The sequence below is a fragment of the Eubalaena glacialis genome, chromosome 1 (genome assembly GCF_028564815.1).
Source record: "Eubalaena glacialis isolate mEubGla1 chromosome 1, mEubGla1.1.hap2.+ XY, whole genome shotgun sequence".
NCBI classification, from domain to species: Eukaryota; Metazoa; Chordata; class Mammalia; order Artiodactyla; family Balaenidae; genus Eubalaena; species Eubalaena glacialis.
In genome coordinates, this window is record NC_083716.1 from 52,815,384 (window position 1) to 52,874,589 (window position 59,206).

The following is a 59,206-nucleotide window of genomic DNA, read 5'->3' on the forward strand; positions in this document are numbered from 1 at the left end:
ACGCAGAAGAAAAATGAATCCACCACACGAGGTGCTGGGGAGATTACCACTGATAGGAGTGGTTGCAGAATTACTTTGTTAACCATTACCTGCATTCACTTTTAGAGACTGGTTGAAAATTCTAGGTTTCAGAAGCCAATTGTGATTGATGAAGTATTAGATGGATTCTGGCCAAATCTCCTGAACCATAGTGCTCAGGATAGCATTACTTGCTTGTTTCTCAGATCCTTTTTTATGAGACTAAGGGGAGGCAGTATCAGGACTGAATTGGACATCTGGCTTATAGTTTGCTCTCTGGACTCAAGAACCAGAAAAAGGGTGAATCTTCTGACTTTAGTTAAGAGACATAGCTCCCTCTTCTGGGTTCTTACTGAGCTTGTGATCTGGGCCATAACAGACCTCAGAGCATCCAGGGGCTTTGCTGCTGCTGTGCTGACCTACATCATTATGGATTACCAATAATAGGATTTGCCACTCGGAAGCTTGGACTATACTTATTCAAAAACTCATAAGGTAGTTTCTTACAGAAGAATATGGCTTCAGTTTCTCACTATTTCTTGCTAGTTCTGGTCTTTCTGGATTCACATGCAGCTCAGCCATCCTGTCTGCCAGGATGTACCTGCTCAGAGGAGAGTTTTGGCAGGTGCGCTGGGCTAACAAGATCCTAGAAGCTTGTAGGGGATGGGCTTTCTTCGGGGATGATGTGAAGTGGGAGCAGGCCAAGATTTGGCAGGAAATCAGCAAAATCTCTGTGAGACTCCCTCTACCTGGTGCTGAACTTTGATAAACTGTGCACTTTTACCAAAATGGGTCTAACTCTTGTATTTCAAGAGAATCGTATTTTTTCCTTCTAATTCATATGTCTAATGCCAAGATAAGCCTGATCCCACTTCCCAATTTCCTGATGTACATCTCAAAGCTGTTCTGGTTTTTTGTACAGGACTCTGCAGTGCGTGTCTATCACTTTGGGAAAGATCCCAAGGAAACTTCCTGAAGAGTTCAAGCAAGTGAGAATTGAAAATTCACCCTTATTTGAACTGCCCCGCGGGTCTTTCATCAACATGAGCACCTTGGAGTACCTTTGGCTCAATTTTAACAATGTCACTGTGATCCACCTAGGAGCCCTGGAGCACATGTCAGAACTGAAAGAGCTGAGACTGGAGGGGAACAAACTCCGTTCAGTACCATGGACAGCGTTCCGTGCCACCCCGCTCCTGCGGGTCTTGGACCTCAAACACAACAGGATTGATGCACTCCCTGAACTGGCTCTTCAGTTCTTGGTCAACCTGACCTACCTTGACCTATCCTCCAATAGGCTTACAGTTGTAGCCAAGAGTGTCTTCTTGAACTGGCCAGCCTACCAGAAACACCAGCAGCCTGGCTGTGGGGCTGAGGTTCTCTCCAGCATGGTGCTGGCGCTGCATGACAACCCCTGGTTATGTGACTGCCGCCTAAGGGGACTTGTCCAGTTTGTAAAGTCCATCAGTCTTCCAGTAGTCCTGGTGAATCCCTACCTCATGTGTCGAGGTCCTCTCTCCAAGGCAGGGCAGCTTTTTCACGAAACAGAGCTCAGTGCTTGCATGAAGCCACAGATCTCAACCCCCAGTGCCAATGTCAGCATCCGGGTGGGACAGAATGTGACCCTGCGATGCTTGGTACAGGCTAGTCCCTCACCAACTATTGCCTGGACTTATCCCCTGAGCACGTGGAGGGAATTTGATGGTAAGTGCATGCACCCTCTCCACGTATCTGGGGGGTTGGGGAGGTCTGTAGCAACCCTGCCCTCAATAGAGAAGTTCTAAACTGGGTCAATCATGAAGGAGAGGTGCAGGTAAGACTGGGACAGACCTGAATTATACTCACCACGACAGAAAAAATTCCGAGACAGTGTTCCACTATTGGCATTATTTTATTATTGTTATTATTATTTGGTCATGCGACTCAGTGAAAGCCCGGAATCCTAACCACGAGGCCGCCAGGGAACTCCCTATTGGCATTATTTTACATGGTTGCGTACAGATCTCTATAGGATATAAGATGTAAATATATGTACTCCATATAACATATATTTATATATTTGTTGCATACAGATCTATCTATCGATATAATATATATTTGTTACACACATATATGTATAATATATATTTATATATTTTTGCATACAGGTCTCTATAGGAAGTAAGATGTAAATATATATATTACATACATATTTGTTGCATATATATATATATTTGTATATTTGTTGCTTACAGATCTTGATAGGAGGTAAGATGTTAATATATATGAATTGACTTAACATATTGTATTGATATAAATATTATAGAATTGTATATGAGCACATATATTCTTTGAAAGCCTTCTAGATGCAAAACACCGTACTGTGTATTTTTAAATCATAGAATTTCTGACTAGAACTGATTCTAGAGATTATCTATTACTTATTTCTTAAACTTGTCTGAGCAGACTCACCTGGAGTGCTTGTTTCAAATAAAATTTTCAGGCCTCTCCCTGGACATTTGATTCAGTTAGTCCAGGGGAGGGCCTGAGAGAATGTATTTTAACAAGTGTTTCCTCCCTCTGCCATTGCCTACCCCCCAGCTAACTCTTACCAGGCAAGGTTGGGAAGTCCTAGATATTGACTGAATTTTACACTTCCTACCGCTGTGTTGATCAGACCTTATTGGCTTGAAGTTGCCACACTGGGACGCAGGGAGAGGGAGTGACCTTCGTGGGCCCCACCGCTGGGATTCTAACCTGCCTCTCATTTCCTGAAGCTCATGCTCTGCTATCACACCTCAGCTGAAATCACCTTTAATGCCACCCTTCAGCGTTGGGGTACATCACAAAGCCAGGGATGGCCTCTTGAGAAGTATCTTGACACTATCTAGAAGACAACTAGAAATATCTAAGTGAAACTTGAGAAGTACAATCAGTCACCCAGATATTTGTTATATATGGTGACAAACCTCTGGATGATTAAAAAATACTTAATTAGCTGAAATTTTGACTTTTTCCTATCATTTGATTACGTCTTATTGGCTTGAGGTTAAATACCAATGAAGGAGAAACATAGGATCTGTTGTTGTAGCCTCTTTGAGAATGATGAGATGCATCCAGATGTTATCTTTTGTGATGTTCTATTATCATTCTCTTTGGTACCATGTTAGATCCATTCTCTCAGTAATAATAACAGCTAACACTTACTGAGCACTTACTATCAAACTTACGGAGTAAATACTGTTATCATCCCATTTTACTGATGAGGAAATTGAGGCCAAGAGAATCTAAGCAACTCATCCAAGACCATATATTTAGTAAGGGATAGAATCCAGGCATTTGGCTCCAGGCTCTGAGCCACTCTACATCCGGGACGTAAAAAGGCACTTCCTGAAGCTCACAGTATTGTACAATCACACTGTTGTTAGAGATCTCCTGGAAACCACGTGTTAGCTCAGCGAGGCTAAGGTCGTTTGGTGGGAGGACCTAGTGAAGTTAAAAGAGTGTGGTCTTCATAGACAGAAGAACTAGGTTCCAGATCAATCGACACCCCTGAACGATTCTCACTATAGGCAAGTTGCTTAATCACTCTAGTCCCCAACTTCCCATGTGTAAAAATTGGGTGCTTACCTGACAGGATTGCTGAGAGGCAACACCTGGCACCTAGTACATGCTTAATAAGTGGTTGCCACCACCTTTTAACAAAAAACTGGCATTGCTGGACACTCTCCAGCTGACTGTCTATCAGAGAAATGTCTACCTGAGCTGTTTTGCTGTCTCTCTACCCAGTGTTGACCTCGTCTACTGCAGAAGATGCTGCTCTGTCGGAGCTGGTCATACCTGCTGCCCACCTGGTAGACAGGGGCAATTACACCTGTGTAGCCTCCAACTCCATTGGCAGGAGCACCTGTGTCATCTCCCTCCGCGTCCAGCCCGCCCAGGCCCCGCCCGCACTCCATTCTCTTTTCTCCATGTCGGAGGGCAATGCCTACGTTGACCGGCGGGTGGTTCAGCAAACAGTGCGTGGGATCGTGCTGGAATGGTTTGTGGCGGCCGACACCCCTGAGAAGTGGTTCACCCTCTACATTGGGTCGGATGAAGCCCTCAGGAAGGAGGTCGTTCATGTCGGCCCAGGAATCAGCACATACTTGGTGGATGATCTCCTCCCTGGCACAAAATATGAGGTCTGCCTTAGCCTGGGGCGCCGGCCCCCACGCCAGGGCCGGTGTGTGGTCTTTGTGACGGGCCGAGACCACGGCGGGCTGGGGGGACGGGAGCGCCTCCTGCACACCACGGTGATCCTGTGCGCCGTGCTGCTCGCGGTGCCTGTGGGCGCCTATGTCTGGGCAGTCCAGGCTCCCTGCAGCTGCAGGGAGCGGGGCCTGCGCTGCTGTCCTCATCGCAGGAAAGCCCCCAGGTGCCCCCTGGCGGTCCCAGAGCACAGGGATGTCTCCTACGGAGACCACACAGCTGTCTGTGAAGACGGCCTGGGGCACAGAGATGCTGAGGGGGAGGGGGACGAGGAGAGAGATGGAGAGGGAGATAGTGGCCCGGGAGGAATGGTGTGGGCCTCCAGCCCCTAAATTAATTCTCTGTGGCAGCTCAACTTGGCTCGACCCATTTAGTCAGTGAGTATTTATTGAGCAGCTACTCAGTTCCAGGCTCTGAACGTGACACAATGATCCAGGAGACACAATTCTTATCTTCACAGAACTGGTGCCAATGGACCTTTGTCCAGTTATCCATGGTGACTCGAAATTAATAAATGTTATTTTCTAAATATGTAACCCTATAACATTTACATGTTTACATGGAACATTTACATATAACACATTTCACATGTGTTATCCTCCTGCAGAAAGGTAGGATTCTAGCCTTTGTTACAGGTGAAGAAACAGAAGCCCAGAAAGTTACAATGACTTGACCAATGTCACCCAACTAGTAGGCAGGAGGCACCACCCAAAAGAGGTGCTAGTTCCACTGTTTCCTTTAAATGTTTGCTTTGAAGTCTCTTGTGTCTCCGGTTCTTCAGAAAGTATTATTCTTCCTTTTAACATCAGACTCCCAACTGAGATCACATAAGTTTGATGTTCTAAAAAAGCTGCCTTTTGGGGTGATGAGAGCCTGGCGGGTGATGTGAGTCTCCATTTGTGGGTGTCTGTGTCCCTGTGAGCAGTCCTTGGTGCTCCTGAGAGCCTGGTGCCGTCAGCAGTGAGGAACAGGGGACTGGCTGCAGCCCGGGGCTCATGGTCCAGTGATTGATGGAAAGCAGGGTCACAGGAGCCCTATTTGGAAAGAAAAGAATTTATATAAAATCATACAACTATAATTATTATTATTGCTCTTATACTTATTACAAAGAGGAGGCTACGCAGTCCTGATTCCCACCTAGTTTCATGCGATTGTGAGATTAAGGCTTATTTTTTCAGCCCTGTGTCCCTAGTATTGCAGTGCTGAGTGTGACAAATGTTTTTCTATGAATAAGGATATAATCCGCACTCCCCTCCCCAGTTAATGTTCCAAGCTCTCCTATTAAACCCCTGAGAGATGGTTGTTTCCTCTTACTGGGCTCACGTGGAGTAGGGGGGGTCCCCCTGAACCTCAGGGACGGCTCACTCTCCTTCCATGCAGCCCTGCTAGTGAAGGTCTTTCCCAGGATTTAAACCGACATCTGTGTCCTCATAGCTTCTCCCACTGGCCACAGGGAAACGCTCTGAAGACTCAAGTGTGAGCTGACCTCCTTGTGACATCCCCAGAAATATTTTCTCCCTCCTTCCCACCTTCCTTACCAATTCCTACTCATCCTTCCAGACCCATCTCAAATATCACGTCCTCCAAGTAGCCCTCCTTGACTTTACACGTCTAGGAAAAAGAAATAATGAGTGGAACAGGATATGCAATGTTTTTGTTGCTTGCAAGCCCTTTGGGGCAGAGACTGACCTTTCTTGCTGTAGCTGCTGGGCTCATCCAATACCTGGACTGTGTTGATAATCAGTGTTGCTTATGATGAATTTTAAAAATTGAAGACAGCTCTCATATTCAGACCAATTGTTACCTCACTTCTTCAAGTTCTCCTCATTTATCTTTTTCTGAGCACCAGAAGCTTTTTTATGGAAAATTCCAGTCACACCAAAAGTAGAGAAAATCTTGTTCTTCTCTTCAGTCAGCTTCCATAATTTTTTTTTTTTTTTAACATTTTCCACTCTGACTTCATCTAGTCCTTGCTCTCAACAGGTTTTTTAAACTGGAGTATTTATGGTAAATACAAAACTTACCTGTTAATATTTTAGTTCTATCTCCAAACAGATAATGAAGTTTCAAAAAGACACGACCACGATTCCACTGTCACACCAAAGAACATGCATTTTTGAACTATATGTACATGTATATAGTTATATATACATATGTGTACAAATAACACACACATATATGTAATGTAGCAGAGAATTTTTTCATGAGAGATTTCCCATGATAAATTTTGAAAAAAAGTGGTAGGAGCAGGGTAAGAACGTACTTCCATTGGCCTCTGCGTACTCCTTTCATAGGATCAAAGGCTGTCCGTGGGTCTTGAGGGGGTGCAGCCATCGTGAAATGGCCTGGGGCTACCTTGAAGGCAGGAGTGGATGCTTTGGCCTCCACTTCGGGCAAAGCAAGCTTCGCGGTGCGTGTGGGCAGAGGGACAGGAGGAGGGAAGGGGCTGTGGAAGAGGAGTGTGGGTAGCAGGGAGAGTCAGGAGCACGTCCTGAGCAGGGGCAGTGTTCAGCTGCGTCTGTGACATGGAAATGTAGGGAGGGGGAACATAATCTAGAGAGGATTTCTGAGAATCTGATATTTTAAGACCCTTAGACTGCCCCTTAAAAAATCCTAAAGATGCACGTTAGATCGATTAGGCAATATGATGGTAGGGGTAATAGCACAGACTCTGGAGCCCAGTTTCCTGGGCTTAAAATTTGGCTTTGCTTCTTACTGGCTTTGTGACTCTGTTTCCCTGAGCCTTAATTTCATCGTCTGTAAAATGAGGATAATAATAGTACCTACTGCATAAGGTTGTCCTGACGCTTGTACGAGTTTTTACATGTGAAGATCTCAGAACAATGCCTGGCACATAGTAGGCCCTCAATAAGTATCACCATTTGAGGCATCCATGTCCATTTGTGTTTTCTCTGAATGTGACTCAGCAGACAGACTGGTCATTTGGAACAGCAGATCTTATTAGGATTACATATGTGTGTCTATGTAGAAATACATACATATATGTATATATACATATAAAGACAGGGTATCTATGCTAACGTCCTTCACATTCTGTTTAATTAATGCTTAATTAATGTTCTGTTCTGTATAAATAATGTTTCAAATATGCTATAGTTTTAGATTCAGTTGTCATGCTCTTGGGAATCTGTTTAGAGCTTAGACCATGTCTTTTTAAGATAAGTGCCTTTGATACAGGAGACATTTGTAAGCAGGCCTACTTGCTTTTAGAATGAAGCCATTGCTAGTCCTAGGCATCTGTTATTAGCAACTTGAGAGAGGTGTTTTGTCCTTTTCTCTTTTCTTTTTGCTTGTTAGAGCCTGTGTCCCTAACACCTACAGGAGGGCCTGACACAGATGATATACTCAGAAATTGTGTTATTGAAAGAATGATTGAGTAAATTATTGATTAATAAATAAATGACTGGCCCTCACTCAGCCAAAGAGGTCCATTTGTACAATTTTATAATGTCACCAATATCACCAGCCCATTGCTACAAAATAAGGTCACTTACTTTATCGATCAAATTATGGTTGCTTAAACCTTACCCACTTCATTCTAGAAATGAAGACTTTCTATTTTTTTTAAAAAATTATTTATTTTATTTTTGGCTGAGTTGGGTTTTAGTTGTGGCACGCGGGCTCAGTAGTTGTGGCGTGCGGGCTTAGTTGCCCCGAGGCATGTGTCATCTTAGTTCCCCGACAAGGGATCGAACCCACATCCCCTGCATTGGAAGGCGGATTCTTAACCACTGGACCACCAGGGAAGTCCCAGAAACTAAGACCTTCTGAGCACTGCCCCCTCAACCAGTTATTTCTGTGAATCTCCTAAGGGGTCCTCCCTGTGTCCACATGCCAGTCAGCAGCCTTAGTCCTCACATGGCATCCTCCCCATTCTCTCTGCCCATCCTCCCATGCTCGGGGCCCTTGAAGACTGTCAGGGACGTATTCCTGCTTGCCAACAGATGCCAACAACCATGCTGGGTGAGCTGACCCAGGATTTTCTCAAAGCTTCCAGTCCTCATGGTGGGGAGGGATAAACTGGGAGATTGGGATTGACATGTACACACTACTATATAGAAAACAGATAACTAATAAGAACCTACTGTATAGCACAGGGAACTCTACTCAATACTGTGTAACGACCTATGGGAAAAGAATCTAAAAAAGAGTGGATATATGTATACGTATAACTGATTCACTTTCCTGTACAGCAGAAACTAACATGACTTTGTAAATCAACTATACTTCAATAAAAATTAATTAAAAAAAAAGCGTCCGGTCGTCAGAGAACCAGGAGACGCTGGCTCCTGCCCAGATCTTGCCAAACTTCGCCAGCTGGACTCTGGGGAACAGCTGTTCAGTACAGAGTCCCAAGGGTCCTCTTAGGGTCAGTCTCATTGGTTCCTAACTCCCTGGGAGCGTAGATGCTCAAACGCAACCTGTAGGGCTGCAAAGGTCACAGATGTTGTGGTGTCTGCCCCGCCCTCCCTCACTTGCCTCCTGGTCCACTCTCCTCTCTTCTCCTATCAGAGGGTGGAAGCATCCTGGAGGTAAGGATGAGCAGAAGAAATCCTTTCCTCAGGGTGTGATGCTCTAGCATGGGGACCATCAGCCGTCCTCAAATGCCCTCGTGTACAACTAAGAATAGTGCCTGTCTCCTGAGCTTGTATCAGCAGAAACAAAGCTGGTGGCAGGTGTTGTGCATAGATTAGCTCTTGTCATCCTCATAGCAGTGATTTTTTTGCATCCTGTACTGATGAGGAAAGTGAGCCCCAGGGATGCTTGGTGTCTTGTCCCAAGCCACACTTAGGTGGCAGAACCAGGATTCAGACCCAGGGCTGCCAGACTGTAAAGAGCAATGTTTGTTTGTTTGTTGTTTTGTTTTTGTTTTCTCGGCCACACCACGCAGCTTGTGGGATCTTAGTTCCCCAACCAGGGATCGAACCCGTGCCCCCTGCAGTGGGAGCATGGAGTCCTAACTAGTGGACTGCTAGGGAGTTCCCGAGCACAATGTTATTTCATATAATTAGAAAGTCTGAGCTCAACCACAGGAAAAAAGACACACTGTTCTACAGACTTCTTGGAGTCACATCGGTTGGTTGTCCATCTATCCTTAGGGCCCAGGAGTGGTAGAGCCCACCCAATCTGTTACCCCTGCCTCCCAGCTCTTTACCTTGAGGTCTAACATTGTGCCTGTCCTAGTGTGACTGGGCAGGCAGTCCCTTGGCCCACACTGTTCCCTAATGCAGTGGCACTTGGCCTGGCCTCACTCCCACTGTCCAGAGGGTCTCCTCCAGTGCCACCACATTTGCTGGTCCCTTGGTGTTAGCCATATCTTCCTCCTCTTTCTCAATATGGCTTGTGCTGGCAACTAGGCACTTTTCCCATGCTTCTCAGTACAAGAGTTGCTCACATGCCCAGTTTCCAAGATTGCCTCTGCTTTGGTTCAAGTTCCTGGGCTTGTCCTGGTGCCCCCATTACCCAACCCTGGGCCTTGATACTGGCCTGAGCTTCCAGTCCAGGGGCCTTCATGTCCCAGAGACAGCACTGCTTCCTGGGCTTTCATGTCTATACCAGGCCTCCCAATTCCTGCCCTCGCTGGGCTGGGCGATAATTAATTTTCGCCCCAGATCCCATCCCTCCCCAAGCAGCCCTGCTGAGGCCTGTCCTGCTCATCCAGGCTCTGATAAGCCACACTCCGGTAGACAAGCCCCACAAACGTGTTGCTGTTACAGATGTATGCGTGGCAATTTGGACAAAATTTTGCAGCCTCCCACAGTCGGATCTGGGGGTCGGGGGATTGATTCACCAAAGGAGCCAGGCGGCAGGCTGAGCTTGGCTGTCAGGACAATCGGTCTCTACAAGTCAGCTAGCACTGATGTTAAGCAGGCAGCCAGAGGTCAGCTTGGCTTTTGGTTAACAGATTTTATTTACCATTTACAAAAGACATTGACTGCATGCAAGTTGTAAGGATGCTGCATTGCCTATGGAGGGCAAACATGATCCAGCACAGCCCTGTCCTGAAACCTGTACCTGTTTGTTCAGTCTGGGCTACAGGCTTGTTAGAGACCAACCCTTAATACAGCTTGGGTTGTGGACTGCAGAAACCCTGGCAAGCAGCCTGCACACCAGCACATCTGAGTAACACCTTCAAACACCAACTCAAAAATCAAGAAAACCACATGTGCATGTAATCTGTTTAAATAAAATCACGGACATATTCTAGAGAGGTTATTAGTGAGCGGAGTAAAACGCAAAGAATTGTTCCGTTTCTTTCTGTGGGCACACATTTAGATTTCCTCTTGGCAGATTTCCTTAAAGTCAGATGGAACTTCTTTGCATTAATAGAGGCCTGCATGTCGTCTCTGCTGGGGGCCGTGAGCCCTCAAACCAGGTCCCTGCCACCAAACTGCTATGCGGCCTCTGGCAATCACTCCTCTAGGGAACTCATTTTCGTCATCTTGGCAAAACGGAGCCTTGGCTGGATGTGCTGCCCAGCTCTGGTCCTCTCTGACAATGGCTGGCCTGGGCTGCACGGGGGATGTAGTTGGGGGTGGGGGGTGGGGAGGGAGGAGACATGGAAGGGAAGCTATGCCATCACCCAGCTCGGGCTGCGGTGGATCAGTGGCAGCGCCCTCACCCAGCACAGTGCCTCCTGGGGGTGCTTGGAAGAATAGCTGAGGGGCTCCCAATACTTTGTGGAAGAGCTGCACCCCAGAGAACTGGGCTGCGGAAAAATACTTTACATTTGCGCTGCTTTGCACTTGGTTAAAGCCCCTGTTGCTACTATTTGTTTTGATCCTCGCCCCAGACCCATGAAGGAGGCAGACTCACTTTCTTCATTTTCCAGATGAGAAAGAGGATGAGCAGGAAGCTTAAGCAGCTTTCCCAAGGTTATAGCACGTGAGCAGAAGAGCCGGATAAAAATGGAAGTCTCCCCAGATCTCAGCCCTGCACTGTCTCTTCAAGGACTTCTGGTGGGACGGCTCCTAAGGGGACTTGATGCTTTCCCGGATATCTCTAGGGCTACCAGCGTGGCTCCAGCTATTTCTGGGACCAGGGCAGGCCCATGTGGGCAGAGCAGGGGCCCACAGTCTCTGCCCAGACACCATCCTCCACCTTGCAATGGCTTTTAGGCACAGGCCCACAGTCAGCGCGAGTTTTCAGTGCACCTTTGCCCTCCCCTGCTGCATTTGGTCTCCTACAGCCTGCAAGGTTCGCTGACCCTCAACCTTAGTCAGCATTGAACCTCCTTTTTCTGTTCCTGCACTCAGCTGAAGACTTCAGGATCCAGGTTCTAGTCGACCTTGTCACATGTGGCCAGGGCCCTGCTCCTGGACTGAGAAAGCTGGGGCCCCAGCAGGACCCAAGAGACACTGTGAGGTCTGGGGTTGGTGAGTAGAAGACATAGATCTGGCTCCTCATCAACTCCCAGCCTCTGCAGAACAGGGAGCATTGAAGCTGTGCCGAGGATCTGGGTGATGGGAAAGTATTTGCCAGTTGCATCCATAACCAGAGAAATAAATTCCTTGCCCAAGGCACTGTCCAGAGCCCTGGATATGGGGGTTACACGATTGTACAAAACAGGGGTGACCCTAAGGAGCAGAGCTGGGGAGTATGGCCCAAGCAGCTGGGCAATTGGGTTGGGAGAGAGGGACCACAGGACACGTTCTAGAAGTAAGCCTTGTTATGCACATTCTTCTTCTCAAACTTTTGCCTGAGCTCAGAGACCAGAGCTGACTGGACGGGTCTTCCCGCAGCCTTGGGTTTTGCCAAGGCCTTGGGTTTTGGTGATGGATGGGGTTGCTGAGGGGCGAGTGAGCCAGAGACTGTAGGCACCATCCAGTGGGCTGGTCCCATGCTGGGTGCCATGCTGGGTGGTGGAGGGGGAGCGGGGGCTTTGGCGGGCGGTGCGCTCCCCAGGCTGTTGTTGTTGCAGTTCTCATTGGGAGGATCCTCTCTGAGCACAAACTTGTCAACGGCCTTGGTCCTTCTGAACTTGAGCCACTCGATGCGGACGGTGCGGGGTGCAGGGTTGGGCCGCTTGCGGAGCACACGCCGCACCGGCAGGACCTTGCTGGACTTCTTGTTGCGCCAGAAGGTGGCGGTGGAGATGAGGACGGTTATGGCCACAATGATGGCCATGATGCCGGCCAGCACACCCACGGCCTTCATGGGGTTGTCTTTGGTCTGCATCAGGAAGGCAGCCATGGGGTTTCGGGACAGCATCTGGAAGAAAGATGCATTCGGCTGCTCCTGCCTCGTCCCCGGAGGACAGAGCAGGGGCCGTAAGCTCCCTTAAGCCTGATGGTTTTTAAGCTTTCTGGGGTCAGGCATCCCTTGGAGAATCTGATGAGCACTATGGGCTTCATTGCAGAAAATATGCACACAGAGAAAACACAATGCATGCACCTCTGCAGAAAAATGCACAGAGAGCTCGATGCATGCACCTCTGCAGAAAAATGCACACAGAGAAAACACAATGCATGCACCTCTGCAGAAAAATGCACACAGAGAGAGCTCGATGCATGCACCTCTGCAGAAAAATGCACACAGAGAAAACACAATGCATGCACCCCTGCAGAAAAATGCACACAGAGAAAACACAATGCATGCACCTCTGCAGAAAAATGCACACAGAGAGAGCATGATGCATGCACCTCTGCAGAAAAATGCACACAGAGAAAACACAATGCATGCACCCCTGCAGAAAAATGCACACAGAGAAAACACAATGCATGCACCTCTGCAGAAAAATGCACACAGAGAGAGCATGATGCAAGCACCTCTTCTGGATGAAGAACTCCTGCATTAGCTGCTACTGCTTTCCTTTGATTGGGGGGAGTGTGTGTAACGTTTGCCCAAGTGCCTTAGGAACCTCTTAAGTGATGACTTCCTGCCAGACCCTGAGCTGAGAACTACACATAATGATTTTACTTCTGCCTTTCAACACCCATGTGAAGGAGGCATCATTAGTCCCATTTTACAGAAAGGGAGTGGAGGCTTAGCAAAGTCCAAAGTCACACCATTACAAAGTGTTGAAACTAGGATTTCGACCTGATTTCAAAGCCTGTGTGTTTGATGGCACAGGTGGTCTTTGAGAACATTGGGCGGGTGTCTTTGGAGGAAGGTGGTCTCTCTCCCTCAGGCCATGTTGCAGCAAGGCCTGAGCTGGCCCTCTGACCCTCCCCCCCACCCCCCAGATCAGGGCTCCATACCCACCTCAGTGTCTACGATATCAATCTTGAGTAAGGCCGTGGTGCTGAAGGATGGGGAGCCGCGGTCCTTGGCCTGCACCTCTAGGGACCACGTGTGGTCCCCGCTGGGTGTGATGTTGTGCAGGGCATCCAGGGAGCGGATGGAGTTCTTGAGCCGGATCTCCCCCGTGTGTGTATCGATGTCGAACACGTTGGCTGGCTCTGCGTGGGTGATGGAATAGTCCACTAGGTTGTTGGGCTCCTCTGCATCCTGGTCTGTGGCCTGTGCAGAGAGGGACAGACAGAGCTGGGCTTCGAGGGCGATACTTGCGTACCCTGGCTAAACCAACACGTCATATAGAGCTGGCTGGGCTGAAGGGAAATGGTCCTAATCTTATTTGAGTGAATGGAGCTGGGAGAGGAATTGAATGAGCCAGGGTGGGTCTGTGCTTGGCTCTCTATGTGTGTTGTAGCAATTCATTCTCAGAACAAGTCTAGGCAGTCCGTATTGTCAAAAAACAAAAGCCTGGAGGCTGAGTGACTTGTCTAAGGATGGAGAGGTAGAAGGAGGGAAGCTGGGATCCAGAGTCAAGTCTGTTGGGTTCCAGGGTTCATGCTTTTTCTGTATTGGGAAGGCAGTGCAGCGGGGAAAGCAGTGCTGTGAAAGCAGGCAGACCAGCTGTGTGAACTCAGGCAAACCAAACATGCAACCTGCCTAAGCCTTAATTTTTTTTATGTGTAAAGTGGCAAAAATATCTTCTTTCTCAGAGGTTACCTCTGGGTTGAGGTGGGGATGAGGGTATATAAAGTACCTTAAAAACCCTTGCTTAGGGCTTCCCTGGTGGCGCAGTGGTTGAGAATCTGCCTGCCAATACAGGGGACACAGGGGACACGGGTTCGAGCCCTGGTCTGGGAAGATCCCACATGCCGCGGAGCAACTGGGCCCGTGAGCCACAACTACTGAGCCTGCACGTCTGGAGCCTGTGCTCCGTAACAAGAGAGGCTGCAATAGTGAGAGGCCCGCGCACCGCGATGAAGAGTGGCCCCCGCTTGCCGCAACTAGAGAAAGCCCTCGCACAGAAACGAAGACCCAACACAGCCAAAAATAAATAAATAAATAAATAAACAAATAGATTGTGCATTTAAAAAAAAAAAACAAAAAACCCTTGCTTATTTCAGGAATCCAATATATTTTAAAAGAAATTCTTATGCTACAGTGCCGCTTGCAGTTGCAGGAACAAGACTTTTAGGGGAGCTCAGCTACCTTCGAAGCCCACCTCAATTTTCACTGGGGTCCCCAGCACCATTGTCTTCTCCTGGACGCTCTTTCCAAACTGGGGGTAGTGGTCATTGACGTCCAGCAGCGTGACGAACACCTCGGCTAGGCTGTACCTGCCCTCCACGTCCTCCGCCTTCACATAGAAGTTGTACCTGGCAGTGTCCTCGGCGTCCAGGTTGGCCCAGGGTTGGGTGTAGATGATCCCAGAGGATGGGTGGATCAGGAAGCTGTCGGGCACAGAGAGCGCAGGCAAGGGTGTGCACAAGCACACTCACGTACACGCGTGTACACTCACAGAGGTGCACACGTGCCTGCAGTAAGGAGCCGCCTACAGGAAGGGGCGGTAATGCATCAGGCAGCTTCCCCAAGGCATCCCGCCTGCTCCTCTCTGCATCCTCGCAGTCTGACTCAGGGAAGCAGGACCACCCACTTACTTAGCAGTCTATCAGTGTAGAACTTAACCCGAGTCACAGCCCTTCCCTCTCCTCCCATGACCTGCCCCTTCCCAGCCCAGCACTGCTTGCCTGGCCCCCAAGGCCACGAGCCCCAGCTCCAGGCCATAATGCTGTCCCTTCTTCTTGCAGACTCACCTTACCTGGTGGTCCCCACACCTCTACCTCAGGCTCTCTACAGCTCCCCTCCATTCCTTGCCCCCAGGCTCGCCTCCCTGACCCAGGTCCTGTTCTTCCCAGGTTCCTCCTGCCTTTAGCACGGATCCTCCTCCACCCTCAGCCTCCCAAATCCCTTGCCTGAGGTCCTGTCTGGGATTCTGGATCTACTCACAGGTCTGCCCCGGATCCATAGATGGAGTATTTGACTTCACCCCAGGGACCTGTGTCTGGATCAACAGCCTGGAAGAGAGAAAGCTCCCAGTGGCCCCTGCCCCTTTGTCAGGGCATGTTGGCAGCTCTTGCTTTCAATGGCAAAACAAGGATTTGGGGGGTTTGCCCAGCTGGGGAGAAACTGATCTGGAGGCATGCTCTGGAGCCCTAATTTCGCCCCAGGAGATCTCAAGTATTGGAGGAACCAGATCTGGAAGGCCTTATATTTCTCATTATATGTCCTCATTATAGTCCTGTGAGGTGCTGTTATTCCCACTATAGAAGAAACTGAGCTCAGAGAGGGCAGGTAGCTTGTCTAAGAACACAACCAATGAGTGTGGGCTTCGCGATTCAAACTGGAGCCCCAGTTTGTCTGACTTCACAAGGCCCCCTTCACCCCCAGTCCCTGGGTCAGCCCCAACCCACTGTGACAGCCAACACGTTGGAGCCCCCTGGGGCATTCTCGGGGATCCTGGCAATGTAGTAGTGGGAGGTGAACTTGGGGACATTGTCATTGGTGTCCAGGAGCTGGATCACGATGTCCGCTGTGGAGCTGAACTTCTCTGGGGTGTTCACTTCGATGGCCAGGAGCTGGGGAAGGAAGGAAAAGGAGGACTTGTCTGGGTGGCAGTCGCTCTGCAGAGAGCCTGCCACATCCCATCTCAGCATCATCCCTGCCTTGTCTCCCGTTTTCTCAGCTGCCAGCCAGCTATGCCTGCCCCCACCTGCAGGGGGCACCTCTAAGGCACACATCATTTCCCTCCCCACTGACTGCAATGCCCCTGTCCTTATGGTTGCCATTTGCATTGTGACCAATTTCTTTTGCTCCATTGATTCGCATATTCCTTTTTTTTAAACTTCCATTTAAAAAACTATTTTGCTTCATAATATACTTTAATATCTGTTAGAGCAAGTTCCTGCCTCATGTTCTTTTTTCCTGAATTTCCTGACTATTCAGGTCTATTTCTCCAGATAAAAACCAGTATAATTGTGTCAAGCCCCCTCCCTCCTCCCCTAAGGAAATTCTGGGTAAGACTTAATTGAGATGGTGTGATTCTTTATTAACTGACGAGAATTTGCATTTTTAAACAGGGTGTGTCTTTATATTTCTTGCATTCTTTATGTCCTTTTGTTAAATTTGTGCATTTTTTTGTCATTTAGATGCTGCATATTTCTTGTTATGTTAATTCCTAGAAATTTTATCTATTAGTTGTTATTGTAAAAGTGATCTCTTATTCCATTATTCTCATTGCTAGATTTTGTACATAGGAAAACTATTAGATTTTGTGTATTACCTTTATAATCAATCATGTTAGCAACTTTGCTGTGTCTAACAGTTTTTCGATCATTTCTTTTAGATTTTCTAAGCAAACAATCACATCATCTAAAATAATGATGATAATAATAATGATAATTTTTACCTCTTCCTTTCTAATGTTTGTACCTTTTGTTTCCTTTATCCAGGAATAATGTTATTCTAGGAATAGTGTTAAAGAATAGTGGTGAGAGCAGTTATCCACGTTTTGTTCCTGACTTCATAGAATGCTTTTAGAATTTCACTTTTATCGATTGACTGATTGATTGAAGTATAGTTGATTTACAAGGTTGTGTAGAATTTCACTTTTAAGCATGATGCTAGCTATTGGTGTCTATGCATTTATAATCATAAATAATTAAAACAATTTAAATAATATCAACAAAGTATTTTTCCTTTTTATTAATATAAATTATATATTTATGTATAATATGCATTATTTATTTATGTTTATCATTTTAAATAATTACAAGTACAAAGGAGTATATTTTTCATCTTCTGCTAAAGTTTTTAACAGAATAGATGACATATGTCAAATGTGTATGGGAAAACACGTATCCTGAGGATCAGATAGTTTTCTTCTCTCAATCTATTCACATGGCACATTGGATTGGTAGTTTTTCTCTGGACCCCCCTCCTTGCATTCCTGGGGATAGTCGCAGTTTGGAAGCGGGAGCTCAGTGAGGCTGTGTGAGCAGTAAGAGAAGGTTCTTGTATTGTGATTCTTCTCCCTTTCCACCTGCTCCTCAAATCAGCAGGAGGGGCAGAGAAACTGAGAGGAAAGGAGTAGGGCCAGGAGGGGCAGGGTGTGACAAGGGACCCCTTAGGAATGAATCTAGGTGCTGCTGCGACCCCCCATTCAGGGTAGTGCAAAGCATCACCTACCTTGAAGGTTAACACTTTGAACTTTTCAAAGTCAATGGTGGCTGAGTTCTCTACAATGATCGTGACTTGGGCTTCATTCAGGACCGTCTGGGGGACCACTCGGAAGATGCCCCCGGGTCCCACCAGCCGCAGGTTGAATTTGGCATTGGCTCCCTGGGCAACAGTTTGGAGAAAGGAAACAGGGAAGATGAATGAGAATAGAAACTCATTAGATAGTCGCACTATGCAAGGAGCCTTCACGTGCCCTTGACCCCGGGAGGTGAGTATTATTATTTCTTTCTATAGGGGAGGTGATCAAGAATCAGAAAGGTTGAGCAGACGATGAAGACTAAGCAAGGAAACAAGCACAGAAAGCCTAGCCCTGAGCCGGGCACAGGAGGCAGCAGGCCACATTTGCAATGTCTGCAGGGTCAGACGCAGAGGTGCTTTTATTTGACTGGCTTTTTCTTTTTAATTGATTGTGAATATCTTTAGGCCAAGCAGCTAGTCTTTGATTATCTACCCTCCCTCCTCTCTCTCTGGGTTACCCACTCTTGCTTCATTCGTTTTGTGACTCTCCAGGCCTCTGTGACATCAACAGGAAAGGCTCATGCAGGCTCAGCTTTGGGACTTGGTCCCATGTGGTTTGCAGGAAGACAGGGTGGAGGGCAGGACCACATACCTGGTCTGAGTCATTAACAGTGATCTTGAGGCCCCGCAGGATCTCCCCCTGGGGCGGGTGCTCATACATGGACAGCTCAAATCTGTTCTGGGGTCCACTCTCTCCATAGAATGTCGGTGGATGGTTGTTGAGGTCCACGATCCGGATGGTGACAGGGGCCATGGTCTGGGCAGCTGGGGTCCCTGCAGAGCTGACCTCAGTCACCTGGGGTGGGGACAGGTGGCTATGGCTGTGTGGCAGGCTGATTCCAAGATGGCCCCAATGATCCCTGCCTCCTGGTATTCATGCCCTTATGTAATCTCCTCTTTTTCAGTGTGGCCTGGCCTAGTGACCTGCTTCAAACTGATAGAATATGGCAGAGGTGATGAGATATCACTTAGTGATTAGATTAGGTCATAACTTCTATCTTCTAGCAGACTCTTTTGCTGGCTTGGATGAAGCAAACAGCTGTGTTGAAGAAGCCTGTGTTCCTAGGAACTAATGGTGATGTCTAGCCAACAGCCAGCAAGGAACAGAGGTTCTTAGTGTGACAGCCCATGAGGTACTAAATCCTGCCAATAACCATGTGAGCTTGGAAGCTAATCCTTCTCCAGTTGGGCCTTCAGATGAGAACCCAGTCCTGGCTGAAAATTTGTTGGCAGCTACGTGAGAGACCTTGAAACTGAGGACCCAGCTAAGCTGACCCTGTACTCCTGACTCACAAAAGCTGCAAGATATAAATGTGTGTTGTCTTAAGACACTAAGTTTGTGGTGATATGTTACAACAGTCATAGGAAACTAGTAGAGTGCTATTACTAGTCCTGTTTTACAGATGAGGCAAGAGGAGTGAGGCAGTCACCTGGGGTCACACAGCTGGAATAGGAAGAAGGTAGATGTGTCTGATTCTTTAGGCAGTGCTCTCTCCACCTCACCGCACTGCCCTCTCCTTGCAGCCAGATGTGGGTTCAAACCCTAGCTTTACCATGTTCTGCACTTGTGTCCACTTGTCCAGGGGGAGGCTGCAGGGAGAGGAGGTGTGGCGATGCAGCAGTGGATGACTAATACAGGCTGCAAAGCCAGGGCCAAGAGTCCACAAGCGCCTCAGGGACGGGTGGCAAATACCATATGAGGCCCTGCAAGGGCTTCCTTCTGCTTTCCTATAAGCATGTCTGGTCTTACCTATCCTAAAATTACCCTCCCTGGCCCCTACTCCATCACACATTAGCTGCTTCCTAACTCTTCTTTGGTAGAAGCTTATGCCCTCTGCCCCCTTTCTTCCCATTCAATGCTCAGCCCGTCCCCAACTCAGATGCTTCACACTGACTTCCATGCTGCAGGTGGCACTGCCTGCTTCCCCTCCCCTTCCCGAGCGTGCTGTCCCCTTGGCTAAAGTGGCTCCAGTTTGCAGGTTGGACTTGACCCCTGGTCTCTCCTTCCCTGGCTCCTCCCTCTTCCTCACTCTTATCCTGGGGTGCTCCCGCAGTGGCATTCTTAGCCGGTGGCTCCTCTCTCCCCGCAGCCCTCCTCTGGGTGGCCTCATGCCCTCCCCTCCTTTCACAGCTACCTGTATGTGGATGCTGTCTGCCCTGAAGTCCAAACCTGTGCCTTCAAGTTTGGACGTTTCAACTTGAATGTCCCCGAGGCACCAAAATGCCTCATGCCCATCCTACTCAACTTGCCTCCTCGCCTGTGTTCCTGATGGCATGGTACCATCCTGGATTCATCCCTTCCTCTCCTTTCCCCCACTCCTCACGGCCCCGTTCTCTGGAGCCTGTCTCCTTCACAGTTTGCCGTTTGTCCATTTTTACCATTCCGCCTCCGCTCATCCCCACGGCCCCTCGGCATCTGTCACCTGGGCTGATGGCTTTGCTTCCCTACCTCTCATCCACTTCCCTCCAAACCCAAGTTGGGACCAGTGCTCTCAAATGCCAGGCTGAGACTGGTGCCAGAATCACCTGGGAGCTCAAAACATGCAGAATCCTGGGTTTCCCCCAGACATGCTAAATACCCATCCTCAGGAGTGTGACCTGGAAATCTTTTTTTTCCAAGCTCTCTGATTTTGGGAATCCCACTGGTCTAGTGAGCAGTCAGAGTGAGCTTTTAACAAGAATCTAATTCTGCTCAAACCTTTCCGTGGCTCTTCCCTGCTCGTGGGCAGGACTAGCTACCTAGTTTGCAGGCCCAGTGAAAAATGAAAATAGGGGGCTCCTTGTTAAAAAATGGTTAAGAATTTCAAGACAGCAAGAGCAGAGCGTTAAGCCCAGCATGGGATCCTTCTAATTGTGGTTCCTGTGTAATCTCACAGGTTGCATGGCCGCACAGCTGGCCCTGTTGCAGGGAAAACCCATGCCTCGTATTCAAGGCCTTTGCTCCTCCGGCACCACCTGGGGTCCAACCGTCTCTCCTTTACGTGCTGCCTGTGGACTCTTGGCTCCAGTCCCACTTGACTCTTCATTGTTCCCCTGCTGCATCATGTGCTCTCACCTCCAGCCTCGGCTCATTGGGCTTTCCTAGCTTTGCAATGCCTCCGCCTGCCCCACCCTAACCAGTGCTCCCCAACACCAGTCTCCACTTGCTGGGTCCTACCCATGTTCATGGCATCGCTGCTTCCATCCTTCCTTCTCCTGCCTCATCGCAGCTCCCCTCACCAGGTACTACCTCTTGTAGGTGCTCCTTGAAGCAACATCTAGATCCTTCCTCCCTAGATCCTGCGAGCCCTGGGGGGTAAGGGGGCAGCCCAGGTCTCATCACCTTTGGAATCTTCCAGGGCCAAAGGGTGGGGAAGGCCAAGCTCGTGGGAGGGTACCTGTACATGCAGCTCATACACCTCTCTCCGGAGCTGGGCAGGGCTCTGGGTGATGGAGATAGCTCCAGACGTCTCGTTTATTTCAAAGGCTCCATCACTGCCTGTCACAGAGGAGAGATGTGCCCTGCAGTTCTGAACAAGGCCACACGGTGGCGCAGGGTGCCGTACGTTCCTCACACGTTATCTCATTCAAGTCTCCCCTATTATCATCTGTGTCTTGCCAATGAGGAAACTGAGTCTCAGAGGGGCTAAGTAACTTATCTAAGGTTACAGAGTGAGTGCAGAACTGGGACTCAAACTCACTACTTTCTGGCTCCCAGGTGCTCTAGTATTTTGCTTCTTGTGTGTGTGTGTGTGGGTGTGGGTGTGTGTGATGGAAAGAGAAAGGAGAAATAAAGAGGTATAGAGGGAGGGAGATGGGGGGCGGAGAGAAGGAGAGAAAATAATGGAGGGAAGAAAGAAAAAGACTGGAGGAGGAGGAGTAGAGGGAGATGCAAGAAGACAGGAGAGGAGATGGTGTGGTGTGGGCCCTTGGTAGGTGTTTGAAGGATTGCAGCGGTGGAGGGGAGGGAAGGTAGTCAGAGGTCTGCATGCCTGGGGAGAGATGACTGTGTGTGACAGTGGGCACATTTGCACGTGTGTGAGCTGCTGGAAGGGGAGTGTGTACCAGGCATGTCCCAGGGACAGGGTCAGAGGAGGTGATGGTGTCTGAGTGAGAGCATAGAGATGTGTGCACGTCTGGGACCAGGTACGAGGTGTGGTGGTCCCCTGGAGGGGACCAGCTACTGAGGGCTGAAGAGCCCTCCCCAGGGCTGGCTCCTCCTGCCCAGTTGCTGCCCAGTTGTGGAAAGAGCCAGCAGACTTAGGTTCAAACCCAATGGGAACTTGGGATAATTTAGCTTCTCTGAGCCTCAGTTTTCTCACCCATGTACAGGGCTAGTACTAGGGACACGCAAAATCATCACTGCATTTAATTCACTGAATTCAACTGTATGCTCTAGGCCAAAACATTTAAAAGAATGAGAAAAACACATGGCAATTTAAAGAGTATAAGAAATCTTGCCACCCCTTCCCATTAACGAGGTATGCCCAGGAGCATGTGGGAACATGAATTGGCACCACCTGTGCCGCACTCAGTATCCACCCCCTGCCCCAGCCCCTCCCTGCCCAATGCGTCTCTTCCTGCTGGACATAATGAGAAGCAGGGACCAGAGCAGACGCCCAAGGAGACGTGCCGCCTCCTGCAGGGACCCAGCCACTCTTCTCCATGCATCTTGTGCTTCTGGCCTATAGATGAGGAAACTGGGACCCAGAAAGGTTGGATCTCACTCTGGTTACCCAGTGAGTTGTAGCTGCAGCCCAGCAGTGAGCCCCAGACTCACCGTTCACGAGGCTGTAGAGAACACGGTTGGGTTTGCCGCGGTCTCCATCCATGGCGACGACCGTCAGGACCTCCGAGCCCTTGGGGGGAACAGGAGCAGCTGCCTGAGGCCGATGGGGGATGCTGGGGCTCTCCCTTCCCCAGACGCTGCCCCACAGCGGGGAGGTGAGGGGAGATGTCGCCCACACTCAAGAGCCAGGTCTCTGCGTGACCCTATCCTCGCTCTACCAGGAGCTCGTGGGCCCCTGGCCTTCCAGGGCTGGAGGGAGCGCCTAAGCCCCGCTGCTTGCCCCCCACGTGGCTTGGCACGTGGGCTGCCCCCCTGGGCACACAGGCCTCCTGCATGAGCCTCGTCTTCACACCTCTTACACTGCCTCTTTCCCCGTACACCACTCTCAGGCCTTGCCTCTACTGCCCACCCTCCAGCCTCACCCCTGTTGCCTCATCCATCTTCGGCCTTCAGAGGTGCCTGAAAGGAGAGGTGGGAGAGGGCCCAGGCAGAGGGTGTCCAATGCAAAGTCCAGGAACTAGGATTTTATCCTGTGGCGCTGGGGGGCCGTTCGAAGGCTTTGGGAAGTTGCCCAACCTGACAAGGGCTGCTCGATCCTGGCCTGCCACCCCCTCCTGGTCTCCCTACTCAGGCCCATCTCCCTGGAGGCCTATCCATCCTCATGGCAGTTTCCTGACTGTCCTTTCCCCCCCGCCCCAGCACCTCCTTCCCCCTTAGCTCCTCGGCAGGACCGTCTGGGCCTCCCACTGCTCTGACCTGCGGCCCCCATGGGAGCAGCCCAGCCTTTCTCTCTCCCTCACTCTGTGCCCTTCTGCACCACTTGGCTGCCAGCATCTGAAAAGGTGATGTCTTAGCTTGGGCCCAGCACATGAGTGGTGCTCAGTAAGTGTTTTCATTGTTTTATAAAGTTGGGAATAATCAGAATCCGGGGAAGTGAAAATTGAGAATGCAATTCCATTCCACGGAGAGTTCTTGAGCCGTGGCCGCGGGAGGTCTGGCTGGGGGGCATATAAACACATGGGTTCACCCCAAGGAGGGGCGTGCTCGTGGAGGGGCGTGCCTGGCATAGGAGCAGACATCAACCAAAGATGTCGGCGAAAGCAGTGCCTGGGCTGAGCTGAGAAGGGCAGGAGGCATTAGGCCCATGGGCGCGTGTCCGGCAGAAGGAAAAGGGTGCAGTGGCGAGAGGGCTGGGCTGAGTAGAGGATGGTGCGGGCTCCCGGGTGGAGGGGAGGCCAGCCCCTGGATGCCAGGCCCAGGACTGGAACCTGAGAGGCCAAAACACAAAACATGGGGGTGGGCGGGGAGGAGGGACAGAGACGGCACTGAAACGGGAGGAAGCTGAGGCCAGCCTTCCAGCTGGGCCCGCGTGTGATGTCCGACAAGGGTTGTGGTGATTCAGCAGCAGACTGTGGGAGAAATACCGGTTTGAGGGGCCCCAGGCTACAGGCTTGGAGGGAGGGACGCGAAAGGCACCTCACCTCCTGTACGAGGTGGAGGAAAGGGCCACCTAAACCAAATCATCAGCTCTCTTCCCAGCCTCTCTTCTCAGCCCTTTTGAAGGGCTGACATGTGCAGCTGGGCTGGCATAAGCTTGAGTGAGTGAAGAAATGCGTGGAAGAGCCTGGGCACCCGGTAGGTGCTCCACACACGAGCAGCTGCTTCTTCCCGGGCCTACTTCCCCATGCAAAACGACCTGTTTGTGGCCTGAGTCTGAGCGGGTCCAGAGCCGGCCTCCACGTGAGCCGAGGAGTGTGACCCCGGGTCGAGCCCAGCCATCCAGCAGGGGGATCCTCGGGCAGGGCAAAGGACAGGGCAGGAGGTGTCCGGAGGTGACACTGGGCTGAGGGGCGCAGCCACCCACCGGAAGGGTGTCCTCGTACACATAGCCGTAGTAGGGCGTGCCCACGAAGACAGGGGCCATGTCCTGCACGTCCTCCACATTGACTGTGACCGTGGTGGTGGCCGAGAGCGCCACGTTGGCCCCTCGCAGCCTCCCTCCGCCATCCTGGGGAAGGGTCGGAGAGGGAAGAGAGGTTGGCCTCTGGAGTTGAGCAGACTCCCATGGAATCCGGCTCCTGTCACTTACTGGCTGCCCTCCCTGATTTCTGTTTGCTTCTGTGTCACCTGGAGATAATTTTGCCCTCAGACCGGTGTTAGGAAAATTAAATGAGATGATGCATGAAGGTCTTCAGTCAGTGCCTGGTATGCAGTAGGCGCTCATAGGCATTCCTTTGGAAAGAGGGTTAGGTTTCTCTCCAGGGAAATCATGTCTGATCGGTAGCAGAGGAGGAGGGGGTCAGAGCCAAATCCCCTCTCCCAGCCAGGAGCCAAGCCTCAAACACTCCTGAGGACCTGCTAAGGGCATGATGTGGACCCGCGCCTGAGCGTATATAATGGAGCTGTGCGCCCACCAAGCCAGCCCTCATGGAGTGACTGGCAGGCAGGGCCGGCACGAGCCTCCTGGTGCAGACTGAGGGGGATGGCCTGTAGCCAATATGTGACCAGCAGGGGCTTTTCTGGAAAAGAAAATGGGGGGCTGAGAGGGACGGCTGGGGTTTCCTGCCCTCGGGAAAGAGCAGCTGCTTTGGCTGAGCACCTGCTGAGTTGCAGATCCCATGTCACACGCTTTAGAAGTATGAGGAATTCAGTTAAGTCTCGGGGTGGGGGGGCAGATGGGAAAACTGAGGCTCAGAGAGGGTAACTGGTCACACGGAGAGGAAGAGCGGGGTGAGCAAGCCCGGGCAGAGAAACAGAGGTGCCCAGAGGCCAGGCTGTGCGGATGTGAGGGCCATGAGTCTCCAGGCACGGCCATCTGGGCCTACAGAGGAGAGCCAGGCCTGTCAGTCCTGAGGGGGCATATGCCCTCTGCCAGCAGGGAATATGCCCTCTCCGGCTCACAAACACCAGCCTCCCTGCAGAATATGTCCACGTCTGGGCAGGCTCCACTCAATAGAGATTCCGAGCAGCTGCACCCCCCCATCCCCTCCCGCATCGTACCTTCTGCCCCGAGCTGCCCCCCAATTGTAGAACCTAGCTGCTCCAATCCAGGGGCAGCTTCCCCTGACGGAGGCTGAGGAGAGCCCAGATGCTGCCACTCCTCCCTCTCTGTTACCTTGGCAACCACAGCAATGAAGTGGGCCCGGGCCTTCTCGTAGTCCAGGGTGGCCCCAGCCTGGAGGCGCAGGACACCACTGTGGCGGTCCACAGAAAACTTGGTGGAGTGTGGATTCTGTAAGAGCGAGGGGCAGGCTGGGCCTTGGGGAGGGACCCGGGTGGCCCCAGGATCGCCTGCTCTGCTTCCTGAACGGGGGTCTTCACCGTCCTTCCTTCATCACACGAACTCTGGTCTCAGGGCTGAGGTGCAAACTTCAGGGCACTCAGTCTTCCCGGCCCCCAGGGCCCCGCTTCCTAGAGCTCTGGGCTTCCCCTCCCTCTCCCTCAGTCCAACAAAGACGTTCCCTTCCAGCAGGGCCTCAGCTCTTTTCTCGGCTCAGCTAGAAAACAACGGGGCCCAGCTCGGGGCTAAGCTCTGGCCTGGAGTTTCCAGCAGGCAGAAATGTCAGCAGAGTGCTCTAACCTAGAGGAGGTGAGGGCTGAAAGCCACAGTGACAGAGAGAACCTTCAGGATCTTCCAACCCCTCCATTAAGTGACTGTGGGTCAGTCAGCAGCACCTGGGTAGGGGGTTGGGGAGGTCAGGTGGGGACAGGAGACAGTCCTCAATCTGAAGAGGGGTCACTGTGTGTCAGGAGCTGTTGTTGGAGCTTGACACGTATTTAATCCTCACAACTATCCCATGAGGATGCGCTTTCAACTTGCCCATTTTACGCATGAGGAAACTGAGCTGGGAAAGTCATACAATGATTGAAGCCCCATGTGTGGGAAGTGGTGGAATCTTTCCAGAACCCGTGGAGCCCAGGGGCTTTCTCCAGAACCTGTGTCTCTAGCCACTGAGCTATACTGCCTTGAAAATGGTGAGAGCAAGTGATTAACTGTGGAGAGCAGAGAAGATGCTGCAGAAACAGCAGCCGTGGGAAGGAGGACAGTGGGTTCCGGAGGAGGCCAGGGAGAGGCAGGAGGTGCGGGGAGGGGTCTCCGCCTGCGACGGGGGGGGGGTGGATGGACAAGGGTAGGGTGGAGGGGCCACAGCTCTGCTCATTCTGAGAGATGCCCCTTCTGCCTTTTTTCCTATTGACAATTCTAGGCCCAGACAGGTTTCTTTTACTTTGTGTGCGTGCAAAGTGCCCAGGCCATCTTCTGGGGGAGGGGTTGGTGGGGGGAGAGCTGAGGGTCCTGAGATCTGGGGAGAGGGAGGCAGGTCAACTCAGAGGGAGCCAGGATGGGCCAGTCAGGGGAAGATGGCTTCCTCTCAGGCCAGTCTTAGGTCCCCACCTATTCATCCCACGCCTGCATTTACTGAGACCTCTTTGGGTGGGATGCACCACCTCTGACAATCTTTGGGAATAGTTGAGGCACTGACCTAAGGGCCTTAATGATGGAGACGAGGGCTGTCCAGGTGTCCCTGCTAGCCCAGGCCTCTGGTTATTTCCTGTGTGCCCCACCTTACCTTCAGGAAGTAGGTGACACTCCCTCCAGAACCTGTGTCCCTGTCCACTGCATGGACCTTGGCGATACTGCTCCCGGCAGGTGTGTCCTGAGGGGTCACAGCCACAGAAGGTCAGTCCCAGGGGCAGTGACAGATGCTCAGGGAACTGGGGTCTGGGGGCACGGAAAGGTGGAGTCAGGGGAGTGAGGGGTGAAAAAGAGGTGAAAGGTGGTGATTGACCCAGGGAGCATCCAATAGGAGGAGGGGCCTTGATGGAGGAGACACACTGGAGTCAGAGCGGGGTCAGGAAAGGGCAGAGGAAAGGAGGAACAAACAGACATCCCCCTGAGAACAGCTCCAAATAGACAAAGGCTTTAAATACGAAATGACTGTAAACAGTTAACAAACACAGACATATTCAGTAACACCAGGGATCACACACGTGCAGTTTAGAGCCAGCGCAAATATCTTTCTCCTACTGAATTAGCAGACATTTAAAACTCCCAGAATCGCCAGTGTTGGCCAGGAACCAGGAGACAAACCCTTTCTCACATCCTAGGGGAAAGGCAAACAGGTGCCATTCTGGAAAATCAATTTGGCAACACCTCACAGGCACCCATGCTTTGACCCAGCAATTTCAAATCATTCCAATTAGAGAAAGGAACTTTTATGCTCAGAGTTTGTTGTTTGATGTTTCTTATGACGGCAAAAATTTAGAGTATCTTTAATATCCAAACTTAAAGGAACAGTTCAGTAAATGCTGGAATATGCACTCAAGGAAAGCTATTAAAATCTTAGTTACCGCAACTTTACAATTACTGAGGAAAATTCTTATGTTATAAATTCAGTGAAAAATAGAATACAGAAAACATATGTTTAGTATAGTCACAACTATGTAAAACAAAGAGAAAGCAAGAACCTATGATCATGAAAATGATGAGGAGGAAATACCCCCAAATTTAACAACGTTGTCTCAAGCTGGAGGGATTAAGGGTGGTTTCTGAAACTCTTTTTTTCCCTACTTTTCTGTATAATTCACATTTTCACAATAAGAGTACATTATAGGGAATTCCCTGATGGTCCAGTGGTTAGGACTCCGCATTTTCACTGCAGGGGGCGAGGGTGCAAAAAAAAAAAAAGAAAGTGCATTATAATTCTAATGGAAAATGGTCAATGAACATTCCCTTCGAATAAAAATGTGAGGGGCTGGCAACAGAGGTGGCGAGAGGACACAGAGGGGAGGGGTCTCCAGAGGGCAGTGAGTGACGGAGAGGGCTCTTCACTCCAATGCCTGGTCCCCTTGGCCAGGTCACAGGGCAGCCCAGAGGCCTGGGGCAGGAGTGCATCGACCCTGCCTGGTGGCCCCTTGCTCACCTCGGGAACCTGGACAATGTAGGGCTCCTGGATGAACCTGGGTGCCTCGTCATTGGCATCAGTCACCAGGATAGTGACTTTTTCCGCCACCTGAGAAGGGGCAAAGGGGACAGGTGTTGGAGCATTGAGACCTTCTGGGTGATAAAGGGACAATGGCCTCTAACACCCTAGGTGTATGTCTCTGTCCCCTCCTTCCCCCTCCCTTCCCCTCCCTCTCTCCTTCCTTCCCTCTTTTATTCATTCATGCAGCACATACTGTTAAGGAACTACTTGGTGCCAAGCACTGTGTTCCATGCTGGAGACAGAAGACACAGTCTGATGGTGTGAATTTTGCAGGGTGGAGTGGTGGGCAAAGAGCAACATATAAAAGAACAGTCGTGATATCATTCAGGGCGACAACCACAGCTGGCTGGGCACTGAGGGCTGGGGCCTGCACCACATGACTCTGGGGGCACTGTGCGCCCCAGCCTAGGCAAAGGCACCAGTTTAGGTGGCTACATCCAGAGGCCCAGAGAAGAGGCATCTGACCCAGCCTGCGGTGGATGACAGCAGGGAGGCCTCACAGAGGTGTGAGAAGTAAGGTCTGCAGCACTTTGTCAGGTGAGAGGGAAAGAGGAGGAAGGTGTGTCAGGAAGAAGCAGCAACACGGGCAAAGGCAGAGTGAAGCACATACGTGAGTTCAGAGCGCATAAGCAGATTTAGGGCTACATGGCTGGTAGGGTGAATGTGGGAGAGAAGGTGGGTGAGGCTGACGGTGCTCTGAATGGCAGTCTGAAGCTTGGATTCCACCCTGAGGGCAGTGGGGGCCAGCCGCTAGTGCTTTCTGAGCTGGGATCTGTGGCCAGGTCTGTGCTGCACAGTGATGGCTCCAGATGTGGACTGAGGTCGGGGAGCCTTGGAGGGAGGGGAGCCCCCAGGATTATCCGGGAAGCAGTGAGGAGGGCTGGGCGAAAGTGGCAGCTGTGGGGAAGGAGGGGAGGGAGGAGGGGTCGGGTGCCCAGGTGTTCAGCTTGGGTGATGGGGCAGAGCCAAGAGCCAGGTGGGAGGAGATGGATGGGCAAGCAGGTTTGAGGAGATACTGCTTGAGGAATGTGGGTGTGCTCTGTCAGAAGTGCAGCTGACAGGTCTTGCTTTCTTCCCTCTCTCTCCCTTCCTTCCCCTCTCTCCTATGAGCATGTTGGGGCAGATCTTGCTGGACCTCAGCTTGGGTTTGCTGGGAGCCCTGCCCTGCATGCTGCCAGGGGCTGGCTAGAGTGTGTACTCACCAGATTCAGGCCGTCGGAAATGCTGATAATGGCTTCAATCTCATCCTCCCTCTGTGAAGCACAAGGACAAAGTGTCCAGGAGTCTGAGGCACCATAGGGACCCCTGGAGTCTGGGTGCATCAGAGGAGGCCTGGGCATTTCAAGGGAGCCCTGGATCAGGGCGGAGTGGCTGAAAGCTGCCTCTGGCCATGCTTGAGACATTTTGGGGCTTGGCCCATCAGAGGTTCTCATAAACCCAGAGGGTTGAGGTGCCAACAGAAAATGCACCCCTGTTAGAATGAGGAGAGATGCTAACTAGTGTGCTGGAGGACCCAGGAAGAGGTTTTTAATCCCTTTAAAAATTTTCCTCTTTTTGCCCCTTCTCTCTCCCTCGACTCTCCATATTCTACAGTTCCTCAGAGGTCCAGGTCTGTGGTGTCTCAAGCCCTCCCCTTGACATGGTGGGTGTCGAGGTCCCCAGGTCCCGTAGGGTGATAGGGAGGGGAAAACAGTTGCATCTCCTCTGCTGTGTCCCCACAGCTGTCTCTGGGACCCACCCTTTCCTTTCTCTGCACTGGTGGAGTCTGCCATTGGATCAGAGCTGGCAGGACCCCACGGCTGAGGTCCAGGTACCTGGTCCACCAGCCTGGTGTGGGATCTCACAAGGGAAACATAGCCCATGCCCTGTCACCCGCAGGTTCAGAGGGCACAGAGGGGAGGAGTTTTACCAAACTCAGACCCGCTTTCTAAAGCAGTCTTTCTAGCCCTGATCTGCTGGCTGAGTTTTCTGTGATTTATGGGACCTCTCCAAGGATGCTCTCTAGGGCACCTTCCCACTCACAGAGGTCTGTCTGCATGCCTGGCAGGCAATGTTCCTCACAGGTCCCCATACCTCTCTGTCCAGCTCTTCAATCAGGGTTATGTTTCCAAAATTGGGGTCAACCGAAAAGATGCTTCTAGCGCTGGGGTCAAAGCTGATGTGGTAGGAGATGGGGTCTCCCTCAGGGTCTGTTCCATTCAGGGTGTACACATGAGAGCCTGGAAAGAGACAGTTGAGCACTCACTGCTGGCCCTGTCCCAGCTGGCTGCTTCCTACTCTTTTTCTTTATTCTTCACGACTATCAGTTAGCTGTTAGTATCTGCCACTTTACAGATTGTAATCTAGAATACAGGTTACAGAGGGCTTCAGGGCTGCTGGGTCTAACTCTAGGGTCTCTGCCTGGAAATGACTCCTGTCCCAGGAGCCAAGACTGGGGATGGGGGATGAGGGAAAAGGGAGGAACCTTAAGGTGGAGGGGTGACCCACGTGCAGCACTGTTCGCCATGCTTGGATTATTCAGGGAATTCTGAGCAGCTGCTTCTTTTACACAGCAGTGGCCCTTTTGCTCAGGGTTCCCAGACCAGGTGATGGAGAGGAAGTGTGAATCTCCCTCCTTCTCCTGCTCCTCCTCTCCCTGCAGATCCCACTGAGTTCATTGTTCTAGGGCCATTTTAAAGCCTAGAGCCCTGGGGCTCTGGGACGTTAGTACTTTGCTCAAGGTCACACAGTGGGTAAATGCCCCAGTGCTGAGGTCTGCCGCCTGCCCCTGGGGCCGGCCCTGTCTCTGGGCTCAGCGGCTGGGTCTCCAGGACTGGCCCAGCTTAGGTGTCCACGGCCGCCGTGCCCTCCTTTCCTGCAACTGCCCCGGGGAATTCAGAGCGCAAACAGAGTGTCCCAGGAGCGCCCGCAGCCTGGCGCTCGGCGTCTGGATAGGCTCAGAGGAGTCACGGGTTCGGTCTCTATGTCCAGGGGAACGTGGGCCGCCCCTCCGGGAGACCTATGCGGGGCAGATGCCAGGCGTACTCACCCACAGGAGTGTCCTCCGGGAGGCTGAAGAGGGCCATGTTTCCGTTGGTGCTGCCCACCCCGTTGTCGAAAAAGTAGGGGGCGAAGTTGGCCTGGGCTAGGAAGAGAACACGGAACAGAGGACACCCGGACACGCGCAGGGACTGCTCCGCACCGGGTGGTCGCGCGTCTGGCCCACCCGCGGGCAGGCGGGTGCTCCCTTCCCGGAGCCCAGCGCGCCCACCGGGGCCCTCGGCCACCACCTTCCGTGGGCTCCGGCTGGGCTCGGGTTGTCAGGGACACGCACCATCTGGGCGTTTGGAACTCAGGCAGCGGCCAGTCTCAGCCCCATCAATGGGCAGACTAGGAAACCTCGCCCAGAGACGGGCAGTGCCCTGGCCAAGGTCACACGGGGAGGGGCAACACCCTCCCACAGCCCTCGGGGCAGCTGCCAAACCTCCGACCGTGCTTCTGAAGAAGCGGAGAGCAGCGAGACCCGCCCCCCCCCCTCCACAGTCCCTGTCCCCGTCCCCCGTCCCGAGCCCCACTCTGGAAGTGAACGTCCAGAACTGTCCCTGGGTCCGCCCCGGTGGCGCCGGCACCCATCCCTCGTCCCTACCGGGGCCCGCGGGGCCTGCGGCCACTCACCCAGGCGGAGGAGCATCAGCCCCAGGGCCAGGACGGCCCGCAGGCCGCGCCCCATGTCTCCGCGGGCGGGTCTTGTTGCTCCCCGCAGCCGAGGCCGGGCGCCGGAGCACAGAGCATGCCCTGGGCCCGCGACGAGTGCAGAGCCGGAGGGGGCGGGGGGGGGGGCGGCGGCGGGGGGCGGGCGTGGGGCGGGAGCGCTGAATGGTGCGGAGGGCGCTAAGCGGATGACACGGCTCGGATCGGCGCCGCTGGAGCGCTCCCGCCCGCAGCGGAACGAGACCAATTAGTAGGTGCAGAGCTGAGGAGACCCGCTCCCAGCAGCGGGCGGGGGCGGGGGCGGGGGCGGGGGGTGGGGGCGGGAGGGCATTCCTCTGTGCTACCGCGACCTCTGCCCCCAGGTCTGGAGCGCAGGAGCCAAGGGGACCCCAGGGCCGCAGGGCACTGGAAAACTGGGACTTTTTCCAGGTCTGCAAATCCTGGTAGGGCTGGGCTCCACTGGAGTTTTCCCTTCTTATGAATTTCCTCTGTGACTGTCAGGGAGTTTGCCACTCTTTTTGAGCCTGACTGTAAAACAGCGGCAGGGAAAGGGCCCAACCTCAGCGCAGAAGAATTCCTCCCAATAGTCTCTAGGAGAAATGAGGGCGGGGCAGAAAGGGGGTGGGCGGGTTTTGGGAAGGGCATGGCCTTAAAAATCCAAATAGATTCCAGGGATGTGTCCCTGAAGGCTTTGGGGGTGAGATTTGCGGTTGGGAAAGGGGCAGATGGTGAGGGATTATCAGGACCACCCTCTGAGATCTCAACCCATTCCTGTCCTGCCCCCCAGGCCAGGCTAGCTCTCCCAGAGGGTCCGATTACTAGTCTGGTCACTAGTGGGGGTCCACGTGTGTGGTGGGCAGCAGAGAGGGCCTTCAAGTCTCTAGTAAGGTGGAAGGCAGAGATTGCCAGGCAGCAGGCTAGTCTCCCTCCCCATCTGCAGTGCCCAGTTGTGACCATGGAGAAGCAGCAGACCCACACAAGACTTGCAAGGAAGGGCGAACTGTTTGAAAGCAGATTCAAGCCCCATAATGGGACAGACTTGCTAACAGAGCTGGCCAACACAGGTATGGACTGTCCCAGGAGGGGTGAGCTTCCCATGCCTGGAAGACGTTTAGGCAAGCAAGGCGCTGCTATGGGGGCCCTGGGTGCTGACAGCTGGGAGAAACACTTAAGCTCAGGAGCCTTCCTGGTTGCTGATAAGTTTCCCTGGGCTGGACCTTCACTTTCTTGCTCAGACACCAGCATCTGGTTGAAGAAGCAGCCTGTTCTCCTTATATTCACAGGGTGTACAGGGCGGACACTTCAGGCCCGAGCTTGGTCACTCTCAAGGATACCCTTGGGAGGGTGTGGCCACAGACAGAGAAGACCCCTTTGTGTGCTCCCCAGAGAGGCTGGGGTCCCAACATTTCCTCCCCAACGGCGTTCACAGGAGTAGAGCATCCCCCATCCCCCGGGGCCAGTCCCCCTCCATCTACTGTTAGCAAGAGTTAGGGATTCAGGCCAAGGAGAAGATGAATGAGCAGTCCCAGAGTGTTTGGCAATTTTCAGGCCCAATTAACCAAAACCCTTCATGTTGAATCCCCTTGGGCTTGGCCCTTTCACTGAAAAGGTGCACTTTATTTATTTTTTGAAAAGGTGTAACAGTTATTTTTATTTTATTTTATTTATTGAAGTATAGTTGATGTACAATATTACATAAGTTACAGGTGTACAATATAGTGATTCAAAGTGTTTAGAGGTTATACTCCATTTATAGTTATTATAAAATATTAGCTACTTTCCCTGTCTTGTATAATATATCCTTGTAGCTTATTTCATACCTAATAGTTCGTACCTCTTTTTTTAAAATTTTTAAAAATTTTTTGCCAGTTAGCCCTTTATTTTTTTGTACTGTTTTTTTTTTAAATTAATTAATTAATTAATTAATTTTTGGCTGTGTTGGGTCTTCGTTTCTGTGCGAGGGCTTTCTCTAGTTGCGGCGAGTGGGGGCCACTCTTCATCGCGATGCGCGGGCCTCTCATTATCGCGGCCTCTCTTGTTGCGGAGCACAGGCTCCAGACGCGCAGGCTCAGTAGCTGTGGCTCACGGGCCTAGTTGCTCCGTGGCATGTGGGATCTTCCCAGACCAGGGCTCGAACCCGTGTCCCCTGCATTAGCAGGCAGATTCTCAACCACTGCGCCACCAGGGAAGCCCCCAGTTCGTACCTCTTAATTCCCTACCCCTACATTGCCCCTCTCCCCTCCCCTCTCCCCACTGGTAACCACTAGTTTGTTCTCCGTATCTGTGAGTCTGCTGGAAAGATGCAGTTTAACTTGCACAGACATTCCTGTATCTTTCGTGTTACAAAATGCTGGGAAAAAGCCAGGGCAAGCATTCCCTATGTTCTACACAGAGATGAGGAGACTGTGGCTCTCTGTAGATCACCCAGTGAGCTGGAGGCACAGACAGGGTTTCCTGGGGCAAGTGTCAATGTGCTGAGAAAAGCCAGCTCTCCCTGTGTCCCATCTGCCCATCTCCTCACCAGTGGTTGTGGTGCTTTTGACTTCTTTCTCCTCAGTTCACTCAGTCAACAGACTTGTACTGGAGAGGGATAGAGAAGGAGTACCCCACATGCCGTGTGTGTGTGTGTGTGTGTGTGTGTGGTGTGATTGTCCCTACTTTCGAAAGGAAGAAGTTAAAGCACAGAAAGGGTAAGTCACTTGCCCAGGCTCACACAGCCAGTGAGGGAAAGAGTCTGGATTCACACCCAGTTTGGCCTGGCTGTAAAAATAGTTGAAACTCTTTCCATGGCAGAGGAAGATGACCGTGAAGCTCCTGAAGTTTCAGCTCCTGAGACCCTTGCTCACATGTCCTTCCAGAGCCCTAATTTTGTATTTGTAGTTTATATTCTTCTGTCCCTCTTCAATTGTACAGGTTCAGATCTGCTATAGTGACTAGCGGCCTGGTTTGCCTGGGACTGAGGGGATTTCCAGGGATACAGGACTTTCAATGCTAAAACCATTAAAGTTTGACTCAAACGGGAATGAGTTAGTCACTCTGGACCGGCCCCTTTCCTCAAACAAAGCACCTGAGAACCTAGGAAAACAGCAGCTCTTTATGGAGGTTCTCACCATGGACCCTGATCTTGACCTTGTGGTGCTGAGGGTCTGGAAACTGCCTGGAGGGCTCAGTTTCTCATAGCTGGGAAGGAAAGTCCCACCTGCCATGAGACATGGGGCTTGGCCCTCACTCAAAGACCCTGGGCAGTCTCGGGCACGCCTGTCACCTTATCCTCCACATGCCCATCATCCCTGCATGGTGACAAGCTCCCTCTCCCCTGGGCCTCCTCACCATGGCACCTGCTGTGAAATACCAAATCAGGTCATCTCTAGATCAGGTTCCGACAGCTCTTCCTCAGGTCGATGTAAAACAGCTGGTCCCGTTGTTAGTAAGTGGGAATTCAAGGGCCAGCTGCCAGACTGGACATGCATGTGTGTTCTAGCCCCATCTGCCAGCATGTCACCCCAGGCTCTTGTGACCTCTTTGATCATATCTGATTTGAGTGTGCTAACCCACAGTGCCTTGCCCACATACATGCACGCACATTCACACAACTGCCCGAAAACACACGAGTTCTAGTCCCATTTGCAGACCCATTTGTGCACACATGCGTGCACACCCAGCGGATGGCTCACATCTCCTCATTTAAACATGCATGCCCAGGTCACGTGTGTGCACCTGCACTAGCAGAGGTTGGGCAAGGCGCTCCCTCAGCTCCTCCTGTTGCTGAGCAGCCGATGCCTGCTTTCGGGCTCATGTTCCTAATGACCTTGATCTAGGAGGGGGAAAGGGTTGGTCTCCAGCACCCTGCTACTGCCCCAGCTGTCTGGGATGAGACCGTCTGGCAGACGAATGTCTGCCCTGGAACTTGGCATCCTGAACTGTTCTGTTCAGTTGCCAAGTTCCAACAAAATGACTGCTCATGACAGGGAAGCCGTGGTCCAGGATGGGATTTGGTACGGAGCATGAAGGCATAGGGTCAGGGGATGTACCTTCTCTGGACACGACTGTGAGGTCCCACCTATCCCAGCCCAGGTGAGGTCCTGAGGACTGTCCTCTACAGGTCTGGGTCAGGTATACCCACCTGGCTGGAATTTGGGAGTCCCTCCCTACAGCAGTGGGCTCTGCGGGGCTGAGGAGTCCTGGACATTATCTACTCTGAAATGTGGCCACCCTCTGTCCCCTTGCTGTGTCCAGGCCAGGTATAAGGTGGCTGCCTCAGTGTCCTTTGACATGGGGATGGCATTCCTCCTCATATCTGTCTAAGGCCTGACTTGTTCCCCTAACTGAGAGACTCTGCAGGAATCTGGGGCTGCCACCTATTCCCCCAGTCTCCATCTAGCTGGAACTAGTACCCACTTGCTGGGATTCCTGTGTCTTAATGCTGGCTCTTGGTCACTGGGGCATTCACACAGGTGGGCAGAAGCTCCAGTCCTGGCGTTGCCTATTTTCACCCTATAGCAGTCTCCTTTGCTATCTCAGCCTGCCAGATGGCTGAGCCTGGGTAGGGGACATTCCCAAGAATGTCTTCTCCTCCAGAGAGTAGTATGCTTCTGTCCCCAGACAGAACTGGTCCTTACTTGGGACCTTGACAGTGCCCTTAAAAGAATTTAGTGCTGTAATCTGTCTGCTTTGGTGTCTCCCCCAGAGTGCCGTGAATCATTTAGGGGACAGACCATGTTTCATGCATAGGTTGCTTCAGTATCCACATAGGTCCTGTCCCACAATAGATCCTTGATGAGCAGCTGTTGACTGGCTGAATGATGACTGAATAAATGAATGAATGAAGAGACACCTGACAGTGTCATAAGTCTTGGTTCCTGGTCCTAGTCAACAACTGACCCTCTTCAGGCCTTTGACATGCTCCCTCCCCCTCCATGCATCCATAAATGGATAGGCTGAAGTAGCCAAAGGGTATACACTGAAATGCCTGCTGAGCCAGGCAGGATGTGGAAAAGTGTGAAATGGCTGAGGGAAAGGCAATAGGGAGTGGTGGGAACTACTGCACACGTATAAGCGTCCATATCTATAGCATATTTAAACATTGAGTTGAACAAGCGAAATGGTGGCATTTTGATGTGGAAAAGGACGTTTTCAGGTCTGACATCTTGTAATTTGATAAATTCCACCCTCTGGTTCATACTTTGCAAATTCTGAGGGGCAGAGCAGTTTGACAGATTAAACAGCAGATGAACCAAAGACCTCTTCCAGTGATGGAGCTGTTGATAACAAGCCTGCCACCTGCCTCTGGACCTGGCCACATGTTACCAGACTGCTTGTAAACAGGCAAGGTCCAACCACCACTTGGGAAACCAGACTAGATACCTAGACACACCCATATCCTAGAAGTTTTATGATGCTTCCACTGCAGGGCAAGTGGCTGTGGAGTCAGTTGGAGGGAGTCACACGTGGGGTCCTGCGTGAACATTAACCAGCTGGGACTCTAGACAGTGGTTTACCCTGGACAGTTGGCCCAGAGATAAGCTCAGTGATGAGTCAGCAGAGTGGGTGGGCACACAGGGCTGTAAAATGCATGTGGTTTCCAACAGGAGGTTCTGTGATAGCTGGGGATGGAACTGGTCCCGGAGGACCTAGTCTTTTTTTTTTTTTTTTTTAATTTTACTTTAATACATACATAATTTTATTGCAAAGATGTGATCAATAAAATGTTTTTCAAACACAAAAAGTATTACATTTGGATAACATTTTATGGGGAAGTGGAACATAAATATAAGTTATAAAAGAACAGTGTAGAATTACCGAATGTTAAAGAGCTCATTCATGTAATTTTTTTTTGAATTTTTGAATTTTATTTTATTTATTTTTTATACAGCAGGTTCTTATTAGTTATCTATTTTATACATATTAGTGTATATATGTCAATCCCAATCTCCCAATTCATCACACCACCACCATCCCCACCTGCCACTTTCCCCCCCTTGGTGTCCATACGTTTGTTCTCTACATCTGTGTCTCTATTTCTGCCCTGCAAACCGGTTCATCTGTACCATTTTTCTAGGTTCCACATATATGCATTAATATACGATATTTGTTTTTCTCTTTCTGACTTACTTCACTCTGTACCTGAGGACCTAGTCTTGAACAGGGGTGGAGAGGGGGAGAGTTCTGGATCCGTTTAGTTTGGTGGAAACAGATCTGGGATGACAGTTCGGCTTCTATTTCAGAGCCAGACATTTCTCATTTCCTCTCCCTAACAGCCCTCTGTGACAGGCAGTCTTGGCCTCATTTTCCAGATGGGGAACCTGAGACTCTGAGAGGTCGTCTGACCTCCCTGATGTCATACAGTCAGCCATCACCTGAACCCAAGTCTGTCTGGGAAGCCTGTGCTCTGTCAACTGCACTAGGGGTCCCACCAAGTCAGGGAGTGTGGGCCCCTTCAGTTACCATGGAGACTGCACACTTTCTCTAGTGACACTACTGTAACCTGCCAGTGTGTTTAGATTCTTCAAGGAGTCAATTAAGGCAACAGAAGAATTCCAGTTTTATAACGTAAAGTCACTTCCAGATGTCTGGGTTTTCTTTGTATCCTCTTAGGGTCCCTGTGAGCCTTGAATAGCCTTATTCGTAAGACTTTCCCTGTCAACTCAATACCCTTTGAGGGTTAAGTTCTTCCATCAAGTTTAAAAGCCCGTGTCACAAGTTCTGGAGAGGGCATCCCACAGGCGAGCGTGGGAAGGAGAGTGTTTGGCATTTGGACAGCGTCCGGCTCTGCACGGGCACCTCTGTTTGCTTGGGAATTGGTCTCAGTCTTTCCCTCGCTCCTCAGAGGAAGGACAGATGCGGCAGGGTGGGCGGGCAGGTGCAGGGTCCTCAGCTCCTTTCTGTGCCTCCCACCTTTGGCCTGGGCTGCTCTGAGGGCTGGTGTCCCTGGAAGCCCCTTTGGGTCACTGTCCCTCTGGCCCCAGGCTGGTCTCTCTCTGGCCCTCACCTCCCCCAGGCCAGTGGCTCAGTGCTGCGGGGACTGCATTCCGGCCCCTCAGAGACAGCGTCCTCCCAAGGGCCAGGTTGTGTCTTCCTTTTATTTGTGTACCTTAAATGACTTCCCTAGTGCGCCCTCAAAGATGCCGAGGCTTCTGCGGTTGTGCTTTCCTGAGGACAAGGAGGGTTCGGTGGCCGGACACATGGCCTTCGAATTGCTCCTCCTGTTGACTCTTGAGCACGCGTGTTTAGTTTCGTGTGAGTGCTTTCTTTACCTTCTCTTGGGTAGGGTGGGGGGGTGTGGAGCGGAGAGGAGATGCGTGAGGGACGAGGATCTGGAATGGCCAGCTCCCCCATTGCTGGGCGGTGAGGGGTTCACCTTGCAAGAGAGTTTCTGCTGAGAGTCCCACACAGCGCAGGAATGTTCATTGTGGACCTGGCCCCCAGCCCATACAGTTACCGAGCCTCAAGGCTGCTCCCCTGCTGTTCAGAAGCCCCTGGAATCCCTCCCCTCTGTCCCTCCCCTGCTGTTCTGCCTTCGTTCCAGCGCATTCCATCTCCTCCTGATGGTCCTTCCTACCTGCGTTCTCTCCTGCTCACACACAGCTCTGGCTCTCCGTTGTCCTCAGGATAAGCTCTAAATATCTGAGAACGTTTGGGCGCTCTCATGGCCCCAGACTGAAAACTCCACTTCCCTTTTGTCCTGCGATTTTGCTGCCCAGCTGCTAGATTCTTCTCAAACGCTCAAGTCTTCACCCCTGCTTCCCCCTAACACACACGCACACCCCCATTCTCCCACTGGAACTCTCCCATAACTCAGTGCAAGCGTCAGCTCTCCTCTTTTCACGTCCACTCCTATGCCTGGTCCTCTGTTCTTGCCTCACAAGTGTGTGGAGCAGTGATGATTTCTCAGCCCTCAAGCACCGTATTTGCTCACCTCTGAGCCTCAGAACTAGCACAGTCTGACCATTACCTACCCCAGGAATGGGTGACTGAGTGAGTGAATGAGCTCGCAAATGAAGTTTCTGGAGGGAAGGCAAAGGTCTGTCCTAGAACAAGTTAGGGACTTTGAGCTTGCCCTAGGACTGTTGTCCCCATTGCCCAGGGCCAGGGAAGCTCTGCCTATCAGTCTCGCACCTGGTGGGCCTGGACTTCTCAGACGTGCCTGTGGGATGACGTGAGGAGGGCCTTCTCACCTTGCCGGGAGAATCAGATTAGAAGGAATTTACTGAGGGATAAGCCTCTTAGTCCTGGGCCATCTGTTCCCCCTGAGCCGCCTCTCCGCAGTTCTGTGTTCACTTGGGCATAAACACTCCCCTAGGGTGGGGGGCAGGGAAGGCAGGGGCTTCCCGGAACCAAGCTCCTCTGTGTGCCAGGCCCCTTGTGGGCATTTTACAGCTGTCTACTTGCCGGAGCCTCACATTAGCCCTCTGAGTAGGTCCTGGACTCTCCATCTTACAGACAAGGGAACTGACTTGCCCAGGTCACACGAAAATCCTGGGGAGGACCGGGGTTTGAGTCCTGGTGTGTCGCACCAAGACCCTTGCTCTTGTCACTATTCCTCACTCCCCCCTTTTCCTGGTTAGGGCGTGCTGTGAGGAAGGTGCGGCCTGCAGGAGAGACCTCAGAGTGTGGGCTTCCTCTAGTAGAAAGCTGTGGCCCAGGCCCTACCACCAATTTTCTCAAGCAACCATGTGCCATACATTTTGTTTATTTATTTACAATTTGTTTCTTTGAACGTTCTTTCCAGCAGATTCACATCGGGAAGTCAGGAAGGGGTTCCTTCAGGAGCCACGGGATGTGGGGCTTAGGTGTATCTCAGGACAGATGAACCTCTGCATGGCTGGTTGGCTGCTCTTGGGCTCCTGTTACCCTGCACCCTAGCAGGCTCGGAAGTCTCCAGATTTGTAGCTGCCACAGGTCACGGTGGAGTCTTGACTATCAGCGTTCAAGGGGCCAGGTGGAGACTGAGGCCAGGTGGGCTGAACCTGGCATACAATAACTCTGAATGTTGGTGGCATGATTGAGACCAGGATCTGGAGTTCTGGAACTTTCCCAGGGCCTTTGCTGCCCGACATGAAGCCTTCCAACGTCCCAGCTTGCTGCCATGAAGGTTGAAAGGGGTGAGTGAAGCCCGTTGATGCCTTGTATGTTTTGTCTCGCTGGATTTTATATCTCTGAAGCCAGCATGAGCCCAGAGGGGCTAAGTTACTTGTCCAGGGCCACACAACAAGACAGGCATTCCAGGACTTTGACCTTTGAATCCATGTTGTGGTTTTCAGAAGATTCTGGTTCTGGCTTTTCTAAAAGGCAGCATGAGCACAGTGCAACATGGCAGGCAAGAAATGTTGTGTCTTTAAGAGAGAAGGCTCAGGTTCATGGGCAGAGGCTTTGTCGTCAGCCCCAACTTTGAGGGGAGCATCCTGGGGGAGCCTAAGTCTTCTGGGTGCCTAAGGCAATGAGCATGAGGGTCTCGGCTATATGGAGCCTGTTTTGGGGAGCACTACACCTGTGGGAGTGCCCCAGGCACCACCCAAGAGCGGGGCTTTGGCTTGAACTTGCATGGTCTGCAGCTTCTCACATGGTGTCCTGGGAAGGAGCAGTGGGCAGACAAGACCAGACAAGGGGCAGAGAGGCAGACAGAGTCAAGGTGGGGGAGAGGGGAAAATACAGTTAAGATTAATTTTTAGATACAAAGATTTAAAAAAAAAAATTAAAGCAAGAGTCAGATCTTACCCTCCTTCCTAGAGGCCCAGGGGGGCTTTTCATTGCAAACATGACCAGCCCAGGCTATTTCTATCCCAGCAGGGAGTAATCTGATTTACAGGCAGAAGATGGAGAGAAGGTAGTTTATCTGTTCAACTGTCTCTGTCAAGAGCAGAGTCCACTGAAGTTGAGGGGTCTGGAAGGCTTGTTTCTGATGGCAGTGGTGGGAGGGTTCACCCACACCTACTTGCAGGCCCTTGGACCCTCAGGCTGTCTCCTCCCTGTCTCAGGCAATATGTGTCTCATCTTCTGACAAACCAGTCCCATTTATGGGAGGCATAATCCATAAGGAAGAAAAACCTGCATGCATTAAGCTAGTTTTCATAGTTTTTTTTTTTTTTTTAAGATTTTTTGATGTGGACCATTTTTAAAGTCTTTTATTGAATTTGTTACAATATTGCTTCTGTTTTCTGTTTTGGTTTTTGGCCACGAGGCATGTGGCTTCTTAGCTCCCCGACCGGGGATCGAACTGGCACCCCCTGCATTGGAAGGCCAAGTCTTAACCACTGGACCGCCAGGGAAGTCCCCATAGTTTTTATTAAAGTAATTAATTAATTAATTAATTTATTTTTGGCTGCCTTGGGTCTTCGTTGCTGCGCGCGGTCTTTCTTTAGTTGCGGTGAGCGAGGGCTACTCTTTGTTGCGGTGCGTGGGCTTCTCGTTAACGGTGGCTTCTCTTGTTGCAGAGCACGGGGTCTAGGCGCACAGGCTTCAGTAACTGTGGCTCACAGGCTCGGTAGTTGTGGCGCACGGGCTTAGTTGCTCCGCGGCATGAGGGATCTTCCCGGACCAGGGCTTGAACCCGTGTCCCCTGCATTGGCAGGCGGATTCTTAACCAACCACTACACCACCAGGGAAGCTCCATAGTTTTTGTTATTTGTTTATTTATTTATTTATTTAGGCTGCGCTGGGTCTTTGCTGTGCGCAGGCTTTCTCTAGTTGCAGTGAGTGGGGGCTACTCTTGGTTGCGGTGCGTGGGCTTCTCATTGCAATGGCTTCTCTTGTTGTGGAGCACGAGCTCTAGGTGTGCGGGCTTCAGTAGTTGTGGCACGGGCTCAGTAGTTGTGGCCCGCGGGCTCTAGAGCGCAGGCTCAGTAGTTGTGGTGCACGGACTTAGTTGCACAGCATGTGGGATCTTCCCAGACCAGGGCTCGAACCCGTGTCCCCTGCATTGGCAGGCGGATTCTTAACCACTGCGCCACCAGGGAAGTCCCCATAGTTTTGTTTTTAATAGCACAAAAAAATTCTGGAAACAATCTGAATATCCTATGGTAGAGAAATGGTTAATTAGTAAATGGTACCTCGTGATGATGGAAATGTTTAACAGTGATAAAACCCTGTGATTATGAAGACTATATAGCATCACGAAGAAAAATGCTTACAATGCAATGTTAATTTTAAAAATTAAAAAATGAGGTACAATAAAAATAAAACTAGGTAAGCATGTTTGTATAAAAAAAGGAAACACGAATGAGGAGGGTTATTAAATTATGGTAATGAAATTCTTCTTTTTCCTGTTTTCGTTTCTGGATTATTACTATATGCAAGGTGGTATGATAGTTAAGAACATAGAATCTGGAGCAGATTATTTGGATTCAAAGCCCAGCTCTGCCACTTACTTACCCACCCTAGCTGGGTGACCTTCAACAAGTCACTAAACCTCTCTGTGCTTTGGCACCTCATCTGTAAAAGTGAGGATAGCAAAAGTATCTAACTCTTAGGATTATTGTGAGGGTTAAATGAGTTAGCACATGTAAGTGCTGCACAGTAATTGCTATATAATCACTAACTACATGAAAAATAAATTTAATTATCATAATTCATCCATAGCTTCATCTCTTAATCATAAATAAGTGCTCATATTGGTGTAATTTTCTCTTTTTCTTCCTATTTGAAAGTGCTTTTGCCTTTCCATAGTGATAACCATAGTAATATACCCTGTAAACTACTCCTCTCTATTAATATCATATTGTGAGAGTTTTCCACCGGCATTTTTGACGGAGAACCATGATTTCCTGATCACTGTTTCCCCTCCACCCCCGTCCCCACCCTCAGGCCCCAAGATTCTCTTCTGTGGCTCCTACAATAAATACTGCAGTTAACTGATTGCAAATATGGGTGCAATTCTCCACCCTCCCTTTGCAACGTGACTTTGCAGCTTCTCTCATCATGACAAGGGGTCTATTTCCCTGCTCCTTGAATCTGGCCTGGTGACTTGCTTTGACCAAGAGAATGCAGTGGAGACGAAGGTGGACCAGTTCTGAGGCCTGAAGAGGCCTTAGGTACTTCCACTCACATAGGTGGAGCCCTGCAGCCCCAGGTAGACAAGTCTGAGTTTGCCTGTTGGAGGATGAGACACCATGTGGAAGAGAGTCCAGTTGCCCAATTGAGACCATCCTAGCTTCAGACCACCAACCCCCAAACATGTGAGAGAGCCCAGCCAAGCTCAGCAGAAGTGCCTATCCAACCCTTGGAAGAATGAATGAGCCCAGCCAAGACGAGAAGAACCATTCAACTGACCTGTAGACACATGGAAAATGATAACTACTTATTTTTTTGGGCCACTGAAGTTGGAGGTGTTTTGTTATGCAGCCGTGGCTGACAGGTATAATCACAAGGAGCAAGACTGCTGATCTGAGCCCCTCTGATTGGTCCACTGGGCAGTATGGGCCGGGCACCCTCTCCACTTCCTCCTTTCCTGCATCCATTGTACTGAGCCCTCGTGTCTACCCTGCTACCACCCAAAGTTGCCAAAATCCTCAAGTCATCACACTTGTGGTCCTCAGTGGGTAACCTTTGTCTCTGCAGTCTGGGCTCCTTTCTGAAGACAGTGGCAACCCCACGGTGGGGAAGAAATCTCTCTGTGTCCCTTTCAGCCCCTATCTCCCACTATGGGTCAAGTCATTTTGCTGGGCTTCAAAGCAGGGAGGGTGGCACGGAGCTCTCAGGTCTCGGGAAGTCTGTGGGATAGGCAGGCACACTCTCAGACTCAAGGGACCCTCCCACAAGGCCGCCCCAGCCTTCCCCAGGAGCTCCCTCTCACTCACAGCCTCAGGACACATGGATGGAGGGCAGCTTGACAGAGTCCCCAGGGTCACAGAACTTCCCAGCTGGTGGGGTCTAGACAGCTGTCAGTCTGACCCCAGACTAAACCTGAGGCTCCTCAAGTGCTAACAGAATCAACAAATTGAACATTCCTTTTAAAAGTGCTGCCATATAGATTGCTACAAAATTTTCAAATGCTTTATAGAAAGCCCTTTTTTAGTAAATTGGTAAATGTGGTAAGTTCAGCAAATTGGCCACTCAGCACATTGATTTTTGACAATGGTTTTATCAAATTGACCCAGAGTCCTGTGCCTGCTGCTTCCTGTCACCGCCACGGTCCTAGAAGAGCACATAGGTAAAAGCCATGCTCAGGAAAGATGCCTTAGATTGGAGGGTAGGTGATATTGTCCTGTGTGTGTCACAGTTGGTGATGTCAGCTCAGGGACATCCTCCAGGCTGCCCCAGGTTACCTTCTCTTTCGACAGACATGCACAGACACTCCTATGTCAGTGAACTGGGATAGAGAGGCTGAATTCCCAGAGCCTGGCACACCCAGTGTCCCTGCTGTTGATTCCACAGCGTTGAGTGAGCCCCAGGGTCAGCCCTGGAAGACGGCGGTTGGAACCTCCAAGCCTGGGCGAGCTCAGACTTCCTCCACAGCCACGGGAGGGCAAGTTTACGGAGTAGCTGGTGCCAGGCCAATGCCTGGCTTTATAGTCACGACCCCACGGACAACGAGGTAATAGACTCTATGAAAATATAGAGTCCATTATTATACCCTTTCACAGGTGAGGAGACTGAGGCTTAGCAGAGCTGGGGTACCTGCTCAAGGGCACACAGCTAGCTGGTGGTGGAGCTGAGATTCCAACCCAGATGGAGCTTTCCTTCCAGAAAGTATGCAGTCTCCCTTGGGCACGCGCATGTCTTCATAAGCGTGTTGCTGGAAACTTCTCTCTCTGGAGGAGACTGTTGCAGTGGAAGGAGGAAGACAGATCCAAGTTCCTGGCTCTGCCTCGTAGTCTTTCTGAGCCTCAGTTTCCCAATCTGTAAAATGGTGACCATGCTTCCCCAGGGCGGTTCCAAGGATTTAAATGAGACCACATGATAGGGACCTAGTAAAAATGTTTTTTGCTCTTCTTGTTCTAAGTTGTTTGCAAATTCCTGCAATGGAATTTAAAAGACATATACGCTAAAAGAAATCCAGACTCAGCACGGGAGCCATGCACTTAGATTATTCTAAAGTCTTGTGTGGCTGAAAAAAGAGCTGCCCTTGTGCTGTGCACAAGGAGTTAACCCAGCTGTTTCCTATGAACCGTGTGGGCTTGTCTGTGCATGTGTGCGCACGCACCATGCATCCTTAACTTCTCTTATGTTTATTGTGATGAAAGAAATTTTCACAGGGAGTTCCCTGGTGGCCTAGTGGTTAGGATTCTGGGCTTTCACTGTCGTGGTCTGGGTTCAATCCCTGACCGGGGGACTGAGATCCCACAAGCTGTGCAGCGTGGCCAAAAAAAAAAATTTTTTTTCACATATTGAGAAATAGCGAAGTCATTCTGGCTTATACATGAGTTAACTTGAATTTTATGCTAACTAAAATAGCCTGTGTGTGGCCTATCAAACATACATTGTACATCTGCTTTGAATATTAAAAGGGCACATTGATCAGAAGTAAAGAATGCCCATGTTTAAAATATAGATTAAATGCCCCTCTTCCTGGGATGCCAGTGCTGGTACTCCTTTGATTAGAATTCCTTCCCAGGTGCCAAGGTTATACTGAGTCGCTGTGTACATGCTGGTCTGTTCTTTTTTTTTTGAAACCTTGAAGAAATGCAACCCTGACTTGTTTAATGTTCTTTGTTCTGACAAGATAAAAAACTGTGCTGAAAACCCTGCTTCTCCACAACATTTTCTCAGAGTAATCTGGGAGGCGGGCTTCTGCGCCAGTCCTCAGTTTGGCTCAAATCAAACTATTTTCTATTCTTATTATTGATTGTTTATTGATTACCTTCATCGACAAGGGCCTCTGAGCAAGTCCATCCTGGGGAGGGGTTGCAGGGTCTGAGCATACCCTGCCCCTCCCCATGGGGAAGGACTCACACACCTCCTCCTCCAGGCTGGAGCCTCCGGGGAGAGCAGAGCTGCAGTCAGCCAGCCCGGGCCGGGCCTCACACTCGGGTTCAGTGTGTGAGAAGCGGTTATTTTTACCCGGCCCCAGCGGGATGTGAGGCCAGTCTCAAAGGAGGGGCTGTCAGCTTCTCCAGAGAAGTGGCCCGAGGCTGAGCCGTGCAGCCTGCCTTCCTCCCTCTGCTTCACACCCAGGCCCTCGCCCGCCCCCAGCTCGGTGCACAGGACTCTTGGTAGCTGGGAGGGGTGTGGGAGCTCGGCTCTGATCACAGGTTCCCTGGGCCACGGCCCCAGAGGAGCCAGCAGGGCTGGGGCCTTCTCAGACTTCTGAGAGGGGGCCTTAGGCTGCAGGGGCTGGGGTTGGGGGGGCAGGCAGGAACCCTGGGTTTGTGTCAGGCCTGGCTGGCTTTTGCCCTGGGGGCTCTGCCTGGCCCAGGCTCTAGGACCCTCCTACCAAAGGCCAGCAGAGGTCCAGCCGTCCTAACCTTGCACCCCGGGTCAGGCAACTCCCATGTGTCAGCCTGCCCCTGGCCTGGTGCCCCTGGCCTGGTGCCCCAGTCCTGGGAGCTGGGTGCTTGCAGCCTTCCGCTGACCCATCTCCCTCACTCCCCAGTCCCCTCCAGGCCTTGGAGGAGAGGGCAGCCTTGCTCCTCACCCTGGCAGGGAGCCCGGATCTGCACCTCTAGCCTGGCGCCTTGGACTGGTGCTGCTTGCCCACAGCTCTGGGACTCCCTGGGCCTCCGTGCCCCATCCCCTCTGGTCACCCCGCCTCACGTGCCAGCTCACTCACGAGGCCAGCCTTGCCTTGGTTCGTAGCTTCCGTGAGTGCCTCCAGACTCCCCCCGCCTCTGTCTTCAGGCCTCCCTCTTGCCCATATCCTGCCTGCTCACCTGCTGCTTCCCCTGCCTGCCCTGTCCCCTCCACACTCCTGGTGCCAGTTCCTTGTCTTTCTTCAGGTGGCACAAATGTCACCTCCTTTGATGCCTCCCACCCAGGGTAGGGGTTTTCCCCATCTCATTTTCTAATTGCATCCTGTTCTTTCCCTTGTGGGAATGTATTCAGTTCAAGGTGATTAATTGTTGACTTTTGGGGGGGGTCAGTTTCCCCCACTAGACGGGAAGCTCAGTGAGGCTGAGATCACGTCTGCTTGTGGCCCTTCCGCAAAAGCGCCTGATGTCCCCCAGTCACGGTGGGCAGGGGGTGCATACACGGCCTGCCCCACGGCCTCCCCAGAGCTTCTCCTTACACCTGGGCAGGTGCGTGGTACTTACCTTTCCGGGTCATCAGGTCAGGGCCAGGAACTCGGGGACAGCAGGGCTTGCTTTTCCCGGGCTTGGCAGGATGCCTCGGATACCTTCTCCCTGAGGGTGGACACAGGGACAGAGACCCTCTCTTAGCGTGCTTGGGGACGCCAGGGACTGGGTCTGTGCAGGAGTGACAGGAGGGAACTTCAACTCCCAAGGCAGAGGGCTCAGGAATGTTTATTCAAGGAAACTCAGGATAGGCCAGGCTACAGGAGGGCCCGTGGGAAGAGTGGGCCTTGAGGTGATCTACTTTCCATAAATAAAAAAGTCAGTGTGGGGAGATACTCTGCCTCCAGAATATGTCTTCCTCATGTCCCTGTCCGAGTAACAGTTCAGCACTGTCACTCAGAAGTGTCTATGCCCTTTGACACAGTAATTCTCTCCCTTTGGTAATCTAAGAAAATAATCCTAAACTTAGGAAATGTTTTATGTATACACATGCTTTTTACCATATACTTAAAATAGTGCAAAGTTGTGACTCATTTGAATGTCTAAACATTCATAAAATAATTCATCACAGCACATTCACTTGATGGCAAGTTACACCTAAAAATATTAGTTAAATAACATCACTTTGGGGAATCTGCTAGAGATACTCCTAAATGGATAGGAAACTTAATGAGGAAAGGTATTCATCTTCATTGAATTGTCATTAAGGTAACATTGGCAACCTCTAACTTTTCCAACAGAAGAGGTCTGATAAATTGCATTGCTATGGACCGTGTTTATGAGGAGCTCTAATCACTGTTTTCCATGTTGTATATGTGGCAATGTTCACTGCAGAAACTTTAGAAAACAAATACTTTCTATAATCCTACCGTGCAGACAGATAATGGCTGCTGTTGACATTCTGGTATAAATGCTTCCAGATTTCAATCATAAGTATTTTTGGTGACTATAATAATATAGTGATAAATAAAAGAGATACACGTTTGAACATGCAGAGAGTTTTCAGTTACAAAGATGCTTGTATGCATACCGAAAAGAAATAAACAAAATGTTGAACATGGCCATTCTTGAGTCATGAAACTATGGGTGTTTTTCCCTCCATATTTATTTCTATATCCCCAAACTCCAATAAATGTTAAAATAACCATAATTGCTAAAACAAACAAACAAACAAAAGTAGGCAGTTTTTAGAGGGTTAGGCAAGAGCAAAAGCTCAAAATATTCAGCTCTCTGAATTGAGAAAGACAGAAGAGCTAAATACTCATATCCACGGAGGTGCAAGGGCTGTCTCCCCCAGTTCCAAATGCACACGAACATGCCCCCCACCACATACTCTCATCCCATCTGTCTGCCACAGGTGTTTCTTGTGCGTGAGATTTGGGGGTGTTCAGACTCAGATGGTCTACTAATTAATTTATTCATTCACTCAACACAGATTGACTGTGCTCCAAGCTTCATGCACGCGTAATAGAGCGGCTCCAGAACTTCCAGCAAGGTAGGACTTCGGTGCATGAAGCAATCTAGCTGGCAGGTTGTGTGTCCGAGTGGTAAGCACACTGCTTTTACTTAGTTTTTGTGTGTGTGTGTCTGGGGAGCTGGGGCTGTGGATGGAGATTGCTGGGGTTTAAAACTCCCGAGCCACCCCCGGTGCTGCCACTGTGGATAGAGGTGCTGTACAGGTTCAAGGGTGACAGCCTGTCTTTCAGGGCCCAGGACTGCCTGTGAGGGCCTGCCCTCCGACATTTCCTGATTCCAATCTTCCCAGACATGGGAATCCCTGTTCAGGGACCAGCACCCTGGGCGGGGGACGGGGAGAGTCCTACCTTCTGCGGAGAAGACGGACAAGCAGAGAAGCAAGATGCAGAGTAGGCTGGCGAGGGCTAGAAACCTCATGGTGGCCGGGTGGGAACCGCACGTCCCGGGGACGCCGCTGTGCCGCAGAAGTCCTCCCTTGGGGCCACCGGGGACCTTTATAGAGTGGCAGAGAGAGAGGTGTTTCCTGGTGGGCAGGGCACCAGCAGCCTTGGAATTCTCATAAAGGGTAGAGTCAGCCCCTCCCAGGAGGAAAATAAACTCAGCTTTTCGAGAAGTTGACAGCATTTCATGAACTGTAAAACAGAAAGCTATAAATGCCCAGCCCCAGGAAGGAGCTCCCAACAATGGCCTCAGAAAGCTCCTGGCAGGGAAGAGCCACTTCCCGGGGTTGAATATTAACTTTTAGTGTCAGTATTCATTCCATCAAATACAGATTTTCCTGTTTATTCCTTAGATGTGGCAGGGAGGCCCATAAAACCCCTTGCAAAGCCTCAGGGAAGAGTCTTGAGCAGTGAATGAAAAATAGGGAGCACAGTGCTAGGAATCAGAGGAACGGGTTTAAGTCCTTGCTCGGCCACATATCCGCAGTGTGTCCTTGAATTTGCCATTGAATAGCTTTGAATCTGCTTCCCGTCTGTGAAATGGGCACAGTGCTCTCTTTCCCACAAACCTGAACGAGGACATGTGTGAGGAGCCACCTGCAACATGGGAGATGCTTGTACGGCTGGAAAAGGGGTAGACCAGCGGCTGCACCTTGATGGGTGTTTAAGACGGTGATGAAACAAAAGGACATGTCAGGTACAGAATCAACCTGAGCCAAGATGTGGAGAAAGAGAACATCCTACAACGGCAAGCCTGGGGGAAAGTCGGCTGATGGTGCAGGAGGCTCAGGAGTCACCTTAATCATTGGACACACACCATGGGCTAGGCTGTGCGCCTGGCCCCAGGGACACAGAAGACACTGCCTGGCTGGTCTCAGGGAGCTTCTCGTGGTGGAGGCAGTCATGCAGACACACAGAATTTGCATCTTCCCTTGTGATATTATGTCCATCTTGTCCTTCCCCTTCGTAAGTGTGCCCTTCTAACCAAAGAGCTGGTTCCCAGCCTCGAAGAGCAAGTGGGAAGATGATAGTATCAGGTTCAACACTTTAGGATCAACCTGGTTCCCGGCAGTCAATTCAGACAGTCCCCACTGCCCGGAATTGGCTCTCTTGCTAGAGATTAGAGATTCAGTATAGATCACATGCTCAGACAGCTTGGTGAGCAAATTGTTTGCCAGGGGGTATTTTGACAGTCAGCCTGTATGCTTTCATGTGTTCCCAAAAGCCTTAAAACCAACCCACACAAAGAAACTAGTTGGGGCGACTGCGCTTAAGGACCAAATGTCATACTATGTTAGTCACCTGCCCAGCCCCAGCCTGATTCCCTTTCCGGGCTGCGTTCTGAATCCTGTTCGCTGTGGTGAGCGGGCAGTGGCCATAGGGTGTGGTCAGGAAGACCCAAGGGGTCTACCAAGGACAGCTCCAGAGCTGGGGCCCTGGAAATGCTTGCGGGGTGGCCATTGTAGTAAGGAGGGTCGGGAAGAGGATGGGGCTTGTCTTGAGGCTCCATCCGTCAGCCCTCACGCTTTTTCTTAGATTGCTTGTTACAGGTTCCTAAACCCAGCAACTTTCCCAATGATGCTTCCTGAGATCACAACCATGACCCCCATCAAGGACTATTACCACTATTTTCTGGGGTCATTTAGGGTGTCACCACTGAGTTCTCTGGGCAACAGCAGACCTTTGGCTGCCACTTACTCGTTACCTGCTGTAACAGGTACTCTTTGTATTGGCATGGTTCCTTTTTCCTTTCGGCAAGCCATCATCAGAGGGGAAAAGAACGAGGTACTTGGCAGAGGGGGCAGGGATTGGGCCAGATATTCAAGCTGAACTCTACCTGCTTAGCAGTGGTGCAGGAATTAGGAGAGATTCCCAGGCTAGTGAAGAGAGAGATTCGTTTGGATCCACAGTCAAACAAAGCCAGGACTTGGGTAATTTTCCCAGAACCCTCAGCCACTCAGCCACAGAGTCAGAAATAGATGTTAGGTTCTCAGTACAACTTTTTTTTGGGCACTGAACAGCTAAGAACAGGAAGAACTTGTGATCTCAGGGGTCTGTTCCTTACACACTCACACATACAACTCACGGATTTGCAGGTGTTCCCAGGACCATGTGTTTAATGGGAAGAGCAGATTCAGATGTCAGAATTCCACCTGCTTTTTAAATGCTTCTAAAAAATTACTGAAGCAATCTATGATGCATTAATTTGAATAACACAGGGTATTAAGTATAAGTTCCATCCAAAACTCCACTCCCCAGAGACAATCCCTGTTCACAGATTTTCACCTGCTTTTTTAACATTTCAAAGATAACTGTCAACTTCTTACTTTAAAAAAGGAAGAAACACCTCTGGCTCTTCAGAATATTTGAAATCTCATGTTGAGCTGAGAGAGGTGAAAATGAGAAGCATTTTAACAGGAACACCTGTTAGTTTTAAGCACATGCATTTTGGGTACAAAAATAATCAAGTTTGAGGCTTTGAGTCATCTCCAAAGATGATTTTAGAACACTTGGCAATCTTCCTGAGAAAAAAGTCTCCAGAGACACACCTAACACACAGGGGAATTTACAAGGAAGAAAAAAATTTTCAAGTCAAATCTGTGATTTCTAAGGTCAATTAGGAAAATGCCTGGAGCCCTTTATGGTTAGAGCATTTTGACCCATGTCCCTCCTTCACTCTTGGCCACCATGCTCTTCTTCAAGGCTGTTTTATGGACCCTGTGATTGATCAGAAATGACTCTCCATCCTTTATTTGCTCAGGAAATTGCAGATCAGTTTATAATAGAGGAGGGGCCAGCATCTGGTGTGATCCTTCAGTTGTCTTCTCATTTAATTCTCCTCCCACCTCAGGGATGCCGGCATTTCATTTCCATCTTACAACAAGGGAAAGGGAAGTTTCCCTTCACCTAAGTATGTTATGGCAACTTCTCACCTGGAACTAGGTGTGTTTGCCTCCAAATCAGAGGTTCTTTCCCGACAGTGGTACCATTAGAGCTCATGAGTAGTTGAAAAGAATCCACAACACTGAAGTTTAGCTTACACACTACCCTCAAATTGTACCAAAACCTGACAGCTTCTTCTATTTTTTACAATTAATCTGAACTTCCTCATAAGCCTCCAACCCACTGGATCTCACCTGCCCCTGGGTGTCCCACTGCTGGGGTCAAGGCTGGTAAATCCAGGGTCTGTTGCCTCCTCTTTCACCCTTGCTGGTCCCCTAGGTTCTCAATGATGCTGTGAATCCACCCACTGTTACTCTTGCCTCCCTCCCCACTGGTGCGGGCTACCCTGCCTCACCATGGTGGCTGCCAGCAGGCCTGCAGGCTCCTCCATGGGCATGTGCCACAATGTGACCTTCTCTTCCACACCACAAAGCCACCTGGGGAGACTAGAAGGCACTGTGTTCTATCCTGTGGCCACTCCATGCTGGTGCTGGAACACCTGTGAAGCCACCATCTCTGAGTCCCTAAAGGGAATAGTCCCTTGGCTTTCTGCTCTCTCTCTGGAGTTCCTGGCCTTTTGCCTCCACCCCTTCACATCCACCCCATGGTTTTAGCCTGGAGTAGGGGACTCAGGACGCTTGCTTTCTATTTCTGTCTCCCTTGCTCCCTTACACTCATGAAAAGCACAGGCGCTATAGCCACATGATGCAGGTTCTCAGCAGAACACATGGCAATCTTTAGCTGTGTGACCCTGGACAAGTTGCTCAACTTCTCTGTTCCTCAGTTTCTCTGCTCCTCAGTAAAACAGTAGCTGAAGTTGGAGAGGAAGAGATCCCTTTGATGAAAGTGAATGCTAAAGCATCGTGCCCTATGAAAATAAGTTTTTGTTATATTAGGCAGTCAGTTGCCAGCAGTGGGGTGCATAGTTTTCCCTCCCATTTTCAATAACCTGTCTCCAAGGAATACCAGTTTCCCACTTGTGCTCAAGGATGTATGACGCTTCTTTAACGTGGAACGATGACTGTCTTTTCTTGCCACGATTTGGGGCAAAGAAAAAATAAACACTGAAATTCAGGTCTAAAGGACTGACAGCAGACCCACCCACACGTGTGGATTTTGATGGAGAAGGGTGAGAGGACCAGCAAAGCAAGTGCCACTGACTTGGGCAATGGGGAGGAAGGAGGATGCCAAGGTTTCCAGCTTTTGCCAGTGTTCGGAGCTGGAGACGGCAGGTGGGGTTGGGATGGATACTGTTTGTCAGTGTCTGTTGCGTGCTTTGCAAGTTTGGCAGCAGGCTTCCCAGAGGAGAGGTGTCCCCTTCCCTTACTCTTGCCCCACGCCTAGAAGCACCAGGACCAGGCGGATGCGCAAGGTGCCGACAGAGTCCTGCCATCCTGGGCTGAACTTCAACCCTGATGTCACTGCAGACACAGCACATCAGGGCTAAAAGGGCCTTGAGGGCTCTGGGTTCAATTCCACTCAGAGGTGAGATGGTGCCAAAGGCCACAGGGTGGAGAGAGTTTCTGCTTTCCCACTAAATTTCTAAAATCTGAAAAGCTTCTTTTAAGGTGTTCAATGTATTTTCTCTCCATATGGACTTACCTTTCTAAAAAACTACTTAGGGGCAGATATAATATACTGAAAAAGATACTGAACACCCCATTTCCCTTCCAAATGCCCATTTTTTCTGCCACTCAGAAATAACAAGAGTGAAAATCTTGTCATAATTTCTCCAACTTTTTTTTTCTTTCTTTTTTTGGCTGTGCCAAACAGCATGAGGGATCTTAGTTCCCTGACCAGGGTTCGAACCCGTGCTCCCTGCAGCGGAAATGTGGAGTCCTAACCACGGGACCGCTAAGGAACTCCCCAACTTTTTAAATGCGTCTTCTACTTAAATGAGGTAGGTGGCCATACTTCTTTTCTGAGGCACCCAGTATAAGGTGACATAATTTGTGAGCACACAAGTAGAGTCACAAACACATTTGGTTTGCAGTCGGAGAAGGCTGGGTTCTCTGAAAAGTAGGTCCGGATGCTTCCCATGATGCTTTGCGGGGAGGCTGCCCCAGACATGCCCCTTCCCAGCAAAGGTGGGAGCCCCCTCCAGCCACCAGCCTTTCTGTGCTGGTGTGTGTAGGACACCTATGTTCCTGTGGGCACTCAGCATAGTGAAACTGCCCCCTTTCTCTGAACTCCTGTAGTGAGTAGTCTGGATAATGCTTTTGTAGTTTCTCAGTAATCACTTCACAATTACCTTGGGTCATTTGTTGCTGTTTCTCACATTTTAGCGACTTGGTACCAAATAGAGTGCCTATCTCTTGACCTGATCTCTTAAAAAAAGTGACTTGTAAAGATTAATGCTGTTATAGGGGGGAGGAAAAGGGATGGACTGGAAATTTGGGGTTGGTAGATGCAAACTATTACATTTAGAATGGATAAACAACAAGGTCCTAATGTAGAGCACAGGGAATTATATTCAATACCCTGTGATAAACCATAATGGAAAAGCATATAAAAAAAGAATGTATATAGGTGTATAACTGAGTCACTTTGCTGTACAAAGTGACACATTATAAATCAACTATACAGCAAAAAAAAAAAAAAAAAAAAAAATAATAATGCTGTTGTGTTCAGGCACAAAATTCCCCACCAACAGTAAGGATTTCTGTCTCCAGCATTCCCTGCTCAGAGGTCAGCAGGGGCAACGGCCCTCTCTCACTATGAGATCTCTCCTGGCCACCACCCACTGCCTCTGCCCATCTGATGCTGTCTTCTAGCTGACAAGCTCCCAGCCAGGCTGTGACAGCCGGGCAAAAAGGGTCTCATTCACCCTGGTTTCTCCCCACAGTTGGTGCTAAGAGTTCATTCCTTCAAGGAGTACTGAACTGAACCAACTCGTTAATCCCTTTCATGAATAGCCAGATCATGCCAAACCACGAAATCTTTCTCTCTCAACTTCCACTGGCATTCCTGTTTGGGAGTCATTCTGCATTGCTGGGAAATCAGTCCATTGAACCTGTATGAAGTACGTAACTGGGTGGGGTTAGGTTGTGGAAGATTCTCTCTGAATCGTCAGGTACCAGTTCTTACAGGACAATGAACTATTAGAAATGGAAAACAAATCATTGAAAAATACCATTATTTCTTCAATTCTAAGATGCCACTGATTTAAAGATACGCTGTTTAGTTTTGTGGAAAAAAATCATGAAATGGAACACACATTTCAGAAATGAAGTCTGAAAAATACTGCATCTTAGAACAGGTAGCATGACTAATGAGCTGATAAAGACACGACACCCTTCCTAGGAGATCGTCATTTGAACCTCATTTCACCAAGCTCTGCGATGCTAAGTAAAACTACTCTGGGGCACATAGGTGAGCAGTCCACCTGTTCCAAGCACATGGAAGGCTAGCCTGGAAGAATGATGGCCACCTGACACCACACGTACAGGTGATCAGGCAGCTTTTAGAAAATGCTTAGTGGAAAGCCTTTGTTTTAAATATTTAAAATTTTTCTGAATTTGCCCAGTTGTGAGAATGAATGTCAAGTTGGTCCTGCCATAAAATATCAATCCTGTATTTCTGGGTGTAGCCACAGGGACCCCCAAGGCTTCTAACTGTATCCAATGAGGCTGCAACACAACCTCTCAGCTGAAGGTGGAAGGTTGGAGGCGCATTAGGAGGGCTGATATTCCATTAGGTGAGGAAGCAATACAAGCTATGAGCAAAGCAGAATGGAATGCTGAGGCTGAAGGGAACAGATTGTGCTGGACCTGCCCTCACGCTAACTGGTGGTGGCCCTGTGAGATACCGCTAGAACAGTCCATATAACCCTCCCTCCCCCATCAGACTTTTCACTGATTTCATCTTTGCTACTGGCACAAAATGCTCCTTTTGCTATTTTCAAGTGTTAATACTGAGGGAACTTTCTTCACCTTCCTGAACTGTTTCACAAAAGACAAAGTCCTCAAGATCACAGCTTTCATATCTTCTCCCGAAAAATGGCTTCCATTTTGAGTGCTAGCTAAATTGAGTACATTTAAGGAGAATTTCATCTTACTGATTACATTGACCTTAAAAAATGGTTTGATCTGTAGCTCCAAGTGGACTGGCCAATACAGAAAAGGAGTTTCTGGTACTCTATACAATAGGATCTGGGGAAGTAAAATATAAATGATTACCATCCATTTATCCTTCAACGAGATCAATCCCGTTTGATAAACACTAAAATTCTAATGTTCTAAGTATTTTCAGCTAAACCTCAACCTGCCTATTTAATTTGTATAGTGCTTTTGATTCTCAAACAGGATTTCAGCCCTATGGCATTCATCACAGACTTCCCAGTATATCTGGTTAGGAGGTTCAACTCTACCACTTTATTCTTCCCAGCCATATGACCTTGTGCAAAGACTGAACCTGTGGGCTTCAGTTTACTCCTCTGCAAAATGGGGACAGCAGTGCTTAGCTCAAAGGAATGTTATGATTATGCAAAGGGATTAGCACACAACATGCAAACATTTCCGTTCAACATTAGCTATTATCAGCGTATCTGGACCCTCCTACCCTATTCAAATGATATAGATCTTGGGTATATTCAATTTCAGGGACTTTAATGTGGACACATCCTACACAGAGGAACAATTTTAAGGAAAACATGCCTGCTTTTCTTCCCAGATACTAACATTTTAAAGTGCACAGAAAATACTCAAGGGTCAGGGCTCTAGGCACAGCACACACACCAGTTGTGTGCAGGGAATCAGGCTTCAGGGGAACCTGTTCTTTCCTTGTCATCTTCCCCCATATCCTTACTCTCTCTCCATCATATTTCTGCTGTGTAAAATGCCCTTTCTTATGTGCTGTAACTATGTTTACTCTTGAAGATTTCCTCCTCGGACATCTTGTAAACATAACATTGTTCTCTTCTGACACTCATCACAACAGGCTACGGCTGTCTTTACATGAGGTTGCTATGCTTTAGAAGGCAACTTCTATTGTCTCCCCTGGGTCCAGTTAGCGTGGTCCAGATGCTATGCTCACGTCCTCTGAATGTTCATTAGATACCATTCTAAGCAAACCAAATGGGCCTTTATTATTTTGTGTGATTGTTTTTAACCACATACCTCAGTTATCCTTTAACACTTCAGATGACGTTTCAGAAAATGAGAAATGGATTTTTTTTTTTTTTTTTTTTTTTTGCCTAAAGCCTATCAATTTGCAGGTCTCCACTCTTCCCTGTGAGTGATGTGTGGGAAAAAAACCCCAGAGGTATGTTAACAGTAGCCAGAGAAATAGTGATTTTTCTTGTTATCATTTAAGACCTATTATAATATTTTAATTTATAAATATTCACATTTTATATTGAAAAGTCTTCACTGTCTTAGCAAAATCAGAAAAAGTGCTATAATAAAATGCTGTCATTAAAAAAAAATAAACAAAAAAAAACCCCCTTGATTTTCTAGATAAGCCTTTGCCTGATACCACTGTTGAAATTATATCATTTTGTGTTGTGTGTATATCATCCCAACATAAGGATATAAACTTTGTGTGCTAAAATGTGACTGACAACAACAGGACCGGTTAAGATTTCACTCTAAGATCACACTGTACAGGGGCTAAGGTAGAGAAGGGAAAATACAGAAGTTTCATAGATCTTTCTTAGGAAAAAACCCTTCAAAACCAGCCAGCAACAGCAGCTAAAACTTATATAGCGTTTACTAAGTGCCTGCACATTTCACCTTAACCCTATGAGGTAGGTTCTGCTATCATCCTCATTTTACAGATGAGGAAATGGGCACAGAGAGGTTAAGTAATTTGCCAAAGGTCACGTAAGGAATAAGTGGAAGAGCTGGGGTTCAGATAAATGCAGTCTAGCTGTAAGGACCATAGTTATAATCATACCATACTCTATATACTACATCAGTAAGG

General features: G+C 50.0%; 3 protein-coding genes across 3 annotated transcripts; 1 reads left to right on the forward strand and 2 right to left on the reverse strand.

Moving 5' to 3' along the window:
* The first annotated feature begins 533 nt into the window (after positions 1-533).
* LRIT2 (leucine rich repeat, Ig-like and transmembrane domains 2) lies at positions 534-4,580 on the forward strand. The gene is made up of 3 exons (XM_061190191.1): positions 534-643; positions 941-1,722; positions 3,787-4,580. Exons 1-3 carry the CDS (start codon positions 534-536, stop codon positions 4,578-4,580), a joined length of 1,686 nt encoding a protein of 561 aa, XP_061046174.1.
* A 7,342-nt stretch (positions 4,581-11,922) lies between these two features.
* Positions 11,923-32,278, reverse strand: CDHR1 (cadherin related family member 1). The gene is made up of 17 exons (XM_061196775.1): positions 32,224-32,278; positions 31,598-31,693; positions 30,643-30,788; positions 29,772-29,822; positions 28,507-28,596; positions 27,154-27,240; positions 25,701-25,817; positions 24,450-24,593; positions 22,577-22,655; positions 21,195-21,295; positions 18,410-18,613; positions 17,749-17,901; positions 15,975-16,139; positions 15,511-15,578; positions 14,726-14,954; positions 13,474-13,731; positions 11,923-12,480 (listed from the first exon to the last, which is right to left on the reverse strand). The coding sequence occupies exons 1-17, from the start codon at positions 32,276-32,278 to the stop codon at positions 11,923-11,925; spliced, it is 2,601 nt and encodes an 866-aa protein (XP_061052758.1).
* Positions 32,279-41,740: 9,462 nt separating this feature from the next.
* On the reverse strand, positions 41,741-50,318 carry GPR15LG (G protein-coupled receptor 15 ligand). The gene is made up of 3 exons (XM_061196790.1): positions 50,249-50,318; positions 48,444-48,533; positions 41,741-41,826 (listed from the first exon to the last, which is right to left on the reverse strand). Exons 1-3 carry the CDS (start codon positions 50,316-50,318, stop codon positions 41,741-41,743), a joined length of 246 nt encoding a protein of 81 aa, XP_061052773.1.
* Positions 50,319-59,206: the final 8,888 nt, after the last annotated feature.

Bases quoted from the DNA above. Each gene is read 5' to 3' on its own strand.
- GPR15LG (XM_061196790.1), bottom strand. From the start codon at position 50,318: ATGAGGTTTCTAGCCCTCGCCAGCCTACTCTGCATCTTGCTTCTCTGC. The intron at 48,534-50,248 runs GTAGGACTCTCC...GTCCACCCTCAG, and splicing joins GTCCGTCTTCTCCGCAGAAG to GGAGAAGGTATCCGAGGCAT. The intron at 41,827-48,443 runs GTAAGTACCACG...GCTCCTTCCCAG, and splicing joins TGACCTGATGACCCGGAAAG to GACACCATGTGAGAAGCTGC.
- CDHR1 (XM_061196775.1), bottom strand. From the start codon at position 32,278: ATGGGGCGCGGCCTGCGGGCCGTCCTGGCCCTGGGGCTGATGCTCCTC. The intron at 28,597-29,771 runs GTGAGTACACAC...GCCCCTTCTCAG, and splicing joins TTTCCGACGGCCTGAATCTG to GTGGCGGAAAAAGTCACTAT. The intron at 16,140-17,748 runs GTAGGTGATGCT...TTCCTTCCCCAG, and splicing joins TCAAAGTGTTAACCTTCAAG to CTCCTGGCCATCGAAGTGAA.
- LRIT2 (XM_061190191.1), top strand. From the start codon at position 534: ATGGCTTCAGTTTCTCACTATTTCTTGCTAGTTCTGGTCTTTCTGGAT. The intron at 644-940 runs GTGCGCTGGGCT...TTTTTTGTACAG, and splicing joins TCAGAGGAGAGTTTTGGCAG to GACTCTGCAGTGCGTGTCTA. The intron at 1,723-3,786 runs GTAAGTGCATGC...CTCTCTACCCAG, and splicing joins CACGTGGAGGGAATTTGATG to TGTTGACCTCGTCTACTGCA.